This window comes from Microcaecilia unicolor, chromosome 8 (assembly GCF_901765095.1).
Source record: "Microcaecilia unicolor chromosome 8, aMicUni1.1, whole genome shotgun sequence".
Taxonomy (NCBI): domain Eukaryota; kingdom Metazoa; phylum Chordata; class Amphibia; order Gymnophiona; family Siphonopidae; genus Microcaecilia; species Microcaecilia unicolor.
The window spans coordinates 242,050,634-242,122,722 of record NC_044038.1 but is presented as its reverse complement, the minus strand read 5'-3'; positions in this window follow the sequence as shown (position 1 = coordinate 242,122,722).

Below are 72,089 nucleotides of genomic sequence, written 5' to 3'. Positions count from 1 at the left end.
AGAATTCAGAAAAGAGTGTATTGATGCAATTCTATTAGTGTGTATGTGTTTCATGTGTTTTGATCCTTGCAGTAAATTTTCTCAAAGAGATGAGTCTTCAATAGTTTGCGGAAGTCGGTTAATTCGTAGATCGTTTTCAGGTTGCGTGGTAGTGTATTCCAGAATTGCGTGCTCATATAAGAGAAGGTTGATGCATGCAGTACTTTGTATTTTATGCCTTTGCACTTAGGGAACTGGAGATTGAGGAAAGTTCGGGATGATCTTTTAGCGTTTCTGGGTGGCAGGTCTATTAAATCTGACATGTATGTAGGGGCGTCACCGTGAATGATTTTGTGAACTAATGTGCATACTTTAAAGGTGATACGTTCCTTGAGTGGGAGCCAGTGTAGTTTCTCACGTAAGAGTTTTGCACTTTCGTATTTTGGTTTTCCGAAGATGAGTCTGGCTGCTGTATTCTGGGCTGTTTGAAGTTTCCTCAGTATTTGCTCTTTGCAGCCTGCGTATAGTGAGTTGCAGTAGTCCAGATGACTGAGTACGAGTGATTGCACTAGGCTGCGGAAGACAGATCTCGGGAAGAATGGTCTTATTCTTTTCAGTTTCCACATGGAGTAGAACACCTTTTTGGTTGTATTGTTCGCGTGAGTCTCAAGTGTTAGGTGGCGGTCAATAGTGACTCCAAGGATTTTTAAAGTTTCTGAGATTGGCAGATTTAGTTTAGGCGTGTTGATAGCGGTAAATTTATTCGTGTTGTATTGGGAGGTAAGTATGAGGCATTGAGTTTTTTCTGCGTTTAGTTTCAATCGGAATGCATCTGCCCAGGTGTTCATGATGTGTAGACTTTGGTTGATTTCGTTGGAGATTTCATTAATGTCTTGTTTGAAAGGAATATATATCGTTACATCATTGGCATATATGTATGGGTTAAGGTTATGGTTTGATAGAAGTTTTGCCAAGGGAATCATCATTAGGTTGAAAATAGTTGGCGAGAGGGGGGATCCCTGTGGTACTCCACACTCGGGTGTCCATTCAGCAGACGTAGTTGAATTTGTTGTGACCTGATATGACCGTAAGGTTAAGAACCCCTTGAACCAGTTTAGGACATTGCCTCTGATGCCAAAATATTCAAGTATGTGTAGTAGGATTCCATGGACAACCATGTCAAAAGCACTTGACATGTCAAATTGTACGAGGAGTATATTGGTGCCGGTTGCAATCATTTGTTTAAATTTGGTCATTAGGGTAATTAATACTGTTTCTGTGCTGTGATTTGATCGGAATCCTGATTGAGCATCATACAGTATTGAGAACTTGTTGAGATAGTTTGTGATCCAAAATCCAAATAGGTAAATGGAGAGCGTGTCGGGGGCATAGCGGGGGCATGAATGTCCTTCTCACAGAGGCATCCACATTTTGGATGACCTCAACTGCCGTCGCGGGGAAGGTCACGGGGAAAGACATCTTCAACTGCCGTTGCAGGGAAGGACGTCCTCAACTGCCGTCGCTTCCCCTCCTTAGGAGGGAAATCGTGTGCAAGTGAGCTAACAGCAAGCGGCTCATTTGCATGCAGTTTCCTTCATGCATCCTTTCTGGATCGGTAAGGGAAGGGCTTTTTCCATTCAGTAAGTGGGACCAGTGCCCTACGAATGCTGGCTCCTCCCATGACCAAATGGCTTGGATTTGGTCATTTCTGAGATGGGCATCCTTGGTTTCCATTATTGCCAAAAACCGGGGACGACCATCTCTAAGGTCGACCTAAATTTCATGATTTGGGCATCCCTGACCGAATTGTCGAGACGAAAGATGGACATCTGTCTTGTTTCGATAATACGGGTTGCCCCACCCCTTTACGGGGCCATTCTTAGAGATGGGCGCCCTTAGAGATGGGCACCCCCGTTCGAATATCCCCCTCTCTGTCACCTACGAACCTTAATGCAATATAACTCTGTATTTCTCATTCCGGAAATGGCAATCGCCATTACAGAACAATGTAAGCCACATTGAGCCTGCAAAGAGGTGGGAAAATGTGGGGACCGTACAAATGCAACAAATAAATAAATAAATGTGCATATGTCAGGCACCTATGTGCACACATGCCAAATCTATGGCTGCCTATATTAAAGCTGTGGATTTTCGATTTTATGCTAGTATTCTATAAAGGAAAATAGGATTCCACCAAGCACCCGCTGGGTTCCTATTTATAAGTGTCCCGTAGACTCAGTGTACCCTCTTCAATGCCTCCCCACCCAGTGTTTTTGCCCAATTTCTGTGAAGTCTCAAGTAGTGAGATAGACCTGAAATAGAATTTTATACAGTTGGGTCGATATTCAGAGTGATTTAGCTGGCCAGAAATAGCTCCTGGCTGGTTAAATTGCCAGTTCAGGATTAACTTAAGTAGAGAGGTGTGGTAGCCGTGTTAGTCCACTCTTAAAGGTTATCACTAGAAATCAAACAAAATAAAACATGGAAAAGAAAATAAGGTGATACCTTTTTTACTGGACAAAACTTAATACATTTCTTGATTAGCTTTCGAACGTTGCCCTTCTTCGTCAGATCGGAAATAAGCAAATGTGGTAGCAGACAGTATATATGAGAGAAACATCAAAGCATTACTTTGACAGTCCGACAGGGTGGGAGGGTGGGGATGGGTAGGAGGTATGCATGGGGACATCAAAGCATTTCATTGATATTCTAACAGGATGGGTGTTGGTAGGTGAGAGGAGGGTAATAAACTGAGAAATAAACAGACAAATAAAACTTTATGTAGGGATTAACTTATAAAGGAAAAGTCCATAGACCATTATTAAATGGACTTGGGGAAAATCCACTATTTCTGGGATAAGCAGTATAAAATGTTTTGTACTTTTTTGGGATCTTGCCAGGTATTTGTGACCTGGATTGGCCACTGTTGGAAACAGGATGCTGGGCTCGATGGACCTTTGGTCTTTCCCAGTATGGCAATACTTATGCACTAACTGGTCATTTTCAGCGACACTTAACTAGCTTCTGAAAATGTCCAGTTAGTGCCCATGTCAAAAACCAGCTATTTTGGGGGCATTCCAGGGGCGGAGTTGACACTTAGCTGATTAACTGCCGATATTCAGCACTTAGGTGCCCTTACTAAGGTGCACTGAAAAATGGTCTGTGTTGGTCTAGACTCATGTATTGGATGTGTGCCTGCAAAAAAAGGCCTTTTTTTTTTTGCCAAAAATGGACGTGCAGCAAAATAAAAATCGCCACGTCCATTTGGAGCTGAGATCTTACCGCCACCCATTGACTTAGCGGTAAGGTCTCACGTGTGGCGGTAATCGTCAGCGTGAGTACTGCCCGGTTAGCACCATGCGGTAGAAAATAGAAATGATTTTCTGCTGCGTGTTTTGCACGCGCATAGAAATTAGAATTACCGCCCGGGGCACGCGGTAGCCAGGCGGTAGTTCTGATTTGACATGCGTTGTACGATTACGCGATTTGTACGTCAAATTAGAACTTTTACTAAGAGCCCCGTAACCGACCAAGGTAACCGCATAATTAGGACCACTTTTAAGTCAGGCCTATCTTTATGCATTTCACCATAGCCAGTTAAGTGTTGAATATCGCACTTAGGCAAAGAAAACCACCCCAAAGGGGTGGAGGTACACTGGTTCCTACGTAAAAGTTTGCAGAAGCAAGAAGTAGGAAATGTGAGCAAGTGCAAGGTGATGCATGTGGGAAAAAAGAACCCGAATTATAGCTACGTCATGCAAGGTTCCACGTTAGGAGTTATGGACCAAGAAAGGGATCTGAGTGTCGTCGTCGATAACACACTGAAACCTTTTGCTCAGTGTGCTGCTGCGGCTAGGAAAGCGAATAGAATGTTGGGTATTATTAGGAAAGGTATGGAAAACAGGTGTGAGGATGTTATAATGCCGTTGTATTGCTCCATGGTGCGACCGCACCTTGAGTATTGTGTTCAATTCTGGTCGCCGCATCTCAAGAAAGATATAGTAGAATTGGAAAAGGTGCAGCGAAGGGCGACTAAAATGATAGCGGGGATGGGACGACTTCCCTATGAAGAAAGACTAAGGAGGCTAGGGCTATTCAGCTTGGAGAAGAGACGGCTGAGGGGAGACATGATAGAGGTATATAAAATAATGAGTGGAGTGGAACAGGTGGATGTGAAGCATCTGTTCACGCTTTCCAAAAATACTAGGACTAGGGGGCATGCGATTAAACTACAGTGTAGTAAATTTAAAACAAATCGGAGAAATGTTTTCTTCACCCAACGTGTAATTAAACTCTGTAATTCGTTGCCGGAAAATGTGGTGAAGGCGGTTAGCTTAGCAGAGTTTTAAAAGGGGTTGGACGGTTTCCTAAAGGACAAGTCCATAAACCGCTACTAAACGGACTTGGAAAAATCCAAAATCCCAGGAATAACATGTATAGAATGTTTGTACGTTTGGGAAGCTTGCCAGGTGCCCTTGGCCTGGATTGGCCGCTGTCATGGACAGGATGCTGGGCTCGATGGACCCTTGGTCTTTTCCTAGTATGGCATTACTTATGTACTTAGGCTCTTCTAAAAAACGGTGCTCTTCTGTGTTCTGACAGTGGAAGTTTATACCTTTTTGTAACAAACTATCGATTTTATACAATCAGCTATACATCATGAAGAAGGCGCGAGCTAGCGCCGAAACACCGCTGTGTTGAGTCGTTGTCACTTCGCTTGCAATAAAGAATTGTTTCTTTATAGACATCTCCTCCGGTTTTTAGAAGAGCCTACCTTTCCTACTTCTTGCTTCTCCGAATATCGCACTTAACCAGCTATGTGTTAGCCAGATCCACAAACCCGGAAATTCAATGCCGAAGCCTGGATTTGGCCTGGCATTTTGCCAGGGGCAGTCAAAAACGAAGACTCCCCCAGCTCAGTCCAACCATATGCAGGAAAAGCTTACAGCGAGCTCCAGTTCCCATTTTCAAATTGCTTGAAGGTTATCTGCCAATGGAACCAAATGCAATGTAAAAACGAGTCCCAGCCATCCTCTATCGCTGATTAATCACCCTTTAGTGAGATATTTCCCATTCCCACTTCTACGTGCAAATCTCTTCATGCATATTCATTAGGGATATCCTGAACCCCCCCCCCCCCCCCCCCACTCACTGGTGGTCCCCCAGAACAGATTTGAGAACCACTGCACCCTTCTCATCCCATGCTATAGGATGAAAATGCCAAGCCACAGTGAGGTGGGCATTAGAAAACTAGGACTGTACATCAATCTTATGATAATATGAAATTTGCTTTGTAGCTGAGAAACCAGTTCATTATCCCAGTGCCCAGGTGTCATTGCTAGATTCATATCTCCAGAAGCCGAAAGGCTCCATTGAGTCATCTGTCTTCTGTCTTCAGCGAGGCTTTATGATATCCCATGTGTTAGGTGAATAATATATTCATTTATTGAGCCATCATACGTGGTTGAAGATCACACGGTACATCCACTGGGGTTCAGGTCCTGTGGTTGCCCAGTTGCTTAGCAACACATGAGCAGTCTCAGCTGGCAGCTACTTGAGAGCGGGTCTATTGCAGAGGAGATCTCGAGAGCGTCACTCAGGAATTCACATTTTATCTTTTATTTTCACAATCATACTCCAGTCGCCTGCAGAGCAAATCAAATTCAATGTCACGACCACCACTGAGGCACACGGACAATCTAGTCTGTGTCAAAAAGGCACAGGACACTGTCCTAACTGTAAAATCGTGTCTCACTAGCTCTTTACCTGTGTTTGCATACAATTATGTCTCAGTGTCCATAAGAAATATAATGAAGCATTTTTGCATGCTGACTCCCCTTCGTGTCAGAACGGCTGAGCTGAGAGGTTCAGACCTTCAGGTGCTGAAAAAGTCAAGCAAGCATAATCCTGTCAGTAAAAGGTCTCTCTTTCATCGTCAGTAACATTTTGATAGTCATGAAGTGAGGGGCTGAAATAGATGTATTCCCATTAGAAATTCAAGGGGGGGGGGGGAAGAGCAGGAAATGGATAAAATAGTTTTGTGAATGAAGATTGAAATGAAAGCAAACTCTAATTCAGAACTGCCTAACGTCTCAGATACTGAAGGGAGATTTTAGGTAATCCCAGAAGACTGTAAACCAGTCTGGATGACGGCAGAAAAAGACCTGCACGGTCCATCCAGTCTGCCCAACAAGACAAACTCATATGTGCTAGTTTTTGTGTATATCTTACCTTGATTTGTAACTGTCATTTTCAGGGCACAGACCGTACAAGTCTGCCCAGCACTATCCCCGCCTCCCAACCACCAGCCCCTACTCCCACTACCGGCTCTGGCACAGACCGTACAAGTCTGCCCAGCACTATCCCCGCCTCCCAACCACCAGCCCTTCCTCCCACCACCGGCTCTGGCACAGACCGTACAAGTCTGCCCAGCACTATCCCCGCCTCCCAACCACCAGCCCCTACTCCCACCACCGGCTCTGGCACAGACCGTACAAGTCTGCCCAGCACTATCCCCGCCTCCCAACCACCAGCCCCTACTCCCACCACCGGCTCTGGCACAGACCGTACAAGTCTGCCCAGCACTATCCCCGCCTCCCAACCACCAGCCCCTACTCCCACCACCGGCTCTGGCACAGACCATATAAGTCAATCTTGAATTCTAGACATCTCAGCTTAAATGAAACCATGGCCTCAGTGCCATTTAATTAAAAAAAAGGAGTAATCCTTTCTGATTCCTTTTTAAGGAGAAAATCATAGGTACAGCCACATTTTGAATGGTCTGAATAATTGCTTAGATATCCCTAACTATACAATTTTGCAATAATCTAACTTGCTAAGCACCAAAGATTGAACCACCAGTTTAAGCACATCTTCTGTTAGAAATTTTCCAATGCCTTTTAATTTTCTCATAACATAAAACCAGCTTCTTCCGAGAGAATTAATCTTCCATAAATAGCTTTTCATCCAACCCCATGCCTAGTGTTTTAACTGAGCGATCTAACCACACTTTACCTGCACTAGGGGTTGTGGAGTAGGGAAGGGAATTTACCCAGCTACAAACCTTTGAAAACTGCTTTCCTCATGACTATGTGGTACAGAGTAGGCTAGATCAGTCCTCGTTTTACCCCACGGAATCCTAGTGCTATTTTTTCTTAAAATGCAGAGATTGATTAATGGTTACAGTATTCCTACCATCTTCTACCCTGATACACGGGATGATGTATACTGACAATATAATGATTAGTTGCACAATTTTTTTAACAAAATATCAGAGCAATCAGTTGAATGCATTAGTCACTCAGTAAATTAATTAGATTCTTGTAATTAGTTACTTGAAGCAACAGAAATATGAACTTCAAGCCTGTAAATATTAAAGCCACAGAGGACTGACATTAATGGACCTGTGAAATTCAGGCTTATGTTGGCTTAGCAATGGTTTTAGCAGTGGTGTAGCCACAGGTGGGCCTGGGTGGGCCGGGGCCCACCCACTTAGGGCTCAGGCCCATCCAACAGTAGCTCATGGTAATGAAAATGCTGCTCTCCACAATACTGGCACCTTCGCATGCTCAGTTTTCAGCGCACGCCTGCTGCTGACTACCAAGGTGGAGACTGGAGAGAAGCATTTTCCCACCAGCTGAGATATTGTTTTGGTGTGGGGGTGGGGGAGAGAACATTTGGTGCCCACCCACTTCTTGCCTAGGCCCACTCAAAATCTGCTGTCTGGCTACGCCCCTGGGCTTTAGTCTGCAAGGTTGCACTGAGAAATGTTCTGCTCCCTCAGGGGCCCTTTTACTAAGCTACATAAGCGTCTACGCATGCCCAGTGGGCGCCAAAATGGAGTTACCACATGACTCTTGCGGTAATTTCATTTTTGGCACGCATCCGATACACGCGTCTGAAAAATGTTTTTTCTTTTCAGGTGCGCCAAGTGGCATTTGATGTGCGTAGCTCAATACCGCCCAGATTCTTTACCGCTAGGTCAATGGTTGGCGGTAGGATCTCAGACCCAAAATGGACGCACGGCATGATTTTGCCGCACATCCATTTTGGGCAAAAAAAAGGGGCCTTTTTTACAGGCACGGTAAAAAATGGATCAGTGTGTGCCCAAAACCCATGCCTACACTACAGCAAGCCATTTTTCAGTGCTCCCTTGTAAAATGACCCCTCGGTCAGCTAAGGGTACTTCAAAGGCACACAATGGTGCTCATTTTCAAAGTACACAGATGTCTCAAAATGCCCCCCCCCCCCCCCGCCAACCCCCCTCCCCATCAAAATAGCAATTTTAGAAAGGCAGAAAAAAAATATTCAACACTGTAGTTCATCCAAATAGCAAGGGAGCATGTTGGGGGGGTGAGTAGGAGGCATGTCTTCGGTGGGATGCCCAAAAACCAAGACATCCAACAATGATAATTGAATGAGAAGAAGCATCCAAGTCTTAGATTTAGGAGACCTGTTTCAATCATATCCAGGGCAGTGGCGTAGCCAAGGGTGGGCTTGGGTGGGCCCAGGCCCACCCACTTTGGGTTCAGGCCCATCCAGTAGCAGCATACCTATGATGTGGCTGGCAGGGATCCCCAAGCCCCACTAGCCGAAAACTCCCAACAAGTGTCCCTCTTGCATACCTTGTAAATAGCAGATCTTCGTCTGTAGTGAGCAGTGACATACATACTGCTCACACCGGCCCCACAGCCTTCCCTCTGATGTATTTCTGCCTAGGCGCAAACAGGAAGCTGCATCAGAGGGAAGGGTGTGGGGCCAACATGAGCAGTGTGTATTAGTTGCTGCTCGTTGCTGGTGAAAATCTGCTATTTAAAAGGTATACGGGAGAGGGGGGATGTTTGAGAGACCATATGGTATGCAGGCGAGAGAAGGAGAGACCAAATCACCTGTGGGATGGGGCGAGGTTCTTCTGCCCACCCATCTTAGGCCCAGGCCCACCCAAAATTGGGTGTCTGGCTACGTCCCTGATCCAGGGTCAAAAAAAGGTTCTCTGATTGAGCAGCTGATAACTGCAGGGATCAAGGCATGACCCCTCCTTAATTCCCCAGTGGTTACTGGTCCCCTCCCTCTGCCCTGAAAGTGAAACTGGAAAGGAATAACAGGGTCTATGATAGCCTCAGGTGTTACAGGCATTCTGACCAAAGGATGAGAAGTAACCTACTGGTTCTTGCAGTGAACTTTCAACCAAGGGGCCCTGGTTCAAATCCCACTTTAACTCTTATCTATATTTTTTTTAATTATGAGCCCTCCATAAACAGTAATATACCAACTGTGCCTAAATATATAAGCGACCTACAAGCCTTGAAGGCTATTACATAGTAACATAGTAGATGACGGCAGAAAAAGACCTGCACGGTCCACCCAGTCTGCCCGACAAGATAAACTCATATGTGCTACTTTTTGTGTATACCTTACCTGTCATTTTTAGGGCACAGACCGTATAAGTCTGCCCAGCACTATCCCCGCCTCCCAACCACCAGTCCCGCCTCCCACCACAGGCTCTGGCACAGACCGTATAAGTCTGCCCAGCACCATCCCCGCCTCCCGCCACCGGCTCTGCCACCCAATCTCGGCTATGCTCCTTAGGATCCATTCCTTCTGAACAGGATTCCTTTATGTTTATCCCATGCATGTTTGAATTCCGTTTCCGTTTTCATTTCCACCACCTCCCGCGGGAGGGCATTCCAAGCATCTACCACTCTCTCCATGAAAAAATACTTCCTGACATTTTTCTTGAGTCTGCCCCCCTTCAATCTCATTTCATGTCCTCTCGTTCGACCGCCTTCGTATCTCTGGAAAAGGTTCGTTTGCGGATTAATATCGATCAAATATTTGAACGTCTGTACCATATCACCCCTGTTTCTCCTTTCCTCCAGAGTATACATGTTCAGGTCAGCAAGTCTCTCCTCATATGTCTTGTAACGCAAATCCCATACCATTCTCGTAGCTTTTCTTTGCACCGCTTCAATTCTTTTTACATCCTTAGCAAGATACGGCCTCCAAAACTGAACACAATACTCTAGGTGGAGCCTCACCAACGATTTATACAGGGGCATCAACACCCCCTTTCTTCTGCTGGTCACACCTCTCTCTATACAGCCTAACAACCTTCTAGCTACGGCTACCGCCTTGTCACACTGTTTCGTTGCCTTCAAATCCTCAGATTGAAGTAGTGTACATTCAGGTACAATAGGTATTTTTCTGTTCCTGGAGGGCTCACAATTACAAAATGAAAGAGTTAAAGTGAGATTTGAACCAGGGTCCCTTGGATTAAAATCTACTACACGAACCACTAGGCTGCCCCTCTGCTCTGCCTGGATGACCGTGTGGCCATTTCTTTTCAAAATGATGTCAGTTGTCCCTGGCCCTCATTTTTTTTTGCCATTCATAAGTTGGATGTTTCATTTTGGAAAATAGCTAATTGTTTTGGGTTTTCTCAGCACAAAAACATCCATTTCACAGCCATTTTCAAACAGAAAATATGGATGTTTTTCCTGTTTGAAAATGGCTCTCAGATAGATGAGGGAGGGGGGTTGGCATTATAATTAGGATGTCCCAATTCTGACTTGGTCGTTTTTTTGAAAATGCCCCTCAATATTTCATAAGACTGATCCCTACAGTAAGACTTTGAATGAAAACGCACAAAATGAATTTGTTTATAGAGACCTTCGGCATTTTGTGAAGCAGAAATATGCTGTAAACCTGCTTTCAAGGGGTTCTTATTGCTCCATTGCATATACACTCACCTATGGCATCGAACACACTTGCAGCATCCTTTGTGCGGGGGGGGGGGGGGTTGTTGTTGTTGTTTTTGTGGCAGCTGCAAAATAAGCCACATTACATCATAGGTGTCATAATTTTTTAAATAATATCTTTGGAACATGCATATTTTTTATTTATTTTAGTTACATTTGTACCCTGCGCTTTCCCACTCATGGCAGGCTCAATGCGGCTTACATGGGGCAATGGAGGGTTAAGTGACTTGCCCAGAGTCACAAGGAGCTGCCTGTGCCTGAAGTGGGAATCGAACTCAGTTCCTCAGTTCCCCAGCACCAAAGTCCACTAGGCCACTCCTCCACTGTTGCTACTATTTGAGATTCTACATACCACTATACCACTAGCAACATTCCATATAGAAGTCGGCCCTTGCAGATCACCAATGTGGCCGCGCAGGCTTCTGCTTCTGTGAGTCTGACGTCCTGCACGTATGTGCAGGACGTCAGACTCACAGAAACAGAAGCCTGCGCAGCCTTCTACATGGAATGTTGCTAGTGGAATAGCAACATTCCATGTAGAATCTCCAATAGTAGCAACATTCCATGTAGAATCTCCAATAGTATCTATTTTATTTTTGTTACATTTGTACCCTGCGCTTTCCCACTCATGGCAGGCTCAATGCGGCTTACATGGGGCAATGGAGGGTTAAGTGACTTGCCCAGAGTCACAAGGAGCTGCCTGTGCCTGAAGTGGGAATCGAACTCAGTTCCCCAGGACCAAAGTCCACCACCCTAACCACTAGGCCACTCCTCCACTGTTGCTACTATTTGAGATTCTATATGGAATGTTGCTATTCCACTAGCAACATTCCATGTAGAAGTCGGCCCTTGCAGATCACCAATGTGGCCGCGCAGGCATCTGCTTCTCCGAGTCTGACGTCCGGCACGTGCAGGACGTCAGACTCACAGAAACAGAAGCCTGCGCAGTCTTCTACATGGAATGTTGCTAGTGGAATAGCAACATTCCATGTAGAATCTCCAATAGTATCTATTTTATTTTTGTTACATTTGTACCCCGCGCTTTCCCACTCATGGCAGGCTCAATGCGGCTTACATGGGGCAATGGAGGGTTAAGTGACTTGCCCAGAGTCACAAGGAGCTGCCTGTGCCTGAAGTGGGAATCGAACTCAGTTCCCCAGGACCAAAGTCCACCACCCTAACCACTAGGCCACTCCTCCTCCACTGTTGCTACTATTTGAGATTCTATATGGAATGTTGCTATTCCACTAGCAACATTCCATGTAGAAGTCGGCCCTTGCAGATCACCAATGTGGCCGCGCAGGCATCTGCTTCTCCGAGTCTGACGTCCGGCACGTGCAGGACGTCAGACTCACAGAAACAGAAGCCTGCGCAGCCTTCTACATGGAATGTTGCTAGTGGAATAGCAACATTCCATGTAGAATCTCCAATAGTATCTATTTTATTTTTGTTACATTTGTACCCTGCGCTTTCCCACTCATGGCAGGCTCAATGCGGCTTACATGGGGCAATGGAGGGTTAAGTGACTTGCCCAGAGTCACAAGGAGCTGCCTGTGCCTGAAGTGGGAATCGAACTCAGTTCCTCAGTTCCCCAGCACCAAAGTCCACTAGGCCACTCCTCCACTGTTGCTACTATTTGAGATTCTACATACCACTATACCACTAGCAACATTCCATATAGAAGTCGGCCCTTGCAGATCACCAATGTGGCCGCGCAGGCTTCTGCTTCTGTGAGTCTGACGTCCTACACGTATGTGCAGGATGTCAGACTCACAGAAACAGAAGCCTGCGCAGCCTTCTACATGGAATGTTGCTAGTGGAATAGCAACATTCCATGTAGAATCTCCAATAGTATTTATTTTATTTTTGTTACATTTGTACCCTGCGCTTTCCCACTCATGGCAGGCTCAATGCGGCAGGCAATGGAGGGTTAAGTGACTTGCCCAAAGTCACAAGGAGCTGCCTGTGCCGGGAATTGAACTCAGTTCCTCAGTTCCCCAGGACCAAAGTCCACCACCCTAACCACTAGGCCACTCCTCCACTGTTGCTACTATTGGAGATTCTACATGGAATGTTGCTATTCCACTAGCAATATTCCATGTAGAAGTCGGCCCTTGCAGATCACCAATGTGGCCGCGCAGGCTTCTACATGGAATGTTGCTAGTGGAATAGCAACATTCCATGTAGAATCTCCAATAGAATCAACATTCCATGTAGAAGTCGGCCCTTGCAGATCACCAATTTGGCCGCGCAGGCTTCTGCTTCTGTGAGTCTGACGTCCTGCACGTACGTGCAGGACGTCAGACTCACAGAAACTGAAGCCTGCGCAGCCTTCAACATGGAATGTTGCTAGTGGAATAGCAACATTCCATGTAGAATCTCCAATAGTAGCAACATTCTATGTAGAATCTCCAATAGTATCTATTTTATTTTTGTTACATTTGTACCCTGCGCTTTCCCACTCATGGCAGGCTCAATGCGGCTTACATGGGGCAATGGAGGGTTAAGTGACTTGCCCAGAGTCACAAGGAGCTGCCTGTGCCTGAAGTGGGAATCAAACTCAGTTCCTCAGTTCCCCAGGACCAAAGTCCACCACCCTAACCGTTCATAAAAGGTCTTAATTCAGGTAAAAAGTCTTAGTGTATCCCAATTCACAGTGAGATGAGCGCTCGAAATCTAAAAATTGTAACTATATCATACTTAGCTTTGTTTAAATCTAAGCGGCTTGCTCAAGGAGCAAATCGTGAGACCTAAAAATTAGGCCAATAAAAAAGTAGCAGTCTGGATGAGAGCACAGATCCACATAGCTCAGCATCTTGCCTCTAAAGCAGTCGTAAGAAAGCAAAGATGTGTAGCTTTGTCCATCCCACGTCATGCATTTCTGATCTCTCATGGTTCACAAATGCAACTCAGGGCTGATTCCCACATTGATCAACCTTCTACTCAATTTCACTCAACAGGAGATGGGCGTTTATTTCCTCACCGCTTCAAGGTTTTCTGCCAGTTTTTTATTTGTTTAAGATGTATCCATTTTCAGGAGGTGAAATCATTTTTTGTTGATCTCTAATCACTCCTTTTGCATTGCAAAACAGTCTGTTTTTCTCAATTTACTGCCAGTTTTGCACTGTGAGCCAGTCTACCCAGAAACAGGTGAACTGGTGACATTTTGGACCAATTAAAAACACACACAATAACGTAACCTTATACACTGGCCTATAATGTCAAGGCAAACAGAGCTTCGCAGACCTTTTTTTATCGCCTGTAGCTGGAAGAAAGAATTTGAATACTGCACTTCCCTTCCACGTGATAGGGGCCAGGGCACTCACACGTATTATTCTATTTCACGCTACATTTGGAAATGTGACTCCTCTGTCTAGCAACTGGTGGCTTGTCAGTCTAACATAAGTAGAGGAGTGTGGTAGCCGTGTTAGTCCACTCTTAAGGTTATCAATAGAAATCAAACAAAATAAAACATGGAAAAGAAAATAAGATGATACCTTTTTTATTGGACATAACTTAATACATTTCTTGATTAGCTTTCGAAGGTTGCCCTTCTTCGTCAGATCGGAAATAAGCAAATGTGCTAGCTGACAGTATATATAAGTGAAAACATTCAAGCATTACTATGACAGTAAAATAGATACCATTGGAGATTCTACATGGAATGTTGCTACTATTGGAGATTCTACATGGAATGTTGCTATTCCACTAGCAACATTCCATGTAGAAGGCTGCGCAGGCTTCTGTTTCTGTGAGTCTGACGTCCTGCACGTACGTGCAGGACGTCAGACTCACAGAAGCAGAAGCCTGCGCGGCCACATTGGTGATCTACAAGGGCCGACTTCTACATGGAATGTTGCTAGTGGAATAGCAACATTCCATGTAGAATCTATAGAAATCAAACCAAATAAAACATGGAAAAGAAAATAAGATGATACCTTTTTTATTGGACATAACTTAATACATTTCTTGATTAGCTTTCAAAGGTTGCCCTTCTTCGTCAGATTGGAAGTCAGAATGATTGAATATTTTAACACCCAACGGAAAGGACTGGGGTTCCTAGCCCATTATAAACCATAAGGCTGTATGTCTCTGTTGATCACCCTCCCCTCCCCTCACCTATCCACACCCATCCTGTTAGAATATCAATGATATGCTTTGATGTCCCCATGCATACCTCCTATCCACCCCCATCCTCCCACCCTGTCAGACTATCATAGTAATGCTTGAATGTTATCACTTATATACACTGTCAGCTAGCACATTTGCTTATTTCCGATCTGACGAAGAAGGGCAACCTTCGAAAGCTAATCAAGAAATGTATTAAGTTATGTCCAATAAAAAAGGTATCATCTTATTTTCTTTTCCATGTTTTATTTTGTTTGATTTCTATTGACAGTCTAACATAAGAAAGGGAAAACCTACACATGATCCAGAATTGTAATCTGAAAATTATACTGGCTGCACTAATTCAATTGTAGAAGAGTCAAAGTTACTATCGTTACAGTGTCAGTCTACAGGCCATGATTGTAACAGATGCTCTATAATTCTAACTCCCAAATTCTATATATCACGCCTTAATTTCCACATGGAAATTGAAGCGTATTCTACAACAAATGCACGTAACTTAATTGGTTTAGCTAATTAGAGCTATCAATTGGATGTTAACAAGCAATTATCAGCACTAACTGGCATTAAAATTTACACTCACAACTCGCTAAGTGTATTTTGTAACCCAAGTGCATGACCTTGCACTTCCTAGCATTAAATATTAGTTGCCAATTTTCGGACCATTCTTCAAGATTTATAAGGGTCATTACCATGTGCTAAAAGCCATTTTTCCCGCATGGGTAAAATGGCTGCTTTTTCTATTTTTTTAATTAATTTTGCCATTAGCACAAGGCCATTAGTGCATGAGCCCCCACTGAATCGATAAGGGCTCACATGCTAATCGTGTGATAATCGATTAGCATGCGGCAATGTAACTGCAGTAACCGATTAGCGCAGAATACACCTCCTCTCCACTACTGACCCACCCCAGAGATAAAAATTACATATGAAGCAGGCGCCAATGCCGAAATTGCCGCAGGACACCCCAGGGCTTACCGCAGCTTAGTAAAGGGACCCCTATGATCTTCCCTAACCACGGATTTGTCTAGGGGGTTCGTTCCGGCTTTTATTGTTTCATCCTTTGACAATTGTAATACTTTATATGTGGGTCTACCCTGTACCCTGTTGAGGAGACCGCAGGTAGTTTTAGATAAAAAGTAAGAGGGCAACGAGAACATCCCCTCTGTTGATAAAACTACATTGGTTGCCCATATGTGAGTGTTGTTTGTTTAAAATGTTAATTCAGCTTTTTAAGACTTTGCATTCACAAACTCCACAATTGCTTTGCCCTTCTTTCAATAGCATGTCCCGAATCGTAGATTATGGTCTATGGAAATTCCAAATAGGTCAGGTTTTTTTTTCTAGGAAAATATGGGGAATGAAGGCTTTCTGACAATAGATCATTGAAGAATTGAATAGGCTACCGTCTGAGATTAGGAAAATATCATTGTGTTTGGTCTTTAAATTTTATGGTGCTAATATTCAGACCGCGGGAGTTAGCTGGGCTAACTCCCGCGGTCAGCACTCAGCTCATTTGTGTGCTGCAGCGGCTAAGAAAGCAAATATAATATTAGGTATTATTAGGAAAGGAATGGAAACAAAAGTGAGGACATTATAATGCCCTTGTATTGCTCCATGGTGCGACCGCACCTTGAATATTGTGTTCAGTTCTGGTCACCGCATGTCAAAAAAGATATAGTGGAATTAGAAAAGGTGCAGAGAAGGGCGACGAAAATGATAAAGGGGATGGGACGACTTCCCTATGAGGAAAGGCTAAAGCGGCTAGGGCTCTTCAGCTTAGAGAAAAGGCGGCTGAGGGGAGATATGATAGAGGTCTATAAAATAATGCGTGGAACGGGTAGATGTGAATCGTTTGTTTACTCTTTCCAAAAATACTAGGACTAGGGGGCATGCGATGAAGCTACAATGTAGTAAATTTAATACAAATTGGAGAATTGTTTCTTCACTCAACGTGTAATTAAACTCTGGAATTCATTACCAAAGAATGTGATAAAGGCGGTTAGCTTAGCGGGGTTTAAAAAAGGCCTGGACGGCTTCCTAAAGGAAAAGTCCATAGACCATTATTAAACTGACTTGGGGAAAATCCACTGCTTATTTCTGGGACAAGCAGCATAAAATGTATTGAACTTTTTCGGGATCTTGCCAGGTATTTGTGACCTGGATTGGCCACTGTTGGGAACAGGATGCTGGGCTTGATGGACCTTTGGTCTGTCCCAGTGTGGCAACACTTATGTACTTAACCCAGATATTCAATGCTGGTCTGTTTGCGGTGATCGGCCTTGAATATCGGGTTTATTTTTGGCCGGTTTGAAGCAGGGGCGTAGCTGTTATGGGGCCACAGGGGCCTGGATCCCCCTGCCAGCGACCCTCTCAACCCCTCCCCCCGCTGCCAACCTGCTACCTTTGCTGGCGGGGGACCCCATCCCCTGCCAGCTGAAGTCTTCATCCTTCGTTTGGTTTCTTCTGACTGAGTCTGACGTCCTGCAGATCGCAAGGCTTCATTCTGTTTCTGTGAGTCTGACGTCCTGCACGTTGTACGTGCAGGATGTCAGACTCAGTGAGAAACCAAACGAAGGATGAAGACTTCAGCTGGCGGGGGATGGGGTCCCCCGCCAGCAAAGGTAGGCGACGTCGGGCAGGGGGTCAAAGTTGTTGGAGGTGTCGGCAATGGCGGGCAGGCGGGGGGGAGGTGTTGGCAATGGGGGGATTAGCGGCACCAGGGGGGGCTAAAATGTGCCCCCTCACCTCGGCTCTGGACCCCCCTACCGTTGAAGTCTGGCTACAACCCTGGTTTGAAGATAAACGGCTAAGTCGTTATTCAGACTTACTCAGTTATGTTCAAACCGGCCAAATATATGCCATGTATTCACACAGCCAAATATAGCTGCTAAAATGGGGCTGAGTATCATCGAATAGCCGGTTATGAGGCATTTAACCAGCAAGGTGCTGATCCTGGCTGGTTAAATGCTTTTGAATTTCGAGGGGTATGTGTTTTATTTATGTCCTTTGTTATTTCATTGTACGGTTCACCATCTTGCATGGCAATTTGTTAGCCAAGAAGAGGGGATATGAAGTTTTTAATCTCTAAAACAAAACAAGAAACCATAAGCACACCGTTTCTCAATTGCTTCCCACTTGTTCAGCTCTTCATAGTAGCATAGTAGATGACGGCAGAAAAAAACCTGCACGGTCCATCCAGTCTGCCCAACAAGATAAACTCATATGTGTATACCTTACCTTGATTTGTACCTGTCCTTTTCAGGGCACAGACCATATAAGTCTGCCCAGCAGTATTTCCCGCCTCCCAACCACCAGTCCCGCCTCCCATCACCGGCTCTGGCACAGACCGTATAAGTCTGCCCTCCACTATCCTCGCCTCCCAACCACCAACCTCTCTTCCCCCACCTGCTCCGCCACCCAATTTCGGCTAAGCTTCTGAGGATCCATTTCTACTGCAGCACCAGCGTTTGCCGCTTTGGAAAGTCTGGCTGAATGAGGGAGACGCTGGTTATCCCAGTGATTATATTAAAATGATTTTTTTTTAATGCTGGTTTCTATCCTTTCCTAGTAAAATGTTATCTGTGGGTTGAAGCCAGTTTGTTTCTGTAAATAACGTGGGCCTATCGTCAAAAAGGGAATTGATGGGACCCACATACACATGTGATATTTCAACAAAATCAGTTCTTCCGTTTCCACACATCACCTTTCACAGAGCTGACGGCAACATTGGGAAAGTGTTTGACAAGTTTTACATTTATCAGATAGCCCTTTGCTTGTCAGAAGCCTGCTGGCAGCCGGTGCCATTTTCAGGGAAGCAGACAAAAAAAGACCTTCATTCCATGCGTACTCTCGCTGCTCTCCTTTTCAAGTTTCCTCCCCTTCAACCTTCAGCGAAATCTAAACAGGAGATCAACTAATGCCTTACAATACCTTTCACTCCGTGCTATATAATCACACCTTTGACCCAGGCTGGGAGAAAGCTGCGATGTGATTGGCCGATAACAATGGTACCAACCCTCATGATGGGGTAAAGAGCCCAGAAAGCCAGAAAGGTTCTACTGTGGTTCAGTGTTATAATAACCAGATCTTTTCATTTTCTTCATCTGTCTTGATCTTAAAGCATTTTCTCTGGTAGTGATGATTTTTCCCTTTATAAGAGAAAGAGCACAAGAAGCAGGGCTAGGAGTCGATATTCAAAATGATTTAAAGGGCCAGGACAGGCTCGTGGCCATTTAAATTACTTGTCTGGAGCTAACTGTGGCTATTCAGTGACGCTTACCTTGTTCTTGCCACTAAATATCCATGGTTAAAGCCTAAGTAACATTGATGGTATGTTGAAACCCTCTGCTCAGTGTGCGGCGGCAGCTAAGAAAGCAAATAGAATATTAGGTATTATAACTATAGGAATGGAGAATAAAACTGAGAATATTATAATGCCTTTGTACCACTCCATCGTGCAATCACACCTCAAATACTGCGTGGAATTCTGATCACCACATCTCAAAAAAGATATAGTGGAATTAGAAAAGGTACAGAGAAGGGCGATGAAAATGATAAAGGGGAGGAGACGACTTCCCTATGGAGAAAGGCTAAAGTAGTTAGGGTTCTTCGGCTTGGAGAAAAGATGGCTGATGGGAGCTATGATAGAGGCCTATAAAATAAGGAATGGAGTGAAATCGGTAGATGTGAATCGCTTGTTTACTCTTTCCAAAAATACTAGGACTAGGGGGCATGCAATGAAGCTACTAAGTATTACATTTAAAATAAACTGGAAAAAAATATTTCTTCACTCAGCATGTAGTTAAACTCTGGAATTTGTTGCCAGGGAATGTGGAAAAAGCAGTTAGCTCGGCGAGGTTTAAAAAAGGTTTGGATAATTTCCTAAAGTCCATAAGGCATTATTAAGATGGACTTGGGAAAATCCACTGCTTATTTCTAGAATAAACAGTATAAAATCTGTTTTGCTGTTCTGGGATCTTGCCAGATAGTAGTGACCTGAATTGGCTACAGTTAGAAACAGGATACTGGGCTTGATGGACCTTTCGACCTGTCCCAGTGTGGCAATGCTTATGTACTGTTTGAACATGTGGCAATCTACATGTTTAAAGGCTGCTATTTACTTATGGAGATGGTTCTAAAATGAGGGCCACTGTCTATTCTCTGGTGAATTTTCTGGGGTGCACAGAGATGGGGAGCAACAGTCTCTTTTGGTACAAGCCACAAGTCCCAGAACCCTGATTCCAGGTCCTAGAGTTCTGAGCCCAGGAAAAAAGCATCAGAAGCCTGAAAGTGTAATGGGCCTGTCACCTGCAAGGCAGAAAAGACAGGCCCCCAATTACAGATAAATAGATAAGAGCCTGAAAAGGGACATTTAACCTTGCCGACAGTTTTCATCCCTGAAACTGAAATGCCTGTCTAAAGGACTCCATTCCTTTCTGCTTCTGTTCTACCAATCATGTCACCATGCTCATTTATCCCTTCATTAAATCTTTTTCAAACTGCTTCCTTAATCACTCGGATCCCCTTCAACTTTCCTGCTATGCTCACTGTGCAGCGTGAAGATATAAAAAGTGTGACATATCTAGTTAATTTCTTATGAAATCCTCGTCTGGTTGACACAGGCATTTTGTTCCGGAGGCTGATGTGACATTAATTGTTGTTAAATATTCTTATCTGCTACATACAGTTCTGTTTAGATAAAGGTCACGAGCTCTACACAGACAGCACATGGTACCAGGCCGTGTGCTGGAATTAATTAGTCACTGCCTACCTTTCAATACATAGTTATGCTCTGGCCTTTCATTAATCTTTTTACTCCCCAAATCCCTGTTTGGGTGTGAAATAATCAAGTTCTCCTGCTGCTGGAGAACTGACGGATAATTAAAATGTTTATCATGCGTTCCCAGAACCCCATTAACAAATTAGAAAAACGGGTGCAGGAAAAAAATTTAAGGGGTTGATATTGAAAGCAATTTAAGTGGCCAGAATCGGTCCCTGACCAGTTAAATTGCTTGTGTGGAACTACGGACTGATATTCTTAATCAGTTCGTCCCGCTGAATCTCACCACTGACCACTGAACTCAAAGATGGCTATTTTGTGGGAGGTCTGGGGCAGGGGCGTAGCCAGACTTCGGCGGGAAGGGGGATCCAGAGCCCGAGGTGAGGGGGCACATTTTAGCCCCCCCCCCGGCGCCGCTGACCCCCCCTGCCGCCGACCCTCTTGATCCCCCCTCCCGCCGCCAACCCGCCGTCGCCTACCTTTGCTGGCGGGGGACCCCAACCCCCACCAGCCGAGGTCCTCTTCTTCTCGCAAAAGGCTTCCTTCTGTTTCTGACGTCCTGCACGTTTGTACGTGCAGGACGTCAGAAACAGAAGGAAGCCTTTTGCGAGAAGAAGAGGACCTCGGCTGGCGGGGGTTGGGGTCCCCCGCCAGCAAAGGCAGGCGACGGCGACAGTAGGTTGGTGGCGGGAGGTGGGGTCAGGCGGGTCATCAGCAGGGGGGTCCAGGGGCAAATCTAAGGGGGGGCCCAGGCCCCCCAGGCCCCACGTAGCTCCGCCACTGGTCTGGGGTGCAGTTCGGCACTTATGTGGTTAATCATCCATATTCAGCACTTAACTGGCTAAGGGGCCCTTTATAAAAGTGCAGTAAAAAGTGGCCTGCATTACTTTTAGTGGGTGATTTTCCCAAGCGCTCAGGCCACCACCTCTTATCGAATTTCTATTATTATTATTCCTACAACTACAGTCTTACAACCTGCAAAATACCAAAAGTTCACTGCAGGTAACATCAGGTAAAAGCTGAACAAACATCAGGAATTATAATATTTGAAACCAAATTATACAAAATTAGTGCCTGGCCATTTGCCATGTGAGACCTTACTGCCTCCTATTTACTTGACGGTAAGGGCTTACACGCTAACCCTGCAGTAATTGGGGCAGCGTGCGTCCATGTGGCCATGCTGACGATTACAGCTGGGAACGCCACTCCTCCCCCAATTACAGCCGGGAACACCTTCCATGGGAAACTGCAAGCCCCTGGGATCCTGCGCTACCCCAGCTGAAGGGCCAATTCTAACATTTGCTGAGTACTTTTGTTACAATGTTCTATCGTCATTAGGGCCTTAATCAGATTGGCGATAGAATAACAATATTTTATAAAAACTGATTTATCTTCATGAATTAAATTTGGGATAATGATATGCAGTTATTCAGCTAATATTGAAGCACATATTTTTAAAATCAGAATTTATTAGACATAGCCAAAATTAGAGCCTGATTAATCTTTGAATAAAAACCTTCTTGTAAGGGATTCTTCCATATACGAAGACTGCAAGGATCTAATCATGCAATATTTAATAAAATTCATTTCCTAGTCCATCAAAGCAGGAGCTGCAGCTTAGATTTTCTTTCTCTTGGATTTCTAATTTAGAGACAGGCTTGTTAAGTTCTCTAGACTGTTCCAGGGTTAAGAAGAAACGTTGTGAAATGATGTAAAAAAACGAAAGCCGTATCAGGCAGAGTCAAGTTCTGAGTGATTCAGATCCTGAACTAACTGGAGAAAAGCATCAGAAATGGTGGTGGGGGGGGGGGGGGGGGGGTGGTTTAACCTGTTCTGCTGTTTATGGAGGTAAAATGGTTCGGTTCAATATTAAGACTCAGCAACTAGTAAGTGTGTGCATGGACGTAGCCTGGGGGGGCGAGGGGGGCAGTGCCCCCCCAAACGACGAGCGACTTACCCGACGTCGCTTTGGCAAACTGGCGGGCGGGGCACCACTGAGTAAAAGCAACAAGCAGGCACGCTCGTCTCTGTCCGCTTCCCTGCCCTCTCAGCGTCCAGCCCAAAAGGAAATGACCTCAGAGGAAGGCGGGACACAGACTCGGAGAGGGCAGGGAAGCGGACGGAGACGAGCGTGCCTGCTTGCTGCTTTTACAACCTCCGCTTGCTCGCTCGCCGACCCGCCTGTTCGCCGCTGGGAAATGCTGGCTCCTCGCTCCTGTCTAGTCCACTGGAAGGTAGGAAGCCATTTGGTAAATCTCTGCTTCCACTCCCCCGTGCAGCCGTCGCCGTTCACTCAAACCTGTGAGCTGCTGCATCCACGTGTTCTTTATGGGAGACAGCTGCTGGGAGGGGGGGGGGGGGGAGACGATGGATAGAAACATATTAGCATACTCATTTGCATGTATATATGCAAATGAATATGCTAATATGCTCCACCCCATCCTTTGCCCCCCCCCCCCAAATGAAACAGTCAAACTACGCCCATCAGTGTGTATTTTCTTTTTAAACAAAGGCTGCGGAGTTTTAAAACCATCCAGATAGGCTGAGGTGCTGAATTTAAATGGAGATATTGACAGTGTCTGTAAAGCTATGTGGTATTCGCTGGGATGACAGTTTTTTGGCCAAAGTTAAACACTCTGTTATACAGGTATTTTTCTGTCCCTGGAGGGTTCACAATTTAAAAAAAAAAAAAAAAGTTAGAAAAAGCTACAGTTGAATTTGAACCTGCATCCTGTGGTTCTCTGACCTGGTGGTCCTTTTACTAAACCACGGTAAAATGTGGCCTGCGGTAGTGTGAGTGCGTCTTTTGGGCGCACGCTGGGCCATTTTTTACTGTGTCTAGGAAAGGGGGCCTTTTTTTTAAGGGGCTGGAAAATGGACATGAACGAAAATTGAAACCAGCGTTTGTCCAATTTTGGCCTGAGACCTTACTGCCACCCGTTGACGTAGAAGTAAGGTCTCACGTGCTACCCGCACAGTAAGCCTGCAGTGCGCGCCAACTGCTGTTTATCGCCAGGTAAGCAGCCTACAGTAGAAAATAGAAAATTATTTTCTATCATGGGATTCAAACGCATGCCAAATTCAGAATTCCCACTAGCCGGCTATTAGATTGTAAGCTCTTTGAGCAGGGACTGTCTTTCTTCTATGTTTGTGCAGCGCTGCGTACGCCTTGTAGCGCTATAGAAATGCTGAATAATAGTAGTAGTAGGTCCAATTTGACATATGCTTTACGCGTGTAGGCCTCTTGCGTCTTAGTACTGCTCTAACCATTAGGTTTTTCCTCCAAATGGATGACTTTGTGGCCATGTTATAACGTGGATGTCCCTCTGCTGCCACAAAGACATCCATGGCCTTTGGTTTGCCCCTTTCATAGTTTAAACCTTTCGGTTTATAAAATGGATCTTCATTCTGGACGTAGCCAGCACTTTTGGACGTCCATCTTCAAGTATTTTAGAACGGGCTGTATGTTGGCAGATCCTGTTCTAAAATCCATGAGAAATGGACATTCATATGATATACAGACTTGGATGTCCTACTACTAATCATTTCTATAGCGCTACTAGGTGTACACAGCACTGTACAAATTAGAAACAAGCACTTTCTCTGTCCCTGGAGGGCTCACAATCTGTTTTTGTACCTGGAGAAATGGAGGGTTAAGTGACTTGCCCAAGGTCACAAGGAGCTGCAGTGGGAATCAAACTCAGTTCCCCAGGATCAAAGTCCACTGCACTAACCACTAGGCTACTCCTCCACTCATTCCACCAATAACAGCCAACCTCATCAGTGATGTCACAATGGCTTGATTGCCCGATACTTGGCTCACTTCTGATATTGTGATGTCATAAGGGAAAGGGGGAAAGGGAAATGGGACTTGATATACCGCCTTTCTGAGGCGGTTTACATATATTCAGGTACTTATTTGGTACCAGGGGCAATGGAGGGTTAAGTGACTTGCCCAAGGTCACAAGGAGCTGCAGTGGGAATCAAATTCAGTTCCCCAGGATCAAAGTCCACTGCACTAACTACTAGGCTACTCCTCCACTAGCAACGTCACATGTAGAATCTCAACTAGGGAAAGGGAACTGGGACTTATATACTGTGGTATTTCTGTGGTATTTTGCAATTACATTCAAAGTGGTTTACATATATTCAGGTACTTATTTTGTACCAGGGGCAATGGAGGGTTAAGTGACTTGCCCAGAGTCACAAGGAGCTGCAGTGGGAATTGAACACAGTTCCCCAGGATCAAAGCCCATTGCACTAAGATTTAGGCTACTCCATGTGTCTTTCTGAAATGTTGACATAAATCACACCTCCATTGAAGGTGAAGACATTACTATCCACCACTAGACTAAAGCCCATCTGTATGTTATAATCCATGCTTTGCACCTGCAAACTCCACCCTTGCCTCTCCTGCACTCTTCCCCTATACATGGCAATATGCAAAGTGTACGCCATCACGCCAATGCACAAGTTAGAACAGGCTATTTATATGAGTAGCAGAGACCACTCCTTTTACTCTTCATAGCAAACAGAGGGCTTCTTTTACAAAGCCCTGCTGGCGATTCTCGGTGCGGCAAATGAAAGGAAACCCATTCAGTTCCCATGGGCTTCCTCTCATTTGCCTCACGAGAATCGCTAGCGTGTACAGTACTCTCTCCTAATGACCCAAGAGGTCATCTCGCCACTGCGCTAAGATAAGTGGGGTTTTGTACTTGTTATTACTGCATATTGGAATGAGAATTGATTGGAAAATTCTTGGAACGAAGGCCTAGGACTGAAGCTCTAATCCTCTGCTGAAAAACTACGGAGGATTTTATTTATTTATTGGGATTTATTAACCGCCTTTATGAAGGGAGTCATGTGACTGTCCACTTTATTAAGCTATGAACGCTGGAGCTTTATAAATTAGGCATGTCATACGTGTTTATGGTTTATCATCATTTAAGTCTTCAAGTCTTTGCTTAAAGCCCACCTCTTCAATGCTGCGTTCGGCACCTAACCCTTACAGTTCAGTGAATCCAGACTGCCCCTATCGGACCGACCGTTCACTTGTCTATTAGATTGTAAGCTCTTTGAGCAGGGACTGTCTCTCTTTGTTAAATTGTACAGCGCTGCGTAACCCTAGTAGCGCTCTAGAAATGTTAAGTAGTAGTATTTATGCTTTGTATGGAAGGATTTCTATTCGTTTTCATTGATTATTTGTTTGAGTTTGTGTTCTTATTTTTCCCTCTTTTTTTTTTTTTAGTTAAGGCCTTTATGGGCTTCTCTTATCCATATTTATATTTGTTGTTTGTTATGGACTTGACAGACTCCTGATGCAGGCCTTACAGCTGAAACACGGCCCGTGTCGAGTCATGTTTTGAAGATATTCAATAAAAGCCAGCTATACACCATGGGTGGTTTTTTGGTCATCTTCTGCTCCTTATGGTATAGAAATTCGTCCTTTTTGTTTTGTGTATGTGCCGTCCCTTCTCTCCCCCCCCCCCCCCCCTCGGGAACACATCCACTCAGTCTGGAAACTAATCTGCACACGTAAGTTTACCCACACGCCTGGAGGTCACCTTTTTACAATCCTAGGTCAGCATCTGAAACACTGATCCCAGAACTGCCTTTTAAAACTGCCCCTCTGTATCGTCTTAAAATATTGCCCTGAATGAATAGCTTTTCTTACATAATTTACATTTTACCACATATGAAATTGTTTCTGTTCAGGCATTGCTGTTGTTTCTGTTGAGGAAGGGATCCTCAGGAGCTTAGCCTAGAATGGGTGGCAGAGCTGGGGGTTGGGAGGCGGGACTAGTGCTGGGCAGACTTATATGGTCTGTGCCGGGGCTGGTGGTTGGGAGGCGGGACTAGTGCTGGGGCAGACTTATACGGTCTGTGTCAGAGCCGGTGGTGGGAGGCAGGGATAGTGCTGGGCGGACTTATACGGTCTGTGCCAGAGCTGGTGGTGGGAGGCGGGACTGGTAGTTGGGAGGCGGGGATAGTGCTGGGCAGACTTATAGGGTCTGTGCCAGAGCTGGTGGTGGGAGGCGGGGTTGGTGGTTGGGAGGCGGGGATAGGGCTGGCCAGACTTATACGGTCTGTGCCCTGAAGAGGACAGTACAAATAAAAAAGTAGCACATATGAATTTATCTTCTTGGGCAGACTGGATGGACCGTGCAGGTATTTTTCTGCCGTCATCTACTATGTTACTATGTTACATAGAGGGGCATAATTGAACGAAAACGTCTATCTCCATGGGCGTTTATCTCCGAGAACGGGTCCGTGAAGGGGCGGACCGAACCGTATTTTCGAAAAAAATAGACGTCCATGTTTTATTCGACAATTTGTGAGCTGGGCGTTTTTGTTTTTCAGTGATAATGGAAAATGAAAGCGCCCAGCTCAAAAACGAATAAATCCAAGGCATTTGTTCGTGGGAGGGGCCAGGAGTCGTAGTGCACTGGTCCCCCTCACATGCCAGGACACCAACCGGGCACCCTAGGGGGCACTTTTACAAAAACAAAAAAAAAGGTAAAAGAGCTCCCAAGTGCATAGCACCCTTCCCTTGGGTGTTGAGCCCCCCAAATCCCCCTCAAAACCCACCGTCCACAAGTCTACACCATTACTATAGCCCTAAGTGGTGAAGGGGGGCACCTACATGTGGGTACAGTGGGTTTGGGGGGGTTGGACGACTAAGCATTAAGCAGCACAATTGTAACAGGTAGGGGGGGGGGATGGGCCTGGGTCCACCTGCCTGAAGTCCACTGCACCTCCTAACAACTGCTCCAGGGACCTGCATACTGCTGCCAGGGAGGTGGGTATGACATTTGAGGGTGAAAATAAAAAGTTGTGAAACATCATGTTTTGTGGTGGGAGGGGGTTAGTGACCACTGGGGGAGTCAGGGGAGGAGGTCATCCCCGATTCCCTCTGGTGGTAATCTGGTCATTTAGGGCACTTTTTGGGGCCTTATTCGTGAAAAAACAGGGTCCAGGAAAAGTGCCCTAAATTCTCGCTACAAACGCATATTTTTCTTCCATTATCGGCGAAAGGCGCCCATCTCTGATCGCCCGATAACCACGCCCCAGTTCCGCCTTCACCACGCCTTCGACACGCCCCATCAACTTTGTCCGCATCCGCGACGGAGTGCAGTTGAAAACGTCCAAATTCGGCTTTCGATTATACCGCTTTATTCGTTTTTGTGAGATAAACGTCTATCTCCCGATTTGGGTCGCAATATAGGCGTTTTTCTTTTTCAATTATAAGCTGGTATGTATTCTAAATGATGTCTAAGCAGAGTTAACTTCTCCTTCACACCAGTGTGTACCAGTAGGCTTTGATTAACTGAACTGGCAGAGTTGAGCTAGACGACTTGATTTCTATTGGGGGGTGAAAGCTCACCATTTGAAGCGTGTTTCTTTTCTCTAGAAGAAATGTGCTGCTGTCTCTTTCCCTCCCATCCCCGACCCCATCCTTGCTTTCCTTCTGACCTGCGCACGGTGCAGGTCCAGTGTTACTCAGATGTGTTGTAGCCTGGAGAGAGTTGCCTGCTGATTCTCCATCTCAGAGAGAGTAAAAAAGAAATAAGCCTGTGTCCATGCTGAGAATAAATCAGAGCAGGTCAGCGTTCTCATTCCACCCGACACAGGGAAGAGGCTCAACTCATCCCTGGTCCTAATTTTCAGTCTTGGACACTTTCAGATTCTTTCAGCTAATGTGCTGTCGAGACACCTTTCAGGTCAGCTCTACCTTGGCTGTATTTCTCTCAAGCAAGGCCACTGAAAAACAGAGTCCGTCTGCATTTTTCACTGCAATTTAAATAGCCAAGCAGAGCCATCAAACACATCCACAGTTTAGTGATTGGCCACTTTAGAGGTGCTCTTACGAGCAGGGCTGTGCCAACACAGTAAGCAAGGTAAGCATGGCAGGAGGGCGCCGTCCTCTGGTGGGCGCCCCGCCGCGCCATGCTTACCTCGCCCTCCCGCGTCCCAACTGCCCGCCCTCTTCTCTCCCCCAACAAGATTCCTTTGAAATTTACCTCCGTCCGGCAGAGAAGGCGCAGCGTCAGTGAAGGAGGCGGCGCTCCCGATGTCTCTACTAGTCTTCCCTTCGCTCAGTGTTCCGCCTTCTTCTGACGTCAAGGAAATGATGTCAGAAGAAGGCAGGACATTGAGCGAAGGGAAAACTAGTAGAGACATCGGGAGCGCCGCCTCCTTCACTGACGCTGCGCCTTCGCTGCCGGATGGAGGTAAATTTAAAAGGGATCTTGGGGGGGAGAAGAGGGCGGGCAGTTGGGACATGGGAGCGGGAGGGCAGGGGGGGAGAGGAGCGTGCATGGGAGGGCAGTGATCATTTTCAAGGGGGGGAGGGGGGCAAGCACTAACTGTTCGTCTGCGGGGGGCGCCAACTGATCTCCTGCAGGGGGGCGCCACAGACCCTTGGCACGGCCCTGCTTTACGAGTGTAACAATACCTCAACCATGGGTGTGACATCACAATCTAACAGAGAGAACCACATTGTCTGGCCCTTGTTTGAGAGCTGTCACTGTGCTAGCAGATTAGAATCAGTTTAATTTCTGCTCCCCACCCACTGCCGCTGCTGTATATCTTGGCTGGCAGGGGTCCCCAACCCCCGCCAGCTGAAGTCTTCGTCCTGCGCTGGGCTCCGGCGCCACTGCATTGCCTGCCCTGCTCTCTCTTCCCCTCATGTCCGGTGAGACTGAGCATACTCAATTTCACTAAAAGGAGCGTGCCGGACGTGAGAGGAAGAGAGAGCAGGGCAGGCATTGCAGCGCCAGAGACCAGCGCTGGACGCAATCTTCAGTTGGTGGAGATTGGGGAGCCCCACCAGCCAACCAGGGGCCCTGAGCAAATTTGGGGGGGGGGGGCTCAGGCCACTGGTTACAGAATGTGCATCAGACAGTGACATGCATACGTATTAGGCGATATTCTACAGTCAATGGCACGATTCTATAAGGGTGCTTCGGACTGAGCACTCTTTGAAGAATAGCTCATAATGCATATTACAACACCCAACGTTGTGCACGAAGACTTCCACCAACTGAAACCTGGTATAAATCCTGGCGTGCAACTTAGATGCGCAGCCCCCAATTCTATAACATTGCGTGTAATTCTTTGCAATGCCCCTGGCCTGCCCTTGCAAACAATCATTTTGCAAATAAACCTGCTCCAAAAAAAGAGGGCACTCGCTCGGAGCTCTGCACTCGTAAATGCTCAAATTCACCACCTGAATATGCAAGTGTGAGTGTAGGTGTTGAACCTAACAATACTTCACATCTTACAAGAAGCAATTAAGGAGCCAAGCTATAGAACTCAAATATGTGGATTTCTGGGGTGCTTTTAAATGCCAGAGTGAAAGCTTAATTGCACCAAACCTCACATCCAAACAAGCAGTTAGTTGACACTTATGAGTAATTCAAAAGAGCAGCAAATTTGTTGAAGAAAACATATACTGCACCTGAAAAATAACAAATTCTCTTTTCAGGCCTGTCCAAAACACGCTGCCTTCTAAACTGTATATGCCAGGCAGGTGCATTTCTCAAATTGCTACTTAGATGCATAGGTCCATTTACATATATAAATCTGCAATTTACAGAAGTCTTCTTTCCGATCTGACGAAGAAGGGCAACCTTCGAAAGCTAATCAAGAAATGTATTAAGTTATCTCTATATATAAAAGGCAACACCAACGTTCTATGAAGCCTCCAGCCGGAAGTGTGAAGGGGGAGAGATATCCGGTTTCCCCATGAGTGTCTGCCCCGCCCTCGCTACTACTACTACTACTACTACTACTATTTAGCATTTCTATAGCGCTACAAGGCATACGCAGCGCTGCACAAACATAGAAGAAAGACAGTCCCTGCTCAAAGAGCTTACAATCTAATAGACAAAAAATAAATAAAGTAAGCAAATCAAATCAATTAATGTGAACGGGAAGGAAGAGAGGAGGGTAGGTGGAGGCGAGTGGTTACAAGTGGTTACGAGTCAAAAGCAATGTTAAAGAGGTGGGCTTTCAGTCTAGATTTAAAGGTGGCCAAGGATGGGGCAAGACGTAGGGGCTCAGGAAGTTTATTCCAGGCGTAGGGTGCAGCGAGACAGAAGGCGCGAAGTCTGGAGTTGGCAGTAGTGGAGAAGGGAACAGATAAGAAGGATTTATCCATGGAGCGGAGTGCACGGGAAGGGGTGTAGGGAAGGACGAGTGTGGAGAGATACAGTGGGGGAAATAAGTATTTGATCCCTTGCTGATTTTGTAAGTTTGCCCACTGACAAAGACATGAGCAGCCCATAATTGAAGGGTAGGTTATTGGTAACAGTGAGAGATAGCACATCACAAATTAAATCCGGAAAATCACATTGTGGAAAGTATATGAATTTATTTGCATTCTGCAGAGGGAAATAAGTATTTGATCCCTCTGGCAAACAAGACCTAATACTTGGTGGCAAAACCCTTGTTGGCAAGCACAGCGGTCAGACGTCTTCTGTAGTTGATGATGAGGTTTGCACACATGTCAGGAGGAATTTTGGTCCACTCCTCTTTGCAGATCATCTCTAAATCATTAAGAGTTCTGGGCTGTCGCTTGGCAACTCGCAGCTTCAGCTCCCTCCATAAGTTTTCAATGGGATTAAGGTCTGGTGACTGGCTAGGCCACTCCATGACCCTAATGTGCTTCTTCCTGAGCCACTCCTTTGTTGCCTTGGCTGTATGTTTTGGGTCATTGTCGTGCTGGAAGACCCAGCCACGACCCATTTTTAAGGCCCTGGCGGAGGGAAGGAGGTTGTCACTCAGAATTGTACGGTACATGGCCCCATCCATTCTCCCATTGATGCGGTGAAGTAGTCCTGTGCCCTTAGCAGAGAAACACCCCCAAAACATAACATTTCCGCCTCCATGCTTGACAGTGGGGACGGTGTTCTTTGGGTCATAGGCAGCATTTCTCTTCCTCCAAACACGGCGAGTTGAGTTCATGCCAAAGAGCTCAATTTTTGTCTCATCTGACCACAGCACCTTCTCCCAATCACTCTCGGCATCATCCAGGTGTTCACTGGCAAACTTCAGACGGGCCGTCACATGTGCCTTCCGGAGCAGGGGGACCTTGCGGGCACTGCAGGATTGCAATCCGTTATGTCGTAATGTGTTACCAATGGTTTTCGTGGTGACAGTGGTCCCAGCTGCCTTGAGATCATTGACAAGTTCCCCCCTTGTAGTTGTAGGCTGATTTCTAACCTTCCTCATGATCAAGGATACCCCACGAGGTGAGATTTTGCGTGGAGCCCCAGATCTTTGTCGATTGACAGTCATTTTGTACTTCTTCCATTTTCTTACTATGGCACCAACAGTTGTCTCCTTCTCGTCCAGCGTCTTACTGATGGTTTTGTAGCCCATTCCAGCCTTGTGCAGGTGTATGATCTTGTCCCTGACATCCTTAGACAGCTCCTTGCTCTTGGCCATTTTGTAGAGGTTAGAGTCTGACTGATTCACTGAGTCTGTGGACAGGTGTCTTTCATATAGGTGACCATTGCCGACAGCTGTCTGTCATGCAGGTAACGAGTTGATTTGGAGCATCTACCTGGTCTGTAGGGGCCAGATCTCTTACTGGTTGGTGGGGGATCAAATACTTATTTCCCTCTGCAGAATGCAAATAAATTCATATACTTTCCACAATGTGATTTTCCGGATTTAATTTGTGATGTGCTATCTCTCACTGTTACCAATAACCTACCCTTCAATTATGGGCTGCTCATGTCTTTGTCAGTGGGCAAACTTACAAAATCAGCAAGGGATCAAATACTTATTTCCCCCACTGTACTGGGGAGCAGCAGAGTAAATACATTTATAGGTTAGTAGAAGAAGTTTGAACAGGGCCAGTGAAGGGTCTTGAGGAGAGGGGTAGTATGAGTAAAGCGACCCTGGCGGAAGATGAGACGGGCAGTGAAGGAAAACACAGCAAAGCACGAAATCAAATCTCTCTCTCTGTAACAGTGAAGGACTCAGAGGGGGGAGGGGAGAGAGGGCAGAAGCCCTCACTATCTCTGTAACACAAACACAGCAGAGCAGGAAACTTAACACACTGAAGGACTCTACTCCGAGGGGGGAGGGGACAGAGAGCAGAGGGGAAGGGAGAGAGGGCAGAGGGCAGGGACACACACACTCCCACGTGCACACAGAAGAAAACCTTGCTAGCCCCCGTTTCATTTGCATCAGAAACGGGGCTTTTTACTAGTGTCCAATAAAAAAGGTGTCATCTTATATTCTTTTCCATGTTTTATTTTGTTTGATTTCTATTGATAACCTTAAGAGTGGACTAACACGGCTACCACACTCCTCTACAGAAGTCTTCTGAAATAACCTCTTAGGCATGCCCAGATAACACATTTACCATAACATCAAAACAATTCATATTGTCCATTATTATTGTGTTGCAATTTTGTTAGTTTTCCTCATTTCTGTTAGCATTTAACGGCCTGTCCTTTTCCTGGCCAAACAGATGGCAGTACACCCCCTCTATTATACCTCCTCCCCATCATACCTAGAATTTCTAACCATAAGAATTCCACAGTGCAACCTGTTTCCTGCAGGATTTCTACCCTTTTTGACTCTATGCCATTCTTAACGTTTAAGGGGACAATTCTATTCCCACTGCAGCTCCTTCTGACCCTGGGCAAGTAACTTAACCCTTCATTGCCCCAGGTACAAAATAAGTACTACTTGTATATAATATGCAAACCGCCTTATAATATGCACAGAAAGGAAGTACACCCCCCTAGAATCCAGGTACCAGGTGCCCCTTGCACCTCCCGCGGGAGGTGGTGGAAATGAAAACGGTAACAGAATTCAAACACGCGTGGGACAAACATAAAGGAATCCTGTTCAGAAGGAATGGATCCTAAGGAGCTTAGCCAAGATTGGGTGCCAGAGCCGGTGGTGGGAGGCGGGGCTGGTGGTTGGGAAGCGGGGATAGTGCTGGGCAGACTTACACGGTCTGTGCCCTGAAAAAGACAGGTACAAATCAAGGTAAGGTATACACAAAAAGTAGCACATATGAGTTTATCTTGTTGGGCAGACTGGATGGACCATGCAGGTCTTTTTCTGCCGTCATCTACTATGTTACTATGTAAATGTCTAGAACAGTAGCATGTGCTTAAGTGTGCATTGTCTGCACTTACCTACAAAAGTGCCAGCACCTAATTTACACAGCCTGTATATGCAAAGGGGGCATATAGATGGGCAGGGGTCCCAGATACATGTGTAACTTACAGTTTGCTGTAAATTATAGGCACCTCACTAATTCCAGAAGGGTGTCTAAATGTTAGGGGTGCAAAGTATTCTATAAAGGAACCTGAGTGCCCTCATACCCTGCATCCTCAGGGCACCTCAAAGAAGGCTCCCAGTTGTAAAATTGTCCCCATAATGCCACCCGTCCATCAATTTGATCGTTCTTAGCATTTCAATATCTCACCGGCCAATATTTAGTTGCGACCATCAGTGGGGGGGGGGGGGGGTTAAACACTGACAGTCACCAGCTACATCAGCCCTAGTTATTCAGTGCCAGGCCATGTCCGGAGCTAATTTACACTGCTCTACCGTGAGCTGCCACAAAAGGTCGCAGCAGCCATTTTGCCCACTTAAATTGCTGTGAATATCAGCCTGAGAGTGTCCCATTAGTTGTCGCTCACATATTTCAGGACAGAGGAGTTGTCCCGAGTGGGATGCTTGACATAGAAGAAAGCCTTGTTTGCTGCTGCAGTAAAAGGTCCTCTGTGGCAACTGAAGTTACTAATGTGAATGTATTATACCACACGTGGGATCTAATCACTAATAATGAGACCCTTTCACTAATGTGCATAAAATTTTGCACTTACTGCACCTGAACAGCAAAAACTCAATGGACAGTAAGACCAAAGGCAAAGCGGCAGCTGTTAGGGGTGGACCTGGTTATGACCCCTACACGTTCCACTCAGAAACGGTTATTAGCACACGTTACTACTACTACTACTACTTAACATTTCTAGAGCGCTACTAGGGTTACGCAGCGCTGTACAAATTAACGAATAAGGACGGTCCCTGCTCAGAAGAGCTTACAATCTAAAGGATGAAATGTCAAGTTGGGGTATATGAGATTTCCTGAGAAGAGATGTAGTGATTAGGTGCCGAAGGCGACATTGAAGAGGTGTCGCCTTCGGCACCTAATCACTACGTTAAGCCTGGTTGCATTTTGCGTCTCCTATTGAGGAGGAACCCACACTAACTGCAATATGCTCCCCAAGCCCTACCTGGTTCCTCCTGCCAAACAGGTGAATTAGTGCCTGCCAACTGCTAAAGCATCACAGGAATGCTTAGAGCAGTCGTGAAGAAGCAGTTGATATGTGCTTAATACAGTCTAGTAAAAGGAGCCCACTTGTCATTTATTTTGGACAATCCACTCCTAGACCTTCACAAATGACTATCTTATATGCCATATGCCATTAGTACCTGCACCCTGGTCCACAAAATCGTTCATGGGGAAGCCCCGACCTACATGTCAGACCTTATAGACCTGCCTACTAGGAACGCAAAAAGATCAGCACACACATTCCTCAATCTCCACTATCCCAACTGCAAAGGGCTAAAATATAAATCCACATATGCGACCAGTTTCTCATACACCTGTACCCAGCTATGGAACGCACTACCGAAGGCCATAAAAACAACGCAAGACCTAACTATCTTCCGAAGGCTACTGAAAACAGATCTGTTCAAGAAGGCATACCATAAACACCCATCTTAAACACCAAAAACTAAGACTTTACACGACATAGACATAACTGGAATCTTATCACTTGACTGATTAACCTCTTTGCTATTAGTGAACAAGCACTATCACTTTTATCTCTATGTTGATTATGGTCTCTCCATAGTCGATGACAAAATGTATGTTATAATCCAATTATCACTCAGGAACCTGCATGCAATACCGTAATGTATTCTTCTTTACCATGTATGTAGGTATATGAGATATACATAGACCATGAACTGTTCCATGTATGTTACTATGTATGTACACACCTTAATGCAACACCATTTGTAATTCTGTTACCCGGAAATGGCAACCGCCTTTACGGCAAATGTAAGCCACATTGAGCCTGCAAATTGGTGGGAAAATGTGGAATACAAATGCTACAAATAAATAAAAATTACTGTGATTCCATTTATTCAGGACTTCCATAAACCCTCCTTTGCCAGTGGAGGAGTGGCCTAGTGGTTAGGATGGTGGACTTTGGTCCTGGGGAACTGAGGAACTGAGTTCGATTCCCACTTCAGGCACAGGCAGCTCCTTGTGACTCTGGGCAAGTCACTTAACCCTCCATTGCCCCATGTAAGCCGCATTGAGCCTGCCATGAGTGGGAAAGCGCAGGGTACAAATGTAACAAAAATAAAATAGATACTATTGGAGATTCTACATGGAATGTTGCTATTCCACTAGCAACATTCCATGTAGAATCTCAAAGAGTAGCAACAGTGGAGGAGTGGCCTAGTGGTTAGGGTGGTGGACTTTGGTCCTGAGGAACTGAGTTCAATTCCCTGCCCAGGCAGCTCCTTGTGACTTTGGGCAAGTCACTTAACCCTCCATTGCCTGCCGCATTGAGCCTGCCATGAGTGGGAAAAAGTGCAGGGTACAAATTAAAAAATAATCCAGAACGCTGCTATCAGAATCCTTATGCTGGCAAAACATCACTCCACTTACCCCACTTTCTCTATCTTATCTATCTATTTGCTCCTTCTTTGCTTACATCCTATGCTGTCTATTAAAATGGTGGGGGGGGGGGGGGGTTCATACTGTGTTGACATTGTAAGTAGTATACTATAGCACAGCCAAGAGGGGGTAAAAAGTACAAGACAAAGCCCAAATAGTCAAAGAAAGCACTGGGAGCCTTCAAAATCGGAACAAAATTCCATTAATCACACAACTTGATAAAGTCTTCAAAAAATGACCCGACACAGGCCGTGTTTCGGCGCTCGGTGCCTGCGTCAAGGGTCACAAGGGTCATTAAAAACGTGCACAGTAGCAAGGCTTGCTCCTTCCCTTGTGACCCTTGACGCAGGCGCTGAGCGCCGAAACATGGCTCGTGTCAGTCATTTTTTGAAGACTTTTTATCAAGTGGCGTGATTAAAGGAATTTCGTCCCAATTTTGAAGTAGTATACTATGCCGTACTTTATTTGAATATTGTTTCCGCTGTAATTGTCTATTGCTCATGCTTGATTTATTCTTATTGTACACTGCCTTGAGTGAATTCCTTCAAAAAGGCGGTAAATAAAAAATTCAATAGCACTGGCTACCAATCAGTTTCCATATCAAATTCAAAGCCCTCACCTTCTGGGCTTCCTTCTTACCTCTGGGATCTCATCAGGGGCGTAGCCAGACACCCAATCTTGGGTGGGCCTGGGCTCAAGATGGGTGGGCAGAAGAACCTCGCCCCATCCCACAGGTGATTTGGTCTCTCCTTCTCTCGCCTGCATACCATATGGTCTCTCAAACATCCCCCCTCTCCCGTATACCTTTTAAATAGCAGATTTTCACCAGCAACGAGCAGCAACTAATACACACTGCTCATGTTGGCCCCACACCCTTCCCTCTGATGCAGCTTCCTGTTTGCGCCTAGGCAGAAATACATCAGAGGGAAGGCTGTGGGGCCGGTGTGAGCAGTATGTATGTCACTGCTCACTACAGACGAAGATCTGCTATTTACAAGGTATGCAAGAGGGACACTTGTTGGGAGTTTTCGGCTAGTGGGGCTTGGGGATCCCTGCCAGCCACATCATAGGTATGCTGCTACTGGATGGGCCTGAACCCAAAGTGGGTGGGCCTGGGCCCACCCAAGCACACCCTTGGCTACGCCACTGGATCTCATTACCCAAGACTTCTTAGGTCCCTGAATGATTAAGTACCTCTAGAAGACCTGTATAGCGCCTTCCCTCTGGAACTCTTTACCGGCCGCAATTCGCTTAGAATTATCCTATCCTAAATTCCGTTCTGCCCTAAAGACCCGTTTCTTACTACAGCTTTTGAGGATCTAACGATCGTGGTGATGCAGCTCTGAGGATCCATTGGGCCTGTTTTCATTTTCTTTTCTCTTCCTAAATCTTTTCCTTTATTATTCTATCTATCCTGATGTTTTATGGCATTCTGTTTTATATTTTTAATGATTGATTGTAAATGGCCTTGTTATGTTATGCAGGAAAGGCGATATTTTGAACTGTTTTAGTAAACTATTAATGACACATGTAAATAATCGTAGCTGTAAGTCAGTTAAAAGTGCGTCTGTGGTCCCGTGGCAAACACACATGTTTAGCCAGATGGAGCAGAAGCTTTCCCAGGTGCAGATTTGGAAAATATTTTCATGTGAATATTCAAATCTAGGTGCTGCTTTCCAGCAAAAATATGCAAGCAGGGTCTGTGGATCTATAATGCTCAGTATGCTTGCATTTTTCCTTTTTGTAGATTAGGTATGAGATTTTCTCAGACTGTCACTTCGGCAGAATGTTTGAATATTGTACCGTTGACTGTGAAGCTTTTCCTATGTTGTACAGTTTCTATTTAACTTATAATTCTCTTCTCAGCTCTAGTCTGAGATTTGGTTTGGTGTAACCAAGTCTCCAAATATCAAGGATCCATTCAAGGTCATAGTCTAGGTACCTACACTGATGGGCTGACTTTTGACCCGGTCATTCATCATTTGTGGCAGTGCTCCGTAGAAACTGTTTATCTTTCTATCATCACCAGGCAACTTGGCAAGAATGTATGAGTGTAAGATGTGGAATTTACTGTAATTCTCTTTGGGGTTAATTATTTCAGATAAAAAAAAATCGAGATTCTAATGTTGTTCGCATTGACCTCCATGCCATGAAATTCAGAGGCATGTAAACAGTTATTCCTAGTACTGAATCTCCATGGACAGGAGTCAGGCATCTCCTGAGCTCACCAGAACATTTTTGCTACATGAAAAAAAGCCACTATTCAGCTATTTATGTGGATCATTAATTTTGCAGAATAGCGGTTGTAAATTGAAAACTCCATATTTTTGTAAGCAGGAGTAATTGCTGCATGTTTTTCAGGTCTATAACTAGATGCCTGTGTGATCAGGGTCCCTCTGAAACTAAGTTGCTAATGAATCTGGACACCTATATCAATGTCTAAATAAACATCTGTTTTATGCTTATATTATAAAAGCAAAAAGCGAAAACAAAACCAAACTTCACAATCTTTATGTAAATGTTTTTGGACCATTATAGCACATACTAGCTCATAAAACAGATTTTTAATATCAGTTCATTAGCTGGTCTAATCATAAGAGTCATTGCTGTACTGGGACAGATCAAAGGTCCATCAAGCCCAGTATCCTGTTTCCAAGAGTGGCCAATACAGGTCACAAGTACCTGGCAAGATCCCAAAAGAGTTAAAACAGATTTTATGCTGCTCATCCCAGGAATAAGCAATGGATTTTCCCTAGTCCATCTTAATAATTGCTTATGAACTTTTCTTGTAGGAACTTGTCCAAATCTTTTTTAAACACTGCTGTGCTAACCACTTTTATCACATTCTCTAGCTACAGATTCCAGAATTTAATTACACACATTCAGTGAAGAAATATTTTCTCTAATTTGTTTTAAATTTACTCCTGAGTAGCTTCATTGCACCCCCCCCCCTAGAAAGAGTAAACAAGCAATTCAAGTCTACCTCTCCCACTCAGTATTTTATAGACCTCTATCATTATCTCCCATCAGCCATCTCTTCTCTAAGCTGAGGAGCCCTAGCCTCTTTAGCCCTTTCCTCATAGGGAACATAGTAACATAACATAGTAGATGACGGCAGAAAAAGACCTGCACGGTCCATCCAGTCTGCCCAACAAGATAACTCATATGTGCTACTTTTTGTGTATACCTTACCTTGATTTGCATCTGTCTTTTTCAGGGCACAAACCGTATAAGTCTGCCCAGCACTAGCCCCGCCTCCCAACCACCAGCCCCGCCTCCCAGCACTGGCTCTGCCACCCAATCTCCGCTAAGCTCCTGAAGTTGTCCCATCCCTTTTATCATTTTCATCACTCTTCTCGGTACCTTTTCTAATTCCGCTATATATTTTTTGAGATGCAGCGACCAAAATTGCACACAATATTCAAGCTGTGGTCACGTGATGGAGTAGTACAAAGGCATTATAATATTCTCAGTTGGTTCTCCATGCCTTTTCTAATAATTCCTATCATTCTACTTGCTTTGTTGGCCAACACCACACACTGAGTTGAGGGTTTCAATGTTATCATCAACAATGACACCTAGATCCTTTTCCTGGGTGGTGACTCCTAAGGTGGAACCATGCATCACGTAGATATAGGTCCATAAAACAAAATTTTTAAAGCCTTCATGCTCCATGTCCATACAAACAAAAAACAATTTTTCATTTATCTTCAAAAAGGGGAAATCTTCTCTCTCACAGCAACGTCCAGTACAAAAATGCCCAACAGGATACCGTGTTTTGAGCCACATACTCTGCTTCAGGGAAAAATCTTTAGAGCTTCCAAACGGCACTTATTTTGTGCCAATCGTCTCTCACAGACTGTTGTCACCATGAAGCATTGATGCGCAACTATTTTTAAAAATTAGCGTGGGAGCACTTCTAATTTGGGAGGCACTATGGAATCCCGCGTAATGGTGTTATGGGCATGCTAACCAGTAACGGTAAAGTCAGCATGCTTGCTGAATAGCACTTCGGTGCCCATTCTCCACCCCCCCCCCCCCCCCGACATGCTCCCTCCCAAAAACAATAAATAAACACAGATCGCAGAACGAATGCAGAATGTTTTACTGCATTCTACGTTATGTTTAATGGAGACTTGATATAACGCCTTTCACAAAAAATCAAAGCAGTTTACAAACGATTAATAAGGAGAAAAAAAGGAAAAGAACACCAATACTGGGAGAACAGGGGAAATAATCAGAGTAAGTCATAAAAGAGAGAAACAGCAAAAGTGGGTAGGGAAACAGAGACAACCAACCATCTACTGAAACCCACCACCAAAGAATTGAAAACCATAGTTAGGGAAACGCCTGAGAAAACAGGTGGGCTTTAAGGAAACAGTGAAAACAGGAGATCGAAAGCTTAGACTTCAGGGAAGGTGGTAACGAATTTCAAAGAAAAGGGGCCAAAGAAATAAATGCAGACGCACAAATGGAGCAAAGATGAGCACAGTGAACTGATGGTGAAGTCAGACGGGAATTAAATGCAGAGCGGAGAGCATGAGCAGAGCAATAAAGAGTAATCAGATTGGCCAGATATGGCGGCCAACCCAAGCACAATGCCTTAAAAGTGAGGGTCAGAATCTTTTAAGTAATCCGGTATATTATGGGAAGCCAATGGTGTTCTTTTAAAACTGGAGTTACATGATCATAGCGGCGAGTATGTGTGAGAAGGTGGATGGCGGTATTCTGAACTGTCTGCAATTTACGAATGGAGATATCAGAGAGGCCGGCATATACAACATTGCAATAGACTAATTTTGAGGCAACCAAAGCATAAATCTCCACTACCCAAACTGCAAAGGACTCAAATGCAAAGCAACCTATGCATCCAACTTCTCCAATATAAGCACACAACTATGGAACGCTCCGCCAAAAGCTATGAAAACAATCTACGACCAGGAAATCACTAAAAACCTACTTGTTCAGAAAGGCGTACCCTACCGACCCAACATAAATGCCTCAACTCTGCAACACAGCAAAACCAAAGATCATATTGGACACCATATAACCTTCCCTATCTTCAACCCCTAATGTGCCTGTAACATACCTACCTTATTCGACCCTAACATCACATTGTATTTGTTTCCTCTACCAGACTTGGCGAACGCCTTTACGATACTATGTAAGCCACATTGAGCCTGCAAATAGGTGGGAAAATGTGGGATACAAATGTAACAAAGAAAGAAAGAAGAGTAGTACAGCTCTCAGCAGTGCCGTAGCGAGGGCTAATGGCACCCGGGGCGGGTCGCCGCTGCGCACCCCCCCCCCCCGGGTGCAGCACGGCGTGACCCCCCCCCCCCCTCTGCAGCGCTCCCCCTCCCCTCCGGAGTGAACCCCCCCCCCCGGACCGCATTCTTACCTGCGGGAGGGCCGATCCGCCCCGAGTGCACGTCACTCAGAGCTGTGTCGGCCCCGCTGGTTCCCTGCTCTCTCTGCCCCGGAACAGGAAGTAACCTGTTCCGGGGCAGAGGGAGCAGGGAACCAGCGGGGCCAGCACCCCCCCCCCCCCCCCGAGCACGTGCACCCGGGGCGGACCGCCCCTCCCGCCCCCCTCTTCCTACGCCACTGGTTCTCAGTAAAGAGAAATGGACGGAGTGAGTGCACTGACTAGGCGCAAAGAATAAAAACAGCGTTTAATGGTGGCAGAAATGTGCGAAGCGAAAGTTAATGCACTGTCCAAGCGAACTCCAAGATAGTTCACGTTATCGGTCAGGTGAACAGGATCCCCATCAATGGATGGAAATTTGTCAGTGCTTAAGATGGTTTAGCAAAAGGGTCCCTTTATGTTTTGTGGTTGTGGCTTACGGTTCATTTAACTTAATATACCGCCTTTTGCAAAAACACAGCAAAGCAGTTTACAAATTCAAATGCGTTATATATCAGAAATAGAAAAGGTGTGACTTTCAGCTTGTGGATGAGTCAGCAAACCAATTCTGAGCACCTCCCTTGCAATTTAGTTAATACTTAAAACAAGAGGGCATGTGGTGAGTGAACCACTTATGGTGCAGCCATTTCAAGGGGAGCCTTTACAACCACCCACTGAGGTACATAAGTACATAAGTATTGCTATACTGGGAAAGACCAAAGGTCAATGGAACCCAGCATCCTGTTTTCCAACAGAGGCCAATCCAGGTCACAAATACCCCATGTGTAAAGGGGAAAAGGATAATGATAGGAGTGTACTACCATCCGCCTGGCCAGGATGAACAGACAGATGCAGAAATGTTAGAGGAAATTAGGGACGCAAACAAACTGGGCAACACAATAATAATGGGTGATTTCAATTACCCCCATATTGACTGGGCACGCTAGGGAGGTAAAATTCCTTGATGAAATCAAGGACAGCTTTATGGAGCAGCTGGTACAGGAACCGACAAGAGAAGGAAAAACTCTAGATCTAGTCCTTAGTGGAACGCATGATCTGGTGCGGGAGGTAATGGTAGTGATAAGGGCTCCTGCACTAACCTAGCAGTAACCGGACAGCGCACAGCGGGAGGCACAAGAGTAACCTTTACAGCACTAGAAGTTATATGCGAAAATCCAACGTTAACATGCTCACGTTTAATTCTGTTCTTTACATGGTGTAAGTGAGAGCACCTGATGGCGTGCAAATATCAAGTTACACTCTGCTCTAAAACGGAACCCGGGGACCAGATATGGTCATAAAATTGGCGCTCGGTGCTCAGCATTTTGGCATCTGAATTCAGGTGACCTTTATAGAACTGCCCCTCATATCTATATATATAAAAGGCACCTCCAACGTTCCAATGAAGCCTCAAGCCGGATGAGGCGCCCGAGATATCCGGTTTGCCCTGCAGTCACTGTAGCTCCGCCCTCGTGTCAAAACGCGATGACGTCGAGGGCGGGGCGGCGAATTACATCGAGGGCAGGGCGGCAAAGGCACAACGCACGAGTTCCAATTTCCAGAGATTCTGACAGCAGCAGCGGGGAGAGCGCTGCGAACTTTGACCACAAACTCGCAAACAAGTTAGTGAGGAACGGAGGGAGGGAGAGGGGGCTGTGGAACTCAGAAGGGAGGGACGGAAGGGGGGGGTCTGAAACTCAGGAGGGAGGGAGGATGGTGTGGGGGGGGGGATTACCTTGCTAGCGCCCGTTTCATTTTTTCACGAAACGGGCATTTCTTACTAGTATTTTATGTTTTGAAGCTCAGATAATTACAGGGAAAATTGCATTTCAATACCGTCTTTATGCAGATGACTCTTAGATCTACATCTCCACCCCTGAAATCTCAACCATAATCCAGGACAAATTTTCATCCTGCTTGTCCGACAATGCTGCTTGGATGTCTCAATGCCATCTGAAACTAAACATGACTAAAACTGAACTTCTCATTTTCCCCCTAAATCCACCTCCCCTCTTCCCCATTCTCTATCTCTGTTAATGGCTCTCACATCCTCCCTGTATCCTGGGCTTGTAATCTTGGTGTCATCTTTGATTCCTCTTTCTCTGCACATATTCAACAGATCGCCAAAACCTGTCGTTTCTTTATCTATAACATTAGCAAAATTCACACCTTCCTTTCTGAATACGCTACCAGAACCCTTATCCACGCCCTTGTCACCTCTCGCTTGGACTATTGCAATTTACTTCTCACTGGTCTTCTGCTCAGCCATCTCTCTCCTCTCCAATCTGTCCAAAATTCTGCAGCACAACTTATTTTCTGCCAAAATCGTTATACCCGCACTAGCTCACTCCTCAAGTCACTGCATTGGCTCCCTGTCCGCTTCCGCATTCAGTTTAAACTTCTCGTACTGACCTTTAAATGCATCCACTCTGCAGCCCCCCATTACCTCTCCGCTCTCATCTCTCCCTACATTCCTCCCCGTGAACTCCGCTTGCTGGACAAATGTCTCTTGTCGTCCCCCTTCTCCTCCACCGCTAACTCCAGGCTTCGTCCCTTTTCCCTCGTGGCACCTTATGCCTGGAATAGACTTCCTGGACCTTTACATCTAGCTCCATCTCTACCTGTTTTCAAATCTATGCTGAAACCCCACCTTTTCACCACTGCTTTTGGCTCCTAGCCACTACTCAATTGCCCTCCCCTTGTTCCTTCTCACCCAGTACTTCCCTCACCCTTAATTGTCTTGTCTGCCTGTGTTATTTTTAGATGGTAAGCTCTATTGAGCAGGGACTGTCTCTCTATGTCAGGTATTCAGCGCTGCATGCGTCTGGTAGCACTATACAAATGTTAATAATAATAATAATTTCGTGACAACTACAATGAGGGGAATTTGAAATATCTGTCGCTTTTCTGGTTAACAACTTTAAAAAAAAACAACCTACGTTGAATAAATAAGAAAATAAGTAACACCCAGAGTAAAACAAGGAATCATCAGTGACCAACTCACAGCAGCTGTTTGCAATCTCTGCTTGGATGTAATGGGTATGGGAAAGGTTGACGACCCATCCATGGCTCCCAACTTTCAGAGTTGTATTGATTCAGCTCTTTTCTGCCTTCTTAGCTTAGGATAAATGAACGAGTTTCCTCAGAAACCTACACAACCCCGCAGCTTGCTCTCCTCGCTTAGACTCAAGTTAATCCAGACTCTAATCACTTCTTCAGGTCATTTATCAGCCTTGGCTGGTCCTGTTCTTTTGGGATTAGCAAAGTATTCAGCAGTACTTAAGACAAGGCCTGTAAGTGACCTTCTTATTGCTGGGAAAATGCGCTCCTTCATTAGGAAGCCCGAGGGACAGAGCAAAACGTGAAGCATTTGCAAAGATTAAACTAGGTACACTTAGCAGCCAGAAATGTGCAGGAAGAGTATTTTCTTGGTGTGTGGCTGGAAGCGATGATATAGTGGGTTAGCCACTATCCCCTGGATTTATATAATCTGCCTACAGATCCATCTCTTTCCTCTTCAATCTGTTCAAAATCCTGCTGCACGACTAATATTCCGCCAGTGTCGTTATGCTCATATTAGCCCTCTCCTCAAGTCACTTCACTGGCTTCCTATCCGTTTCTGCAAACAGTTCAAACTCCTCTTATTGACCTATAAATGCATTCACTCTGCAGCTCCTCAGTACCTCTCCACTCTCATCTCGCCCTACATTCCTCCCCAGGAACTCCGTTCACTGGGTAAATCTCTCTTATCTGCACCCTTCTCCTCCACTGCTAACTCCAGACTCCGTTCCTTTTATCTTGCTGCACCATATGCCTGGAATAGATTTCCTGAGCTGGTAGGTCAAGCTCCATCTCTGGCCGTCTTCAAATCTAAGCTAAAAGCCCACCTTTTTGATGCTGCTTTTAACTCCTAACCCTTATTCACTTGTTCAGAACCCTTATTTTATCATCCTCACTTTAATATTCCCTTATCTCTTGTTTGTCCTGTTTGTCTGTCCTAATCAGATTGTAAGCTCTGTCAAGCAGGGACTGTCTCTTCATGTTCAAGTGTACAGCGCTGCGTACGTCTAGTAGCGCTATAGAAATGATAAGTAGTAGTAGATCCACGTCTATAACAATGCGTGCAACTTGATAGGTTTAACAAGCTAATGAGCACTAATTGGCACTAATTAAAATGTAGGTGCACAACTTGCAAAGCGTATTCTGTAACGAAGTGCACTGAAATTCTAACGTACGCAGGCAAAAAGGGGCGTGATTATGGGCAGGGAAATGAGCATTTCATGGGCGTTCTGAAATTTATGCGCATAGTTATAGAATATGGCCCAGTTTACGTAAACCTACATGCTGCGATTTACACCACATTTTCATTAGGGTAAATGGATGCATGTAGATTTAGGCATTGGGATATCAACTAAAGCGTATTCTATCATTGGCACCTAAATCTAGGCGCCCATTATTTATTTTATTTATTAGTTACATTTGTATCCCACATTTTCCCACATACTTGTAGGCTCAATGTGGCTTACATAGTTCCGGAAAAGTGGTTACAACCCCAAGTAAAACGGATACAAGGCTGTTGTATTAGTTAAGTGAAGCTAAAGTGGGTTAACCACGTAAGGGTTCGTGAGATGGAAGTTATGAGTTACGTTCCCATCGTGCTTCAGTTATGTTATGTTGCAGTAATCGGCGATTATGTCGAATCAGTGGGATATGCTTTTTTGAAGAGATGCGTTTTCAGGTTTCTGCGAAAGGTTAGGTGGTCGTTTGTGATTTTCAGGGCTTTAGGTAGAGCGTTCCAAAGTTGTGTGCGGACGTAGGAAGAACTGGACGCATGTGTTGATTTGTACTTTAGTCCTGTGCATCTTGGGAAGAGGAGGTTCAGGTATGTTCTTGCTTCTTCGGATGTGTTTCTAGTTGGTAAGTCGATCAATTCAATCATGTATCCCGGAGCTAGACCATGGATTATTTTATGAACTATGATGCATAATTTTGAAAGCGATACGTTCCCAGATTGGTAGCCAGTGTAGTTTTTCTAGCAGGGTCTTGCACTAGAATTTAGAATTCACTTAGGGGCCCTTTTATTAAGACATGCCCAAAAATGGCCTGCACTGGTGTAGGCACGTGTTTTAGACGCATGCAGGTCCATTTTTCAGTGCGCCTGCAAAAAGGGCCATTTTTTGTGGCAAAAAATGGATGTGAGGCAAAATTAAAACCAGTGCGCATCCACTTTCAGCCTGAGACTTTACTGCTGCCCATTGACTTAGCAGTAAGGTCTCACACGTTAACCAGGCGGTAATTGTCAGCACGTGTACATCGCCAGTTACCGCCGGGTAAGCACCACATGGTAGAAAATTTCTACTGCATGTTTTGAACCCGCATCAAAATGAAATTACCACCCAGGGCATGCGGTAGCTGGGCAGTAGTTCCAATTTGATGTGCGTTGTAAGGGCATAGCCGCATCTCAAAAAAGATATAGAGGAATTAGAAAAGGTGCAGAGAAGGGCGACGAAAATGATAAAGGGGATGGGAACACTTCCCTATGAGGAAAGGCTAAAGCGGCTAGAGCTCTTCAGCTTGGAGAAAAGGCGGCTGAGGGGAGATATGATAGAGGTCTATAAAATAATGAGTGGAGTTGAACAGGTAGATGTGAAGCGTCTGTTCGCGCTTTCCAAAAATACTAGGACTAGGGGGCATGCGATGAAGCTACAATGTAGTAAATTTAAAATGAATCGGAGAAATTTTTTCTTCACTTAACGTGTAATTAAACTGTGGAATTCGTTGCCAGAGAATGTGATAATGGCGGTTAGCTTAGCAGAGTTTAAAAACGGTGTGGACAGCTTCCTAAAGGAAAAGTCCGTAGACCGTTATTAAATGAACTTGGGGAAAATCCACTATTTCTGGGATAAGCAGTATAAAATGTTTTGTACATTTTTGGGATCTTGCCGGGTATTTGTGACCTGGATTGGCCACTGTTGGAAACAGGATGCTGGGCTTGATGGACCTTTGGTCTTTCCCAGTATGGCAACACTTATGTACTTATGTACTTGGGATTCTGAATGGAATCTTGCTACTCTTTGGGTTCTACATGGAATGTTGCTACACTTTGAACTTCTGCATGGAATCTTGTTATTCTTTAGAATTCTAGAATCTTGCTACTCTTTGGGTTCTACATGGAATGTTGCTACTGTTTGGGTTTCTGCCAGGTACTTGTGACCTGGATTGGCCACTGTTGGAAACAGGATGCTGGGCTTGATGGACCTTTGGTCTTTCCCAGTACGGCAATACTTATGTACTTATGTACATGCCTTACTAAATGGCCCCTTAGTCGGCACTGATTTCAATGAATGGCTAATGAATTAGCTAATCATTAGCGCACGTTAAGCACTAGAGATGCCCATAGGAAAACGTGGGTATCTGAATATTTGGTCCTAGAGTTTAACTGATGCGATTTAAAACCTGCAGAAGCCGTTTTTCTTTCCTGGTTAGTAATAAAAATCATTTTCTTTCCTGGTTCATAATAAAAATCGGTGCAAAGCTGCAAGAAAAGGCTTTCTCGTTTCTTGGTAGTAAAAGAGATGTTTCTCATGAATAATAAGATGAGGTGGACGTAGTTATCAGGATAAAATGGTCAACTTCTTTAAAATTCAGGCTCCTATAATAAGTATTTATATCCATATCTTTTATTTATCTATAGATATACTTTTAAAAATGAGTTCATCTAGTCGGGCTAGGAAGGAAATATCAATAGGAGAGTTTCACAGAACAAAATTTATGAACATAAAACCACAAGTTAGAATTTCTATCATACTTCAGGGTAAATGTGTATTCATGTGAGCAGTGGTAGAGGCCATGGATCACTCCATTCCAATCAGAATCAGAACGGATAGGATTTAACAATAAAAAGCTTGGAATTGAGGTCAGAAGCTGTTTCTGCTAGCTTGCCTTCTTCAGCTTTATTATGGCATTTTCAGAAAGGACAGAGATGACCCAGTTACTGCAAAAGAAATCCAAATGGTAGAAATTCAGAAACACAGGGCAGTTACAAGAAAGGGGTGATGCTGGGAGGAGATAAGAAAGGGTGAGCAGAGCCAAGTTTTACTTCTGGGCAAAAGGACCCTACGATTACACGTACAAAATAAGCAAGAGAAGAGAGGGAAGAGAATGAATGGAACTTGAAGCATTAATAGGACGCAAGAGGAAGGAAAGCAGAGCTCCACCTATATCTTTCAGTGTACGTGTAGTGAAATAACCAAGTCTTATCACCCTTCTTAAGTTTACTAAAGGAACTCTCAGCATGAACATCTATAGGAAGGAAATTCCAGAGAGAAGACGCGAAAGAACTGAAAGCAGCTCTGTGTTTCCAATCTATTCTCATCCACTAGAAGAGTTAGGCACCCAGTGAGATGAGCATGCCCCCACTTCTTTTCTACTGGAAAAGCTTTGCTTCTGATGCATTATTAAGATATTTAAATGTCTCAATCAGGTCTTTCTGTCCCTTCCCATATTCTGGAACCCAGAACCACTGCGGACCCTATAGGAAAATGAACCATTGCCTGATGTGCATTGCAACATGACACGTTACAGGGTTAGAAACACAGAAACATGACGGCAGATAAAGGCCATATGGGCCCATCCAGTCTGCCCATCCTCTGTAACCCCTAACTCTTCCTTTTCCTAAGCGATCCCACATGCTTATCTCACGCCTTTTTAAATTCTGACACAGTCCTCGACTCCACAACCTCTACCTGGAGGCCATTCCACGCCTCCACCACCCTTTCTGTGAAATAATACTTCCTTAGGTTATTCCTAAGCCTATTCCCATTATGACATCACAATATGAGCTCTGGTTACCAGAGACTGAAACTCTTCACACTAAGGGGGGAAAGTAAGCCAAGAATAGGACAATTGAGCCATTGTGACATCACTGATGAGGTTGGCTCTTAGGTATTGGTGGAATGAGGCATTATGACATCACAATATGAGCTCTGGTTACCAGAGACTGAAACTCTTCATGCTAAGTGGGGAAAGTAAGCCAAGAATAGGACAATTGAGCCATTATGACATCACTGATGAGGTTGGCTCTTAGGCATTGGTGAAATAGAAACAGAGAAACATGACGGCAGATAAAGGCCATATGACCCATCCAGTCTGCCCATCCTCTGTAACCCCTAACTCTTCCTTTTCCTAAGCGATCCCACATGCTTATCCCATGCCTTCTTAAATTCTGACACAGTCCTCGACTCCACCGGGATGCCATTCCACGCCTCCACCACCCTTTCTGTGAAATAATTCTTCCTTAGGTTACTCCTAAGCCTATTCACTCTTAACTTCATCATATGCCCTCTCATTCCATAGCTTTCCTTCAGTTGAAAAAGGCTCTCTTCCTGTACGTTAATGACCTTGAGATATTTAAACGTTTCTATCATGTCTCCTCTCTCCCTCCTCTCTTCCAGCGTATACATGTTGAGGTTCATAAGCCTGTCCCTATATTTTTTGTGTTCAAGACCACATACTTATTTTGTAGCCGCCCTCTGGAATGACTCTATCCTGTTTATATCTTTTCGTAGGTGTGGTCTCCAGAACGGCACACAGTACTCTAAATGGGGCTTCACCAGAGACTTATACAAGGGCACTATCACCTCCTTTTTCCTGCCGGTCATCCCTCTTTTTATGCACCCAAGCATCCTTCTGGCTTTAACCGTCGCTTTTCCTACCTACCGGTATTTGGAAGCTTTAAGGTCATCAGACACAATCACCCCCAAGTCCCGCTCTTCCTTTGTACATTGAAGCACTTTACCCCCCTATACTGTACCATTCCCTCGGATTCTTGCGACCATGCTGCACATCACATAACTTCCTAGGCTCTCAGAGTTACTGTTATATTTTTATGGATTTCTATATCCCATAAGTGCACTGAGTCATCGTACCAGCAGCTTCTACAGCACATGATGAAGGAACATTTGATCCGTAGCCTGAATTCAGATGGCTGGCTTCCTCTAGCTATGCAAAAGGGACACCTTATCAGATTCATCTTTTTGCAGTGACTCGTTTTGCTAGACGGCCTTTGTCCTGTTGATGGAGTTGATAATAGGATGTGACTGACATAAGCTGATCTGATGTATTAGACATGACAGGTTAGCTAGGCCATTTAAGAAGTAAGACAAGCAGTGTGCTAGGAAGAAGCAAAGGAAATAAACAGCCTTTCCTTTTCCGAGGGCCAATGACACCAACAACCTCGTTCTATAACAGAGGGGTAGATTCTATAAGTGGCACCTAAAACTCAGCACAGAAAGTTTTGCACGCTGAATGAACGCTGTTCTATAAAGGGTTCGCATCCTTTGTAGAATAGTGCTTTAGGGCATAAAGCGAGCCTAACTTTAAGCGCTGGTGTTCTGCCCCCTTATGCATGGAGGCAGGTTGTTTGTTGTTGGTATTTATGAGACATTGGTGTAGCCAAATGTGGTTCCTGTGCTTTTTAAGTAGGATAGGACGTCAAAGTGATGTAATTGTAGTTCTCTTGTAATATTGTCTTGACTCCCATACCAAAGAAAACCCAAGCAAGCTTAAATATAGTCTCCAATTATAGACCAGTGGCTTCAATTGTTCTATTGGTTAACGTTATGGAAGGACTTGTCATGCAACAACTAATGGAATATCTCCAACTCCGTTCCATCTTGCACAGCTCACAATCGGCCTTCTTATAGTACTGAAACTGTTCTTACAACCCTCTTAACCAACTTCAGAAGAGAACTGAGAATTGGCGACAAAATATTAATATTTCAGTTTGATGTGTCTAGTGCCTTTGACACTGTTGGGCCATAATATTCTTCTAAATATCCTCGACCATTATGGACTCTGTGGAGCTGTCCTGAAATGGTTCTCTGGCTTTCTAAAGTCCAGATCATATCAAGTCAAACAATCAGGTGCAATTTCTTCAACATGGTCATTCTCCTCTGTCCCCCATCCTGTTCAATATCATGATGATCCCCCCTAGGTAATCTACTAGATATAAAAGGTCTTTCGTCGTTCATTTATGCCGTTGATGTTACCATTATTATCCCATTCTCTAAAGAATTATATGAAATAACAAATTTGATCAAATTAGGCATCAAATTAATGGAATCTTGGGCATCTCATTTTAAATTAAAACGCAATACTGAAAAAACTAAGCTTCTAATAGTGGAGTGGAGGAGTGGCCTAGTGGTTAGGGTGGTGGACTTTGGTCCTGGGGAACTGAGTTCAATTCCCACTTCAGGCACAGGCAGCTACTTGTGACTCTGGGCAAGTCACTTAACCCTCCATTGCCCCATGTAAGCCGCATTGAGCCTGCCATGAGTGGGAAAGCGCAGGGTACAAATGTAACAAAAATAAAATAGATACTATTGGAGATTCTACATGGAATGTTGCTACTATTGGAGATTCTACATGGAATGTTGCTATTCCACTAGCAACATTCCATGTAGAAGGCTGCGCAGGCTTCTGTTTCTGTGAGTCTGATGTCCTGCACGTACATGCAGGACGTCAGACTCACAGAAGCAGAAGCCTGCGCGGCCACATTGGTGATCTGCAAGGGCCAACTTCTACATGGAATGATGCTAGTGGAATAGCAACATTCCATGTAGAATCTCAAATAGTAGCAACAGTGGAGGAGTGGCCTAGTGGTTAGGGTGGTGGACTTTGGTCCAGGGGAACTGAGGAACTGAGTTTGATTCCCACTTCAGGCACAGGCAGCTCCTTGTGACTCTGGGCAAGTCACTTAACCCTCCATTGCTCCATGTAAGCCACATTGAGCCTGCCATGAGTGGGAAAGCGCGGGGTACAAATGTAACAAAAATAAAATAGATACTATTGGAGATTCTACATGGAATGTTGCTACTATTGGAGATTCTACATGGAATGTTGCTATTCCACTAGCAACATTCCATGTAGAAGGCTGCGCAGGCTTCTGTTTCTGTGAGTCTGATGTCCTGCACGTACATGCAGGACGTCAGACTCACAGAAGCAGAAGCCTGCGCGGCCACATTGGTGATCTGCAAGGGCCAACTTCTACATGGAATGATGCTAGTGGAATAGCAACATTCCATGTAGAATCTCAATAGTAGCAACAGTGGAGGAGTGGCCTAGTGGTTAGGGTGGTGGACTTTGGTCCAGGGGAACTGAGGAACTGAGTTTGATTCCCACTTCAGGCACAGGCAGCTCCTTGTGACTCTGGGCAAGTCACTTAACCCTCCATTGCTCCATGTAAGCCACATTGAGCCTGCCATGAGTGGGAAAAGTGTGGGGTACAAATGTAACAAAAATAAATAAAATAACTAACCCTCACCACCCTATAAATCTTAAATATTTTACATTAGAGAACATCACTTATCCCTTGACTCATCAATGAAAATATCAGGAATCACGATTGATCAATTCCTTACCCTTGAAACTCAAGTTTCTAAGGTGGTCTCAAGTGTCTTTAATTCACTTTGAAAACTAAAGAGATTAAGACCTTTTTTCAGTAAATCAGTCTTTTGTACTTTGGTTCAATCTCTAGTACTAGCAAAATTCGACTGCTGCAACTCCATTTATGCAGGAATTAAAGGTGGCCTTATCAAAAAATTACAAACTGCTCAAAATACCGCTGCACGCCTCGTATGTAGATCACCACCAAAGCAACCCCTCTTCTATACAACCTACACTGTTACCAACAAAAGATAGAATATCTTCCAGGTTCCATGTTTTTATTCACCAAATTGTATGTGGTTCTGCTCCATCATATATGAACAATGTCATTGAATGACCCCACGTAATGCCAGTTCATCATCCAGAGAATATCTCATTCAGCATTTCCCTATTTGTGGGATTATAATCTATAAAACAATTCACAATGCCAGTTTCTCATATCAAGGTACAAAAATGTGGAATTCTCTACCAAAAACAATTAAATACACAGATGATTACCTGTCCTTCAGAAACCTACTGAAAACATTTTTTTCAATTTAGCCTTTGTTTTAAATTAGGGTTGTATAGACCCTTGAAGTCCCCCTCTAGTAGGTTGGCCATCTACCCACGTACCAGAGAGGCTTCCTAGAAGGCTTTCATCTATAATATGCTTGCGCTTATCTGACTCCCTACCAATACATGTGTGCTTAGGTTTTCTCTTACTGATCATTTTTACCCCAAGAGTTTAATTAAGTCCTTAAATATTCTATAGGAAAGAGTGAGGGAACAAGTGTCTTGTCTGGGAAGAGTGTGAGCCCTTAGGTCCCGCAAGGCCCCGAAGGACCTCAGAGGACAGCCGTGCAACCCCAAGTCTTCACCCGTGGCGACCGCCGTTCACCAGGGGTTGAGCCCCCAGCTGCAAGCAGCCAACGGGACTTCCGGAACCGCGGGCTTGACGGACTGACCCAGCACCAGAACCGGGAGCAGAGAAGGCAGGTGGAAAACAGAGTAGTCCAGGAACAGACAACAGGTCAGGGCAGGCAGCTATCAGAGTTGTCCAGAAACAGGCAACAGGTCAGGACAGGCGGCTAGCAGAGTTGTCCAGTAACAGTCCAAAGGTCAAACCAGGAGAGCAAGGGAAATGTACTGAGTACAAGAACACACGAAGACTGGCCTCGGGAAACAGAACTGAAGCAACATCTTGTTCCAGCCCTGCTCCTAAAATACTGTCAGCAATCAACCGCCCAGCCCCAGCCGACATGGGCGGCCAATCGGAACTCGGTTACTGAAGGAATCCCTCTGGTTGGTTCCGTCCAGCTTCCCAGGCGGGGCAACAGTACCGGCATCCCACTCTGGTTCCTCTGAGGCGGAGCTTCGGGTTCCCGCGCCCGAATGTGGAGAAGATGCCGGCCATCGCGTCTCAGCGCCATCTTCCCTGCTGGTGCAAGCGCGGACTCCGTAACCGGCGACTGAGAGCCTGGAAGCCGCGATCGCCGGCCTACAGGCCCGGCCGCGGAGAGGGCGGCTATCGCTGTGACGGGTCCTGGCTCTTAGCCGCGGTTCTAGAAAGGCCGGCCATCGCCTCAAGGGATACCGGCTCGGTCCCGACTGTACTCGAGATAGGCGGCCATCTGGGGAACCTTCGGGTAAGTCCTCTCTGGCTACGGGTCCTTCCTCCCGGCCCTTGCTTCCCGCAGAGGAGCAGCCTGAGGGAGCGAAGGATGTGACAACAAGTTGCAAGGATAAGCAGGTTTATTATAACTCACTACAATAATACAGCAGGATCAGGTATACAAGCAGATGGGGTGATCGGCCGGATGGACAGCACCTCAGTCTAGCACATCAGGAGATCTTCTAACACGCCCAAAATATCCCTGTCTTTTATACATTCCTGGTCCCATTCTAACTAACGGGACCCATTAGTTCCAATGTTATACTTGTTTACTTAAAACTAGCTGACCACAATCTTGCTCAACCGGAAACTCTTTCTCTAACTCAAATGGGGAAATTGAGGAAAATCCACTTTGTAACTGACACTTTAGAGTTTCCATTTTGTTTTCTGATCTTCCATTTTGTTTCATATTTTCTTGACCTAACTTTTCTAATTTAGATCATTTAGGCCTCAATCTGGGCTAAAAACTAGGCCATGCTTTTCCAGCAAGCTCCTAGCTATGCTAGCCATCAGATTTCTGACTTGGCCAGTGTTTATAACAGCCTGAGCTCTGAGATTTAACGTCCCACCCTTCCGGTGGGGGCTTCTAGCTGTACCATAATTCTACACCTTTCCGAAAACAAAGAATTCTATTAGAACATTATCCATTAATACAATTAATTTCACTTCTTCTTTCCTCCCTAATCCTATCTAGCCCTAATTGTACCCATATTTATTCATCTTCACTTCTTTCTTTATAAACTTAATTATGATTTTAATCTTCTCTATCCATCTATGCTTAAGAACAGTTATAGCATGTTATATTTGTTTTACAAAGCCAATGTTATATCATTATTTATTGTACTTTATAATCTGTTACTATAATTTTTAATATGTACATAAGTACGTAAGTATTGCCGTACTGGGACAGACCAAAGGTCCATCAAGCCCAGCATCCTGTTTCCAGTGGCCAATCCAGGCCACAAATACCTGGCAAGATCCCCCAAAAAGTACAAAACATTTTTTGCTGCTTATCCCAGAAATATTTTCCCTAAGTCCAATTTAATAATGGTCTATGGACTTTTCCTTTAGGAAGCCGTCCAAACTTTTTTAAACTCTGCTAAGCTAACCGCTGTTATTTGCAGTTGCATAGGAAATGTCAATGACTTATCCCATGTCCTTGTATATTGTTAAATCCAAAAATGAGCAGAAAGAGCGCAGGAGTTTCTGTTTTTTATTTGCCAATAATAGTGTGCATTGTTGCACTATTTGGGAAAAGGACATACTCTTTCTGAAACACTGTTGCACTCTTTTCTCAATAATGTGCTACTGTGTATATACAAACCATAACGCATGGACAAACACTGCACATGCTCTCAGGAAAGGAAGGCCGTGTCCTCTTTTGAAAGAGGACTTTGGTCCCAAAACAATAAACAAGGCCAATCAATATGAACATTTCTGGAAACAACAGGGAAATGACACAAACATTTTCTGGCTGCCCCACCCTACTGGAGGCTATCTCTGATAGGCAGATCAACAGCCAGGTGCTGTCCTCACATCATCCATTTCTCAATTAACTTGAAACCCTTCTTTGTTTCTTTCCAGCTACCACTTTCCATGAACATCTGGACCGACATTAAAGATTCCTCTTTTAGCATTTTAATAAATACCTTTATCTCTCTTTAGTGAAAGTGCCTAGCAGATGTGGAGTTCCAATCTCTGTTTAATCTCAAGGACTTGGCAAAAATCAATTTTACATTGATTTGAAGTGACTGAGCACAAGGAAAGCTTCCTAAGCACAGTGCATTACTTCGGGGTGAGATAACAGCAGTAGTGATGTGTGTCTTTCTCTATCTGAAACTCTCCCCATTATTTAGCAAGGGAACTAGCTGGAAACGGGCAACGTTATATTGAATTGCAGGTCTGCTGGATCTTACGTCTCTCTTACCTACTTACAACGATAGCTGTATATAGCCAGAGTAGAAAAGGACTAAATTCTGACGCTTATCCATAAAGCCCATTACTCAGGGCTCCCAGATTTTTTTTATCCTGCTTCTGATACCTTACACCACTTCTAGACTGTTACACTCTACTCAACAAAATCGATTAGTTGGACTTTCTTGCCGCCATATCTGCCTGGATACCATCCATGATTCCAGTACGACTGGACCCGAAACTTTGGAATTCTCTGCTACCTTACCTGCAGTTTCTAACATTTTAAGAAGGGTCTCCAAACATATCTATTTACAGATGCGTTAGGAACAGAGAGCAGTGTGACATACAACATTCATCCTTCTTCTGTCCTCAGTTGACTTGTAACTTTCTATTGTTTTATGAAGGTATTACCATGGGGCAAGATATCGAATATAATGAAACTTGAAACTTGACACTTAAATCAATGGTTGTGTAAACTGTGTATTTAGGTAGTCACTCAAGCGTTGATGGCATTGAATTAATGCTGCTTGAAGAAGCTGATTTTCAGTAACGCCACTTTGCTTTATGGTTTACTTTCCTATTAATATAACAAAGTAGTTTACACGTCCGAATAATAATTATCATTGCGTTCAGAGTTGTGGTGGCTGGATTCACTCTGGTAGGCTCTCTTTTTTGCTTTCACATTTTCTTTTTTAAGGTGGCGTTCTTCTCTTTATTTTGTTGCTGATTAAATTTTGAACACACAATTGAAGCCTCATAAGCCCAGGGTACCATATAAATTTATTTATTTATTTGTTGCATTTGTATCCCACATTGTCCCACCTATTTGCAGGCTCAATGTGGCTTACATTATTCCGTCATCGCGATTGCCATTCCAAAGTGAGAGGTACAAGTGGTATAACATTCAAGATCATGATTGATATAGTAGATTAGGCAGTCAGAACATTTTATCTTGTTCTATTCTTATGCACCTGTTACGAATTGCATTCAAAGTTTGCACCACGGTCCACAAAATTATACAAGGGGAAGCTCCGGCCTACATGACAGTCCTTATAGACCTACCTGTTAGGAACACAAGAAGATCAGCACGCACATTCCTCAACCTCCATTACCCCAACTGCAAAGGATTAAAATACAAGTCCACATACGCAACCAGTTTTTCCTACATTTGCACGCAACTATGGAACGCACTCCCGAAGACCATAAAAACAACGCAAGATTTAAGTATCTTCCGAAGACTATTGAAAACTGACTTATTCAAGAAGGCATACCACAAACAACCGTCCTAATTACTAAACAGTAAGATTGAAGAATAAGGCTGGATCGACCTTAATCACACGATCGAATAACCTCAATGCTTTTAATAAACAAACAATCCCACTTCTAATCTAATATCGATTACTATGTAACCACACAATGCTGACTAACCTCATTGCCAAACACTATCACTTTTATCCTAACGTTGACACCTACGCAAGATCATAATGTATTCTTATACCATGTATGTAAGCACTGACTGTAAAACCATGTGCAACTCTGTAGACCGGAAATGGCAAACGCCACTACGACAAATGTAAGCCACATTGAGCCTGCAAATAGGTGGGAAAATGTGGGATACAAATGCAGCAAATAAATAAATAAGTATAAAGAGATTATATTCGCAATTGGGGATAGAGTGATATTGCGTTAAAGTTCATTCGCAGTAGGATTGACCTTGGTAGTCGAGTACAGAGAGTTAGGTATTATCTAGTTCAGGCTTGAGTCTCGTCTGGTAGTTAGGATTTATCGTTGTGGTATGTCTTTTTGAACAGGCTGGTCATCAGTGATCTCCGAAAGTTAGTTAGGTTGCGGATTTTTCTTACGGCGAGTGGTAATGCTTTCCACAGCCACGTGCTTATGTAGGAGAAACTGGATGCATGTGTTAATTTATATTTTAGACCTTTGCAGCAAGGGTAGTGTAGGTTCAGGAATATGCGTGCTGATCTTTTAGTGTTCCTAGGTGGTGTTTACCTGTACCTCTTTTAGACCCCTTCTTGACCCCTCTACACGGAGGGGTAAAGAGTGTTAGCTCATCCAAAAGGTTTTGAATTGTTTCCCTAACCTCCAGGGTTACCCCGTCCCATGGGGGTCTGTTCTGGGGAGGCATCAACTGCCGCAATTCTAAATTAATTCCCATAACCACTGCTTTTTGCCTTTCTGGATCTAGGTGTATTCTGGGCCATTTATGTTCCCACATATATATATGGTTTAATCTACTCTTTGTAGTTCAGTGAGTGTGGTTTATTTGTGTATAGTAGATAATAAGGAAAGAGTACATATAATACAGTATGTAGGAATAAAGACAAAGATAGTTTTCAGGAATAAGATCTTGTTTATTCTTACCAAGATAAAGTCTTCAGTTTAATACATACATCTGGGTTCAAATGCACAGAGCTCTGCCGTCGGTCAAGTGCTGTAGAAGCTTCTAACTTTTCTGTCTGAATGTTAACTCTTTTATAGGCACAGATCTTAATTTTTTTTCATCTTATTGCCCAATATCTCTGTACCAATTTTTTTCCCTTTTCCGGCAGATGGTCATTTGTACTTTTTGTAACATCTTGTACCAACTTCTTTCCTGTTCTAGTTATTTTGAAACATTTCTTTTTTTCCGGCCAGGTGTCCATCTCTACCCAACTGTCTTTTCCGGTAAACATCTCTTTCTTTTGCTATTTCAAAACCTCGCATCATTTCCGTCACCCTGAACATCTTGTCTTTATCTTTTATAGAAACATCCAGTTTCACAATCTATTTTTATATAATCTTATGACCTGTGTGCCATGTTATAGAAATACAAGCTAGATTTTACAAACCATTTTTGTCTATTATTCTATCATCATATATGCTATATTCAATTTGTAATTTGTTTCAGGTTTTATTAAGACTTCATCATATGGTCCTGCGTTTGCAGGTTCTCAACTGTTATGCCATTAGTGGGTCATCAGGCCTAGTCAAGGCTTCTCTGCTGACCTAAGTCCTGTAACCTGGCTTACCACCATTCCAGTGGATACTCAAGTTCCAATCCATATTAACAGTGGTAAGTCTATGAGGTCAGACATGTAGACCGGGCCCTCCCCGTAAATGATTTTATGAACTAGAGTGCAGGCCTTGAACAACAAATACGTTCTTTAAGTGGGAGCCAGTGTAGTTTTTCTCTTAGGGGTTTGGCGCTTTCGTATTTTTCCAAATATGAGTCTGGCTCAGGAGCGTTCCTAGGGGGGCTGACACTCGGAGTGGATCGCCGATGCGCCCCCCCCCCCCGGATGCAGCTCGACCCCCCCCCCCCCCCCCCGCGTGAAAGAACCCCCGCGGGTGCACACCGCTGGGGGGGGTGCCGCGCGCGCGTGTCCGTCGTTCGTTCCATGCTCCCGCTCTGCCACAGAACAGGAAGTAACCTGTACCGGGGCAGAGGGAGCATGGAAAGAACGACGGACAGGCATGCGCGGCACCCTCCCAGCGGCGTGCACCCAGGGTGGACCGCACCCACCGCTCCCCCTAGGAACGCCACTGGTCTGGCTGCTGTGTTTTGGGCTGTTTGGAGCTTCTTGAAATTGGGCAACCCCTTAATAGGCTCTTATCATTGGCTCCGGCCACCTCCGAAAACCCCTGCAGAACAAAACAACTCCCTTAGGAGAAAAAAGCTCTGCAGTAAAAAAAAAACAGAGGAAGCTATCTATTATTACTCAATCCTAGAGGCATAAAGTTAATATCTACAACACTCAAACTATGCCGTACTTTGTATTGTTGTTTGAATATTTTTACTGCTGTAATTATCTATTGCTTTGAGTAAATTTCTTCAAAAAGGCGGTAAATAAATTCTAATAAGTAAATAAATAAACAAAAACAGGAGTGTGCATTTTCACAGGGGCCTTGAAAAGCTGCCTGAATGTGAATTTTGCGCTCGCTCTCCAAACACATCTCATGGTTTACATTCGGTTCAGGTGATTTCTTCCCCTTTCTCCTTCCGGCAGTAGATAATTACAGCAGTAAAAATATTCAAACAACAATACAAAATATGGCATAGTATACTACTTACAATGCTGTGTACATTATTCCTGCAATGCCACCAAGGTTGAAGGGGGGCAGACTCAGGACTAATGTCAGGAAGTATTTTTTCATGGAGAGGGTGGTGGATATGTGGAATGGCCTCCCGCGGGAGGTGGTGGAGATGAAAACAGTAATGGAATTCAAACGTGTGTGGGATAAACACAAAGGAATCTTGTTTTTATTTATTTATTGCACTTGTATCCCACATTTTCCCACCTATTTGCAGGCTCAATGTGGCTTACAGAGTTCTGTTATGACATGGCTTAGAAGGAATGGTTCCACAGATTCTTAGCGGAGATTGGGTGGCAACGCCGGTAATTGGGAAACAAAACGGGAGCTGGGCAGACTTCTACAGTCTACGCCCTGATCGTGACTGAATAGATAGGGAGGGGCTGGAGTGTAAATTTTAAGGGGCTTCGACGTTAGCTTCAGAACTTAGTACAAGAACAGTGCTGGGCAGACTTCTACGGTCTGTGCCCTGAGAATGAGTTTGTCTTGTTGGGCAGACTGGATGGACCACTCAGGTCTTTATCTGCTGTCATTTACTATGTTACTAACTTGCTTATTTTCGAAAGGGAAGGACGCCCATCTTCCGACACAAATCAGGAGATGGCTGTCCTTCTCTCAGGGTCGCCCAAATCAGCATAATCAAAAGCCGATTTTGGGCGTCCAGAATTGCTTCCCGTCGCGGGGATGACCTAAGTTCCTGGGGGGGTGTCGGAGACGTAGCGAAGGTGGGACTGGGGCGTGCCTAACAGAGGGGTGTCCTCAAGCGATAATGGAAAAAAGGGCATCCCTGACGAACACTTGGCCAACTGTACTTGGTCCTTTTTTTTTTATGACCAAGCCACAAAAAGGTGTCCTAAATGACCAGATGACCACCGGAGGGAATCGGGGATGACCTCCCCTGACTCCTCCACTGGTCACTAACCACCTCCCACCCTGAAAAAAAACAACTTTAAAAACTTTTGTCTTTTTTTAGAGTATGGGTGAAGGACCTTCTTTGCTATGCCTCAGTCCCTGCGACGGCAGTTGAGGACGTCCTTCGATATGCTCTGTCCGTGCGACGGCAGTTGAAGACATCCAAAATGTGGATGTTTGTGAGAAGGATGTCCATGCCTGGGTGCTTCTGTGAGAAGGACGTCCATGCCTGCCATGCCTTTGACACCCCCTTTAATTGTTTGGATTTTAGATCACAAGTAGCAGCAGTGGGGTTTGAACTGGTCACCTCTGGATTGCAAGACCAGTGCTCTAACCACTAGGCCACTCCTCCACTCCTTTGAAATTTGGCCATTCCTGTGGGGGGGCAGTATGCAGGTCCCTGGGGGGGAGGTATGTGTGTGTCAGTGGAGGCATAATGAGGGCGTGGATGTCCTTCTTTCAAACATTTTGGACATCCTTAACTACCCCCCCCCCCTCAGGGATGGCCAAATTTTAAGGGAGTGGAGTGGAGTGGAGTGGAGTGGAGGAGTAGCCTAGTGGTTAGCACACTGGTCTTGCAATCCAGAGGTGGCCAGTTCAAATCCCACTGTTGCTACTTGTGATCCAAAATCCAAATAAATAAAGGGGGTGCCAGAGGCATAGCAGGCATGGACATCCTTCTCACAAACGTCCATATTTTGGACGTCCTCAACTGCTGTCGCAGGGACGGATGCATAGCGAAGGAGGTCCTTCACCCATACTCTAAAAAAAGACAAAAGTTTTTAAAGTTGTTTTTTTCGGGGTGGGAGGTGGTTAGTGACCACTGCATGCCTTTTTCCATTCAGTTAGTGCATCAGTTAGTCCATTGCAGTGCCCCCTAGAGTGCCCAGTTGGTGTCCTGGCATGTCAGGGGGACCAGTGCACTACAAATGCTGGCTCCTCCCATAACCAAATGACTTGGATTTGGTCGTTTTTGAGATGGGCGTCCTCGGTTTCCATTATCGCCGAAAACCGGGGATGACCATCTCTAAGGTCGACCTAAATGTTGAGATTTGGGCATCCCCTACGGTATTATCAAAACGAAAGATGGATGCCCATCTTGTTTCAATAATACGGGTTTCCCCGCCCCTTCACCGGGACATCCTTAGGGATGGGCGCCCTTAGAGATGGTCATCCCCGTTCGATTATGCCCCTCCACGTTACTCTTTGGGGTTCTACATGGAATGTTGCTACTAATTTGGATTCTAGAATCTTGTAACTCTTTAGGATTCCAGAATCTTCAGAACTTTTAGTACAAGAACAGTGCTGGGCAGACTTCTACGGTCTGTGCCCTGAGAATGGCCAGGACAAATCAAATTCGGGTATAAAGTATCACATACCATGTAAAATGAGTTGATCTTGTTGGGCAGACCGGATGGACCGTTCAGGTCTTTATCTGTCGTCATTTACTATGTTACTGTAGCTTGATAAAAGGAGCCCTAAGCCTGTATGAGGGCTTAGCACACCTTAATGAAAAGGTCCCCAGTGTTACCCAGCTAGACAATTTGTGAACACATTTCTTTGGTAGGTTATGTCTATGCTGCATTGACATGGTTATCTTGGAAGCTCACTGCCATTGACTGCCAAGTGCTGAGACATTTGATAAAGAAACACACAGGTGGAAAGGAAAGGCCACTGGCAGTTTAGAGATCTGGGGAAAAAAAAGACTGATCAATAACAGAAAAATTAACGAGCGCTGCTGAGGAAGGGAAGTGTTAACAAAAAGGCCCCTGAAGGAATCCGGCCACTTCAGCGCTTGCGGCTACATGTCAGAATAATTCATTTAGTGCCTGTTTTAATTAAGGCGTGTTCACATAGACCCTGAATGGGAGAAGGGCTTTAGTGCAGAGAGTATAATTTCCACGGTGTACTCTGATGGAGTAGAACAACCCTTCTTGAGCTACGGCACTTCACAAAGTCAAATTTCACCTGCTTTGTCACAGCATCAGAACAAGATACAGATTAAGGATTATAGACAGATTCACAGCTAGTTACTAACTTGCACTTCCACATTAGTACGTGCTATAACTCCGTTAACACACACCATTACTAACTAACTCCTATAGCTTAAAATGGGACCTACTACTACTACTACTTATCATTTCTATAGCGCTACTAGACATACGCAGCGCTGTACACTTGAACATGAAGAGACAGTCCCTGCTCGACAGAGTTTACAATCTAATTAAGACAGACAAACAGGACAAACAAGAGATAAGGGCAAAGAGTAGCAAGATTCCGGAATCCCAAAGTGTGACAAGATTCCATGTAGAATCCCAATGAGTAGCAAGATTCCAGAATCCCAAAGAGTAGCAAGATTCCGGAATCCCTGAGTAGCAAGATTCCAGAATCCCAAAGAGTAGCAAGATTCCAGAATCCCAAGCACTACTACTACTTATCACTTCTACAGCGCTACTAGATGTATGCAGCACTGTACACTTGAACATGAAGAGACAGTCCCTGCTCGACAGAGCTTTACAATCTAATTAGGACAGACAAACAGGACAAATAAGGGATAAGGACAAAGGGTAGCAAGATTCTGGAATCCCAAAGAGTAGCAAGATTCCGGAACTCAAATAATAGCAAGATTCTGGAATCCCAAAGACTACTACTACTACTCATCATTTATAAAGCACTACTAGACATAGACAGCGCTGTACACTTGAACATGAAGAGACAGTCCCTGCTCAAAGAGCTTACAATCTAGACCTCTGGTAAAATAACAGGCATTCATGCCATGTTGGTAACTCTAGTGGTTAGTGATGAACGTCTTGTCTTATTTAACTGGATAATAAGACCTTAGGTGGTTAGTGCTCTTATTAGCTGAAATTTCAATATGTTTTCATACTCCGAGCTCTGTTGATCAATGGAAATTACTTTAGGCACCAGGATGCACTGGGAAATTATTTCTTAGCCAAGGCTGATCTGTAGTCTAAGGAAATGCTTTGTTACATATCAAAATGTCCAAACACACACACACAGGGCTGGTTCTAGGGTTATTGCCCCCCCACCCCTGCAATCTCCACATCTCCACCCCCATTACAATAATTACAATATCTCCTTTTTTTCTCTTCTCTTCCCTCCCGGGCCAGCATTGCTCCTTCTCTCTTTCACTCCCCTCGTTCCCTTTTACCTGTCATGCATCTCCCCCCCCCCCCCCCTCTCTCTCCTTCTCCCGGTTCAACATTGCCCCTATTTCTTCCCCTCCTCCCTTCCTTCCAGTCAGGAGCAGCAGAATCCCTCTTTGGTTGGTGGGGGCTACATTTTTATTTTACATTTGGGGGTCATTTTGCAAAGCCATTTTGTGTACACCTACGGCCACTTCAAAAATTGGGAAAGCAGAACAAACTGTACTGCAACAAATCTCCACAACCTACATGCTAAGAAAAACCACACCTCAAATCACATGTGTAGAACATGGACATGCCTTCAAATACAGAATAAGAGAACACAAATTAGAAATAGGAAAATGTACGGAAAAGCTAAACTGGAAACCCCAAGCAAGCAGACGGCTCACCAGAGCAAGACAGAAATGCATGTCTTATACTATGCAAACACAAAGACATCAAGAGATGCACATTTCCCAAAATTGAAAATCAAATCTAAACTGTTGATTAATGTCTCATTGTTATATATCGTTCCATCCAACAGACTGAAAGAACAACTGATTTTAGTATCAGGGAATCCTGATCTTTGGCTCCGTCTTCCCTGTGTTAGGAGTTTCTGTTGGATTATTTGTAGTAAATAATTAGCAGATTTTAGTACACACAGCTTCAGCTTTAGAAATGTTAATTTCTTTCTTCATCTCTCTCTCATTCACCCCTGAATAATTCACTGCTGAGTCACTTTAAAGTTGAAGTAACAAAACATCTGTTTACTCACAGTTTGTAGTTAGATTATAATCAGACAGGCTTATATATACATATTACTATACATTTGTATTATCAGCTCCTTCCATGTGCTTAGATGGTAATGGATGCTCACACCACCATAGATCCTCTCAGGTTAGGAGAGATCATGAGCTCCATGTGCTCCATGTGCTGCATCTGCAGCATCTAAACCCCCACAGGAAGTTGCATAGCTATGTGACCTCTCTAAGTAATTCACATCAGAGGTCACAGAGTAATCACAGAGAAATAATAGGTGACAGGCAATGCATGTAAAATACAATTACATTCCAACAAACCCCTTCTCATGCATAACTGTCATGCAATTATTTATTCATACAAAGTCCAAGCTTTATACGCAGATCCTCAAAATGTTCTCTGGGTAACGGTTTGGTCATGATGTCAGCTGTCATCTCACTGGTGTGACAATAGTGTAGACTGATGACCCCTTCTTTCACCAACTCTCGCACGTTGTGGTATTTCGTTGCGATGTGCTTGGTGCGTGACTGAACCTTGTCATTCTGTGACAGTCGGATGCAGCTCTGATTATCTTCCATTATCTGGATTGGTCTCTTTTCAGCTATTCCAAAATCCAGCAAAAGTTTTTCAATCCACATCAGTTCTCTGCACGCTTCCGATACAGCCACGTATTCAGCTTCTGTAGAAGACAAACTCACAATACTTTGTTTATGACTGGCCCATGAAATTTGTACATTTCCATACATAAACACATATCCACTTGTGGATTTATAATCAGAATGATCCCCTGCCCAATCTGAATCACAGTAACATATTAGTTTTGGATTACTATTGGCTGAAATCTTTAATTTACAATCAATGGTACCCTTTAAATACCTTACCATCCTTTTAACTGCAGTCCAATCTGATTTGGTAGGTGAGCTGACCCTTCTGCTCAAAATTCCTACTGCATTTGCTATATCAGCCCTGTATGTGGTAGCTAGATATAAAAGCTTACCTATGGCTGATCTATATTGGATGTTATCTGGTAAAGGTTCTCTTACTGTTTCATCCTTCAGAAAATCAGTGATCATGGGAGTGCTTACAACTTGGGCATCTTGCATACCTAAACTTTCAATAAGCTCATTTATTTTCTGCTTCTGGCTTAGAAGATAAGAACCATCATTTTGTTTCTCAATTTCTATACCAAGATAGTATGACACATTACCAAGTTCTTTTATCTCAACATTGAGGTTTAAACATTTTACAATGTCCTTGTACTCTTGCTCACTTTTGCTTGCAATGAGCAGATCATCAACAAAAGCTAAAATGTATGCATATTGTCCATTTGTGCACCTAGTGTACAAGCATTTATCTGCTTCACCTTGCTTAAATCCTAAATTTGTCAATATTTCATGCAATTTATCATTCCAACATTTTGCACTTTGCTTTAATCCATAAAGACCTTTGTTTAATTTACACACTAGCTGTCTTTGTTTTGTATTTATGAAACCTGTTGGTTGTTCCATGTACAAGTCTTCAGTTATATCTCCGTGAAGAAACGCTGTTTTCACATCAATGTGGTTGACTTGCATGCCTTTTGAGACTGCAATGCTCAGAAGTGTTCTTATTGTCGTGTGTTTCACTACAGGTGCAAACACTTCATCAAAATCTTCTCCATATTTTTGAAGATATCCCTTTGCCACTAATCTGGCTTTATACCTTTCCACTTTTCCTTGTGCATTCCTTTTTAACTTGAATACCCATTTGCATCCTATAGCTTTCTTGCCAGGAGGTAATTTTGTAAGAATCCAAGTATTATTTTTATCCAATGCATCAATTTCTTCTTGTGCAGCTTTATGCCATTCAGCAGCTTCTTCTGCTGGCATTTTCTCAATCTCATCCCATGTTAAGGGCTCTTGAGCTTCTGCTGACTTTGTTAAGTAAGACAGTCTTGGGGGTGGAACACCTTTGTTTTCCCTGGATGAGCGTCTGACAACAGGTTGGTCTGACCTTTCTGCATCCTCTATATCTGAGAGTCCTTCTCCAATTGATTCCCCTTCTCCAACTGTACTGTCTTCTTCAATGATCCTTTCTGTGTCTGCTTCCTCTGCCTGTTCCTCGTTAGATACAGGTGAGTTACTTTCAGACATCTGCCTTGGTATGGCATTTATATACACTGGCATGTCTATTATGGTTCTAGTTTCATATTCTGGATGATAAGGCTCATCTGGAATAATCCAGCCTTTATCAACCCTTTTGTTTTCATCAAAATATGTAACATGTCTTATGCCAACAATGCCAGTTTTCAGATTCAAAATTCTATATCCTTTGTGTCCTGGAGCATAGCCAACTAAAATGCCCCTTTCTGTTGTGGAATCCAGCTTATGCCTTCTTTGCTTTGGTACATGAGCATATGCTGTACTTCCAAATGTTCTTATGTGTGACAGGTTTGGCTTCCTACCATGCCATGTCTCATGTGGTGTGCGCTCAGCGCCTTTAGTTGGCATTCTGTTTTGTAGGTACACTGCTGTGAGAATGGCTTCCCCCCATAGTCTTTTAGGGAGATTGCTATCTGACAGCATACACCTGGTCATTTCCACAAGTGACCTAAATTTTCTCTCTGCAACAGAATTTTGCTCTGGTGTATAAGCTACTGTTGTGATATGTTGAATGCCTTCTTGTTCTAGAAATGTGCGCATGCTTTGTGAAGTGAACTCACCACCATTGTCGGTCTGAAGAACCTTTGGTTTTCTTTCAAATTTATTGCTCACCATGGCTACGTATTTCTTCAGCATGTCTGTGACTTGACTTTTCTCTTTCAGCAAATAGGCCACACAATATCTAGAGAAATCATCCAAGAATATTAGCACAAATCTGTTATTTCCCAATGATGGGATATTAAACGGTCCACATAAGTCACTGTGTATTAAGTCCAGCACTTTATTACTCCTATTTCCTGTGTATGCAGGAAATGAGGGTCTCACACCCTTTTGAGTAACACAGTCTATGCATTTCTCCATTTTACCAGCATCTGCACTTATCTGAATGTCAGTGGCCAGTTGCTTACTGTAAAGATCCTGGATCACCTTAGAATCACGATGTCCCAGGCGGCGGTGCCAGATTTCCAGACTACATTTACCATCATTCTTCCTTACTTGCGCCATATGTGAGGCTTCACCTGAAATGCTCAGTTTATAAACATCATTATGCATAAAAGCTTCAGCATACACTTCATCATTTTTAGAGATTGTGCACTTACTGTTTTCAAAATGAATCACAAATCCCTTCTTATCTAATGTAGATACACTAAGCATATTACAAACTGCTTGGGGAATATACAAGACATCACTTACAGGAATTTCTTTAACTTCATTAGACACTTTGCATTTTAAGAATCCAATACCTTTTGCTTGGATCTTAGCAGTCCCTGCGTTTGCAGTTTTAAGAATACCTTCCTCTGGACACATTTCCTGAAAGAAATCCTTACAATTGGTTAAATGGCATGTGCTCCCTGAATCCAAAATCCAAGTACTTTCATTTGAATTATTATTTACCATAGTCAAAGATTTTTCTGCCATTAGAAAGCCCTTGTGTTTATCTTTGTCCTTCATACATTTCCTGGTTTGAAAATTCTTTAGTTCCATTGGCTTAGGTGAGCTAGAGGGAGTGTTTTGTGTTTCCTTACACCATTTAGATACATGTCCCTCCTTTCCACATGAGTAGCAAATCAGCTTGCCCTTGGGTGGAGTTTTCCCATAGCTCCGCCTTCCTCTGTTCTTTGCCAAGAAATTTGTTTCATTTCTCTCTGACTTGCTTTGAGAACACATCTCCTCAGAATCATTTATTATGCATTCCTGCCTTAGTTTTGATGTTGCCTGTTCAAAAGATTGCCCTTCAATGGCCTCATTTACAGACCTAAAAACATCAAACTTCTTTGATAGTGAGGTAAAAAGAAATGCTCTTTTCAATGCATCACACATGGGAATTCCAGAAAGTTCTAGCTTTTGAAATGAAGACATAAGATGCATAATGTGATCATTACATTTACCTTTATCCCTTAATTTGGTTTCATTCAACTCTGCTAGCCAAATTGGTTGCTGCTTTGCATATGTAGTTGCATACATAGTTCTCAGTTTATATAAAATGTCCTTTGGTGTATCTTTTCCCTCCACTAATATGGCTTGTTTCTCTGAGAGAGCTTCCAAAAGCATGCACTTCACATAATAGTTTGCATTGTCCCATTCAGCCATATTTTCAGCTGTTCTGTCTTGGTCTAAGCATATATCTAATCTTTTTGCTCGAAGGAGACATATGAATCTTAATTCCCACTGCCGATAATTAAACTCAGTTAATTTAGGCACCTTGAGAGAATAGAAAAATGGTGAATTTCTTCCCTCAGCCATTTTCTTAGCCTTCTGTCTGCTGTGTGGGGGGAGAGAGAGACAGACTGAATCTTTCCTTTAAAACTTAAGAGAAAAATGTGGCCTTTTTTTCTGCCTGGTAATATTTCTCTTCTTTTTCAATTCCTGAGCCCTGGGTCCATAACCCTTTTGTTGGATTATTTGTAGTAAATAATTAGCAGATTTTAGTACACACAGCTTCAGCTTTAGAAATGTTAATTTCTTTCTTCATCTCTCTCTCATTCACCCCTGAATAATTCAATGCTGAGTCACTTTAAAGTTGAAGTAACAAAACATCTGTTTACTCACAGTTTGTAGTTAGATTATAATCAGACAGGCTTATATATACATATTACTATACATTTGTATTATCAGCTCCTTCCATGTGCTTAGATGGTAATGGATGCTCACACCACCATAGATCCTCTCAGGTTAGGAGAGATCATGAGCTCCATGTGCTCCATGTGCTGCATCTGCAGCATCTAAACCCCCACAGGAAGTTGCATAGCTATGTGACCTCTCTAAGTAATTCACATCAGAGGTCACAGAGTAATCACAGAGAAATAATAGGTGACAGGCAATGCATGTAAAATACAATTACATTCCAACAGTTTCTTTATGGAACCCTCTGCCTCTCGCTATTATATCAGAGATTAGCTACCTTAACTTTCGGAAGAGATTAAAAGCTTTTCTGTTTCCGCTTCATAACAACCATTACTACGTTTCTATTTCTTAACTGTCTTTAGGTCTGTTAAATGACTCTCCTCTATTACTCTCACATTCTCTAACGACCTATAAGACTGTATTCAATTTATGTTCCACCTATGACATAAACCGAACTGAACCCAGAAAAGGGGATTTTAGTGGTATACAAGATTTGTTTTGATTTGATTTAAAAAGCATTCCATAAAAAAAATAGCTGGAAAAATTGTGTAATCCTGGGGAACAATAAGGGACATGGATGCAGCTGGACTACCATGAGGTGCTGGGGCTGGTGAATGCTGCAGAGAGAGATGGAGGGCTGGAGGGTCCCCAGAACGGTGCTTTCAGAATCTTTCACTTCAGTCCATTCACACACAAAAACAAACCCCAGAAAAACCTTCCCCAAATATAAAACATTGTTAACCACAAAATTACAGACGCATAAACAAAAACTGACTTGAAACTTCAAGAAGCCCCTCTGCATTTTCTGCAAAATTGAGAACTAGACACAGAAAAGCATTTCCATCTTTGTTAAAAAGCCAACCCCAGTCATCGTTATTGCTGGAGACTAGGGGCTGTTTTGTTAAATAATACACCCCACAAGAATAATGCTCACACACCCATATAAGAGAAGCCACCCAGAACCAACCTGGTTGAATGGAGGAAGAGTCCATTCAAAAATTATAGTCTGTGGTTTCAGTATATTTGATATATCATTGTTACTTGTCGGCACACAGATCTTGCCTGTCAGAAACAGGTTGATAATGGTCTCTAAAGTCTTCTACTAGTAAGAGGTGTATGAATTTTTGACTTGGAAAGGTCTTTCAGTTTCCAGAACCAGGGCTGACCCTTCTGCCTGAGTGACAGTAGTAGGAGGAGGCACCCCCTGTGGCAGGGAATGGGTGTGGGCTGCGTGATACAGTTATCACGTGGTAATTTACCATGCACTGTCGTTGCAAATAATGCACAGTAAAATATTTTTTGTGTGGTAAGTGTACAGGAAGATTCTGGGAATGCCTCCAACAGACTTTGCATTTACCACATGGTAACCCCCACTAATTAAGAAATTGTTAATAATTAATTGATATTAATTAGCACACATTTTTTGTTACATTTGTACCCCGTGCTTTCCCACTCATGGCAGGCTCAATGCAGCAGGCAATGGAGGGTTAAGTGACTTGCCCAGAGTCACAAGGAGCTGCCTGTGCCGGGAATTGAACTCAGTTCCTCAGGACCAAAGTCCACCACCCTGACCACTAGGCCACTCCTCCACTAACTCCTCCATTTGGAGTTACACACA